Genomic DNA, 72089 nt, shown 5'->3' with positions numbered 1-72089 from the left:
AACCAACTGTGGTGGTGTGTTTTCTGGTTGAATCTTTTGTAATGGTTGCAACAAGTTTTATTGTTGTTGTTGTCCATAATTTTCCACTTCTTATCCATCCTATTCTTGAATTGGATGCCCAAATCCTTGTAATGATGGAAATTTATTTATTTTAATTTTAATTTTTATTATTATTATCAATGAACCTATCAATAATTTTCTTGACCTCCATATCACTTGCAAGCCTTTTATACATATCTAATTCATTAAATATTGCATCCCTGTTTTTGACAATTTTGTGATTAACTGGATCCCACATATGGTAACCAAACTCACTATCCACATATCCTAGAAAAATACATTTCCTTGATTTATGATCTAATTTGGTTTGGCGCTCTTTGGGAATATGTGTAGATGCCTCACATCCAAAAATTTTCTGGTGAGAATAATTTACCTTCTTAGTGGTGCAAAATTCTTTAGGAATACTACCATCTAGGGCCATAGGAGGCGAGTGATTGATGATATTACAAGCCACCCTTACAACCTATTCCCATAAAAAAAATTCTAATCCAGAATTTGACAACATAATCCTCACCTTCTCCATAATAGTGTGGTTCATATTTTCTGCAGTGCCATTCTATTGGGAAGTACCAAGGACAATCTTCTCATGTTTAATGCTAAACCTATTACAATAATTCTTGAATACATTGGAGAAATACTCTCCACCATTATTTGTCCTTAAACACTTGAGAGATTTTCTAGTCTCCCTTTCAACAACAACATGAAAATTTTTAAATATTTCAAATACATTAGGTCCTTTACTTTTCATATGGTAGGCCCAAACCTTCCTAGATGCATCATTTATGAATGTGACAAAATATGAGGCTCCTCCTAAAGACTTAAAATTCACCAAAACTAACACATTAGAGTGTATAATACTAATAAATTTGTTTTTATTTCATGATCACATCTCATAAAATAAACTCTTCATTTCCTACCATAAATACAATGCTCACAAAGATCAAGCTCATATGATTTTAAACATGGAAGTAGATTTTTACCAAAAATAAATTTTAGGCCTTTTCACTCATGTGGCCCAGCGCTTATGTGATAACTTCACTGAGGTTCCTTCTTTTTCAATAACAACTACATCTATTATCTATGTTGTTTCCCTCATTGTATGAAAGGTTATTGTTTTTAATCCTTTACCCATCCCCAATTACCCTTTACTAATTTTCCATCCATCTTTCCCAAAGATTGTGGAGTAGCCTTCATCATCCAATTGTCTCATAGAGGTCAAACTCATATGCATCTTTAGGGCATGCTTAACTTTTTTCAACAAGATACCTTGTCCATCCTTTGTCTTGATTCATACATCTCCTACTTTACTGATATTACAAAAATGATTATTTCCTAAATGTACTCTACTATTATCACTCACTTCATATGTAATAATATTATATTTGCATGGGGTCACATGGTGAGATTGTTGGCAGAGTTTTCATTGATGTCAAAGGTATGTGAAACAAAAATTGCATCCAACCTCTAGTCTGAGTGGGGAAATAGTTGCATTCTCCCAAGAGAATGTGCATGGAACAATGGAGGAGATTGAGAAGGGGATTTTATTCCCTTTCGTTGAAGCCTGTGTATTACCTTCAACTATTGCCAATTTTTGGTTGTTCTAATTGGACACATTTCCTGGCATATTCCAAATACTATTGTGGTGAAAGTGCTTAACACGTGGGCAAGAATATGAGGCTTCTATTAAAGTTGAATATTTCTATGAATTGGAATTGAATGTTAAAGGTTTAAATAATCTGCAAAAGAGTTTGGATGATTATTTGAGTATTAAGCATCTACAAGGTGAAAATCAATACTTCTGTGAATATTGAAAAGCTCATGTAGATGCAACCTTTTGCATTAAGTTGTGTATCCTTAAATACTCAATTTTAAACTTAAACAATGTGTTCTCCTTGCCAAGACTACATCAAAGAAGAAGGTCATGTAAAAATTCAGTTTTCTAAGAAGTTTGGATACACGATATGGTATAAATGAGACTCAAGAGCTTGGGCCTCTCATATATGATTTTTCAGCTATATTGATACATAAGGGGGCCATGGTAAAAAATGGTCATTATGTTGCACATATTAAAGAAGAACACAATGGAATGTGGTGGGATTTTGATGATGAGCAAGACTTGTTAAAGTTAGGATCTCATCCATTTGGGGAAGGAGCGTCTACACAAGGTAAAGGCATGAATTCTTTGTAGGAACTTAATACCAACCCATTTGATTTGAATGTTAATGCATATCCATCTATTCCAGGAAAATATATCCTACTATTGTCTGAAGAAGGTCTACAAACCTAGATAATAAAAAACAAAACTTAGTGTCCAAAATTGAGTTGAAGCTCGAGAACATATATGAGGTGAAGACTATGATCTGATCCATGAAATCTAAGTGATGAATGCACATGAGAAAGATACCGTGGAGTATGATTAGTATAAGAAAGTAGTTCATGCAACCTTACTTGATTGTGTACTTGAGGAGAAAGTATCAACAACTAATACTATTCTTATAGTTGTAAAGGAGTTGTGGTTTCAAAGTGATTTGAGTGATGTTCAATCTCAATGGTATTTAACTGAATTAGATCTGCATTCATTCTGTGGTGAAAACAAAGGCAAATCATACACACTATGTTTTGATGGACTGTCTAACTTTGATGATGATAAGGAGTCTAAGTCTAATCATCTCACAGGTTTGATTCAAGAATATTTAGAGACCCAATCATATGTTAACATGTTTGATAGACCATTGAACGTTTTTAAGACAAACAATGCAGACTTAAGTGAAAATTTGAGTAGACCAATTAGCCTCACAATATGATATATCTCAGGGGATGCTCCATAAGTTAATACCCTTGTAATTGAAGATGGGGATGAAGAGAAGATGAATGACCATCCTGGAAGATGAGGATTCTATTCTTAGAAAGTTTCTGGAGACTCAACCAATTATTTATGGGTATGAGAACACCACTGAAGTTGATGTGGATAGAATGTTAGATTTTGGACACCAAAAACTTAAGCAATATTGGATGAATTTTTAGTGTGAACCCATTTTTGACGATGAATTAGAGATACAACATATTCCTAAGGACCAAAATCCATGTTCTAAGTCTAACAACAAGAAGGATATTACTATGGATATTCACACTATTGATGATGTTGAGAAACAACATTTCTCAAGCTTCCCAAGATTGGAAACAAATCAACTTTTGGCCGCGAATTATGATGTTAAGACAAAATTGACGATATATGATTGACCTGTTGATGCTTTTGGACACATATTAGTCAAGGAACAGGCAAGTGAGTAGGACCATTCAATATTTGTGACAGATTATCAACCTCATGTAAAAAAACCATCCTTGTATAGGAGCTTTGAGTACAATGAACAAATTGTTCAAAATGGGTTTTGGTAACTATCTTAGGACCAAATCTTGGGATGATAATATTGAAGTGAATGATTGTTTTGATGGTAATATTCCTCACCTCCCAGAATATGAATTTACAAAAACAGTAATCAAGGTAGGAAAAATGAGCTATTTGAGAAATAATCACATGCCATGGTTTATGCACTCATTGGAGTTGGCTTATGTTATTCTTTTTTAATATTTTTAGATACATTTGTTTTGTTTGGATCCTTAAAATTTTGAAGAATGAGAAATTAATAGGTAGACCACAAAGAGACAATGTTGGAATACAAAGAGACAACTTTTCAATTTCAAATCCTTGTGTTGGAAAGCAAAGAGACAGTAAGCTTTATAACGAGGGATTTTTGGAATGCCAAATTAAGAGTTGAGTTAATTGTTGAGAGACCTGGTTTGATATTTTCCCAACAGAAGAGAGAAATACAGAAAGAAAAAGGAGATGAAGTGATAAACAAAATTGAGACAAAGGAGCAAAGGAGAAAAATAGTTACAAAGGGGAAGAGACAGAGTACATAACATAGTCTAAAGAAGGAAGATTCCAGAACTTAGAGACCTGGTAAACTGAAAAGATAAATCTTTCATGTATCAGGGGATTGGTTTTTCCTTTCAGGTAGTAGCCTAAAGAAGAACATATTGGATCCTATAAGGAATGGGAGTGGGTGCTTCCATCAAGTTGTAGTTTTCCAAAGAAAAGAGAGGTTGAAGCCTTCTGTAGGTAGAAGCCTACAAAAAAAAATCATGTAAATGAGGAAGTGGGTGCTTGGCTTTACATCACAACAAAAATTCATGGTTTTCTCCCTTTATGGGTTTCCACTTATATCTAGCCTCTACATGTGCTGCTCTTATGTGTTGATTCTTATTCTGTGGTTTAATGTTGTTTATACATTAGATTTTCTATTCATATGATGTATAATTACTTATCTAATAGTTCATATCACTATTAGAGAGAAAAGTAAAAATTGGTAATTTATGACCATGAATGCACTATATTGATTCATCCCCCCCTCTAAGTATATTCAAGCTTCTAACAGAGACACCCCAAAGTCAAGTACCCAATCAATGCTATTTCTAGAAGTATATAAACAAGATTCTTCTATTGAAACAATAAATAAGACATCACTTTTAGAAGCTACAACAATGGTCTCACCTTCATTTATGCTACTTGATTTTTTATTTGTGTTGATTGATTTTTGTTCCTTCTGTTCCTTCTTCCAAAACCAACAATCCTTTTTCTTATGTCTTGGTTTTCCACAATGAAAACAAGTAAGTCTTCATGTTATTGATTTCAATCTACCTCTTTATTTTGAACACCCTTGTCTGCTACATTTAATTTTCCTTCCGCGATCAGGTAAGGCTAAAACTTCTCCTCCCTAGTTTTTCGTAATTGATTTGCATCATAAATCCTCATACATTAAATTAATGTTGAAATCATCAAAATTTGGTTGAGAAATCAATGCTTATGGGAATTAGGGTTTGATTCCTCTTTCTTGATAATTACTTGATAATTATGTTGTCTACTTTTACTTCTTTATTAGTTTATGTTTCATCAAGAAATTACCAAATTATATGTATATGAAGACCACAAGAACAAGAGACACAAGATGTAGGCACTTAGTCAGGGAAAAACCCCTTCAAGGGGAAAACTCAGTCCAACTCTTCCAATAGTAAATTCAAATCAAGATGAAACAATACAAGACACTTTAGAACTAGACAAAGACCTCCTCCAACCACTAAGTCAACCCTTCCTTTCAATAGATGATCCCGCTAAAGTATCTAGGTGACAACTTTCTAGTAGTAACTACAATCCATAATTTTGCTCCCCCAACAATAGATTTTCAGCCCCCAGCTATAGAACTTCAGACCTATAGTAGATTTAGAATTTTAGCCCCAACAACTTCCTAGAAACTTCACACATTTGAGAGATAGATAGGCCAAGAACTCAATTTAGTTCTTTCCAACTTCGTTTGTCCTTCTCAGCCTAATTCACTCTTTTTTATTGTTTCTCTTCCTTGTATATCAAACTTGTTGAGTGAGTGATCCAAATATGTCGAACTTCCTCTCTATATATAGCTTTTATATTGGGTTGAATTGCTCTAATGTAGGCCAAATTCATGGGGATAGGGCCGACTTAGTGTGGAGGTGACAAATAACCTTTTTGACTCAAAATAATTCTTTTTACATGATACAAAAGATCAACAAGGGTCTAATAAAAATGACAATGACTCTAATGACTCAAGAAAAAACCTAGAAGCCTTCAATGGAGGCTTTGACCTAGAAAAAATTGACCCAAACATGAAACCCATGCTTTAATAAGTCATTTAATGTAATAATAAAATTTATTTTGACAAGTACAATTATGAAGACCGACACTAGTTACATTCTTTAACATGCCCTCTTAACTAGGGAGGTATTCATAATTACATACATATAAAGGTACTTGGAAGATCTCAAAATGATATGAACTATGAAGAGTTCTAGCATGCATAATGCTACAGATTAGATAACTGACTAGGGTACTATAATCGAGTGGGACTAAGGTGAACTAAAGATTTAGTTACTCTAGGTACCATCAATATTTTAAGCTCTATCACCAACCTTCGCGTCCAAAACCATGGACCGAAATCCATCGCGTCCAAAACCATGTGCGAAAAATCATGCACAAAACCATAGGTAGGTCCGCCCAACCTAATATAGGGTCCAAGAACAAAATTTTCCAGGGCGTTGCCCCAGACACCATAGAGTGGGGTTACCTACACCCCTCAAACCCCATGTGACTCCCCCCGCTACGCAATCAATGCAGCGAAGGGGGGGATCCACCCCCCTTCTAACCCCCCGGTTAACTACGTGGGCTAGTCGTGGAAAGAATATAACACAACCCAACAAGGTGCATATCCAAGGTTAAAGCTCCATGACCAATGCCACCCTCCCTAATTTGGGATCTAGACATCAACACATATGTCAGCCAGATGTACTCCCAAGCATCTTGCCATAAGATGCTTCATATCTCCCTATCAACTAAATTTTTGACATCAACCAATCCAAGCATGCTTCTAAAATATTCAAACTTCTTATTCGGAAGAGATTTCATTAACACATCAACTATTTGTTCATATGTCAAAATATATTGTAGCTTCGCGACCCCATCTTGTACCAAAATCTTAATGCAGTGGTACTTGTTGTTGATATTGTTCGTCCTTGCATGAAATATGGGGTCTTCAGACATATTGATGTTTCTTTGATTATCACAATTTATTGTCATAGGATCTAGAGGCTTTCCAAACAAATCTAACAAGAGTTTTATTAACCAAACAACTTATTTTCCTACTTCACATGCAACAACATATTCTGCTTCAGCACTACTTAACACAACAAGATCTTGTTTTCCACTCATCCATGAAATCATTGTAGATCCTAAACTGAAACATTCACCAGTAGTGTTCCTTCCATAAGTCTCACTTCTACACTAATCAAAATCAATAAAACTTGCTAACTTGACTTCATTTCCATCACATTATAGCCAATGATGTATTTTGCCACGTAATTATCTCAAGATATGCTTGGTAGATATCCAATGGTCATGACGAGGCTCCCGCTAAAATTGACTAAGAAAATTTATAGCAAAACATATATCGGGTCTCGCATTTACCATGTACATTCAGAGAACCCACCAACTTATGATAGCTAGTAGGATTGATGAGACTAGAGTCAGAGCTTCTCAACTTCTTGAGATTAGTGATTATGGGAGTGGCCATAGGATTAGAATCCATCATACTGAAATTTTGTAACATCTTGATTATGTACTTCCCTTGAACAAGATATGTCTCACCAGGTTTCTACCAAACTTCCAAGCCCAAGTAATAATGCATGAGTTTTGAATCTTTCATTTCAAATTATGCTACTAGCATTTTCTTGCATTCTAGAATTTTGCACTCCACACTTGTAATAAACAAATCATCCACATATAGTAGTATAATTATAAGTTCATTCTTTACTATCTTGGTGTAGAGGTTTGCATCGACAAAACTTTGATGAATCCAATCCTTAAGAGATATGCATCAATTCTTGCATACCAAGCCCTAAGAGCTTGCTTCAAGCCATATATAGCTTTCTTGAGTCTGCAAACATTTGTATCCTTGCTATTTATTTCAAAGCTTTCCAGCTGTTCAATGTATGCTTCTTCATTAATGGTTCCATTTATAAATGTTTTTTTGATATCCATTTTATGGATATTCCATCCCATAGTAGAAACTCGTGAAAACAAAGATCTTATAGTAGTATACTTGATAGTAGGATAATTTTTTTCTTCATTTTCTATTCCTTCCTTTTGTGAGAAACCCCCTTGCGACAAATCTAGCTTTGTATTTTTCTGTGCTTCCATCAATGACATGTTTGATTTTGTAAATCCATTTGGAGGTGACAATTGATTTGTCACTTCGTCTAGGAACAATTTCCCAAGCTCCATTCTTCATGATGAATTGATATTCTTCTTGCATCACCTTCTTCCATTCTTCTTGATGAGTGACTTCTTCAAAGGTAGTTAGTTTTGCTTCTATTAATTTTTTCATGTATGCTGCACATATTGAATATTTCTTTGGTCTTTTTCTTTCTCTAAAAGGCCCTTTAGTTTCTCCATGTCCTTTAGCATCTTCAAGTGTATATTTTAACCAATTTGGCCTCTTCTTTGTTTCAGGAATGATTATAGGTTGAATAGGATCACTTGTTCCTTCTTCTTCTTATTGGTTTGTAGTTTCCTTATCATGATGCTCTTCTTCTTCAAATAGTGGTCTATCTTTTTCATTGGATTCAATTGGTATACCCTTGGATCTTTTGTAGGCATGGTTTTCATCAACTATAACATCCCTGCTAACTTCGATTTATTTTCCTTCCTTGATGTATATTCTATAAGCCTTTGACAAAATTCTATAGCCAATGAAGATCCCTTTTATGATTGTATAGTCTAACTTATTTCACTTTTATTTTGGAACATGGATGTATGCGGGGAACCTAAAGATTCAAAGATGGTATACACATGGCTTATTCTCTGTGAATTCTTCTTCCGGTGTCATATTATCAAGGATTCTACGAGGATTTCTATTTTGTATATATATTGTTGTCATGGTTGCCTCTCCTAGTAGACATTTTGGTAGATATTTATCAAATATCATAGTCCTTATGCATTATTAAATGGTTCTATTCTTCCTTTTTGCAACTCCATTATGCTCGGGGTTGCAGGGAACAATGAGCTCCCTATTAATACCTGCTTCTTTACAATATGAAATCATCTCTTTTGAAATGTATTCCGCTCCATTGGTGTTATAAATCTATATAGTCTTCCTTCACGAACTCTAATAACCTTTTTCGTTTCAATACTTGAATCCTTTCCCTAAACCAAAACTTTACCATCTACAAAAGCAACCCTATCTCCTTTATCTTCTAAGAAATGGAAAGTAAATTCTTTTTCAAACCTGGGACATAGAGTATGTTATTGAGGTGTAGCTTTACTCCACTTTATATCTTCAATGATGTAGATCCAAGGCCCTCGACTGCATAATCGTTGTTATCTCCTAGTTCCATTGCATGTGATGATGGTTCTCTTGATAGAGTATGAAGTTGTCCACTTTCTCCCATCATATGTCATGAGGCTCCACTATCAATGATCCATGAATTTTCATCATCAAGGGTACTTTTAAGGGCAACCAAGAATCCTTCACCCTTGACACTCCTAGATATATTGTAGATGATGCTTCCAATCTAGCTTCCTGCAGTTTTCATGATATCGAGACCCATCTTCAAATAACTTGCCATAGAGGGAGTAACCTCTTCTTCCAAGATTACTTTTCCCTTCTTGAAGTGATAACCAACAAAGTGATCTTCAACCTTCTTCCACCTTAGCCTTGAAACCATGTTGAGAAATCAATGCTTATTGGAGTTAGGGTTTGATTCCTCTTTCTTGATAATTACTTGTGAATTATGTTCGCTCCTTTTACTTATTTATTAGTTTATCTTTCATCAATAAATTACCAAATTATATGTATATTAAGACCACAAGAACAAGAGACACAAGACGTAGGCACCCATCCAGGGAAAACCTAGCCCAACTCTTCCACTTGTAGTTTCAAATCAAGATGAAACAATCCAAGACCTTTTATACCTAGACAAAGACCTCCTGCAACCACCAAGTCAACCCTTCCTTTGAATATATGATCCTTGTCAATGTCTCCAAGTGAAAAATTTCCAGTAGCATCTACAATCCATAATTTCAGGGCCCCAACAATAGATTTTCGGCCCCAAACTACAGAACTTCAGACCTGCAGTAGATTTAGAATTTTGGCCCCAAAAACTGCCCAGAAACTTCGCACGTGTGAGAGATAGATAGCCCAAGAACTCAATTTAGGTCTTCCCAACTTCTTTCGTCCTTTTCTAGCTACTTCACTCTCTTTTTCTGCGTCTCTTCCTTGTAGATCGAATTTTTTGAGTGAGTACTCCAAATAGGTCGAATGGACTCTCTATATATAGCCTTTCTATTGGGTCAAATTTCCCTAATGTAGGTCGACTTCATGGGGACAGGGACAACTTGGTGTGGAGGTGAAAAAAATATTTTTTACTCTAAAATTATTCTTTTTGCATGATACAAAAGCCGAAGAAGGGTCTAGTAAAAATTACAATGACTTTAATGAATCAAGACAAAACCTAGAAGCCTTCAATGGATGCTTTGACCTAGAAAACATTGACCCAAGCATGAAACCCATGCTTTAATAAGTCATTTTCTTTAATAATAAAATTTCTTTTGACAATTAAAATTATGAATAGCGACACTAGTTACATTCTTCAACAACTTTAGGGTCCCAACAATTGTTGAAGTGCTCATAACTATTATCAAATTCTCCTAGCTATCTGGCATGGAACAAATAAGTAGGATGGATTTTATTTCATCATCCAAAACAATTTTGATAGAGGCAAGCTGAGTACTAATTATATTAAATTTGTTCAAATATTTTGCAATTGAAGCATCCTCTTTCATCTTAAGGTTATATAGCTTCTTCATTAAGAATACATTATTTGATGCTATATTCTTCTCATACAAATCATGCAACTTCTTCCATAGCCCTTCCGTTATCTTCTCACTTACTACATTTATGTAGATATTCTTTGCTAGGAACTACCAGATTGTAGCAATGACCTTCCTATCCAACGATCTCCAAGCTTCATCTGTCTTTCTTGGGGGTTTCTTTGTCACTCCTTCATTTTTCAAATACTGATCCTTCAAAATCAATATATCTTCCATTTATGATATCCATAGGACGAAATTGGCCCCATTCAACTTCTCCATATCACTTATTGTATTAGTCTCCATATTGCTAAGTAGACCTAGCTTACACCATTAACAATAAGAACATGCAACTCTTATACCAATTGTTAATAAAAAGGACAACAAAAAAATAAACTGAAACAAATTAACTCATAAAATGGACACATAATTCATGTGGAAAACCCATTCAGTGAAAAACCACGGGGAAAGGGATTAGAGTTTTTTAATTACAATAACAACAATAAATTTATTACATTCCACCAACTTATTTTTACTCACACTCTTATAAAAATAAATTTCATTACAATACCATGGGACAATACCATGGGTTATTGATACCATGTTTGTGGAAAAATCACTTTGATTTGGTCTCATACTGTAGGTTTTAACCCCGTATAGAAATTACCTACATATGAATTCTAAAACACAGAAAATAAACAATGCGAGAGCATAACACATAAAACACATATACACAGAGATTTTCCCTTGGATCCAAAAACCGGGACTACCAGCTTGATTTTTCATTATGTTCCTTTCAATGTTATAATACATATTTATACATGCCGAAGCATCCAATACCATGGACCGAAAACCATCACGTCCAATACCATAATTTTTCGGGGCACTGCTCCAGACCCCATAAAGTGGGGTTACGGGTGCCCCTCAAACCCCTTGTTAACTACGTGGAAAGAATATAACACAACCCAACATTCTCCCACTTGTTGTTTTCTTTCCACAGGGGGCCACAAGAGAGCTTAGTCATTTTCCCAGCCCTGAAATGCCCATTGTCTTTCTACACCAAGAGAACTTCTCATAGCTCACAGATTTTGTTAATGCATCTGTAGTATTCTTCAAAGTGTCCACCTTTACAAGCAACACCTTTTTGTCTTCTATCATATCCCTCACAAAGTGATACTGAACATCAATGTGCTTTGTCTTTGAATGATATGCAGGGTTCTTTGCCAAGAAAATTGCACTTCGGCTATCACAGTCTATCCTTATAGCTTCCTGTACTAACCCCATACTTGAACACAATCTTTGCAACCAAACTGCTTCCTTGCTTGCATGAGTGGCTGCCATGTATTCTGTCTCTGTAGTTGATAGTGCCACTGCAGATTGTTTCTTACTCATCCAACTGACTGCACCTCCAAATAGGTTAAACACATACCCACTTGTAGATCTTCTCTAATCCAGATCTCCAGCCTAGTCTGCAGCAACAAAGCTATGAATATCCAACACTCTATCCAATCCTGGTCTTCCTTGGTAGCACAAACCATAATCACTAGTGCCACGCAAATACCTGAAAAGCTGCTTCACTGCTGTCCAATGCTCCTTTCTTGGTTTTGACATAAACCTGCTCAATACTCCCACTGCATGTGCAATGTCTGGTCTAGTACAGACCATTGCATACATTAGGCTACCGACTGCACTTGCATATGGAACATGGGACATGTCCTCTTCCTCTTCTTGTGTCTTGGGACATTGTTCAGCAAATAACCTCACACCTACAGGAATAGGAACCTTCATCGGTTTACTATCCTGCATATTAAACCTCTGCAATATTGTCTCGACATACTTCCTCTGGTTTAACCAGAGCTTCCTCTTTGCTCGATCTCTTTTAATTTCCATGCCCACAATATAGTTTGCAGAACCAAGATCTTTCATGTCGAATTTGGAGGACAATTGGGTCTTCAAATCCTAGATAATTTCTTTGTCATTTCCAACTAGCAACATATCATCCACATACAAGACCAGATAAATAACACGGTCACCAATTAATTTAAAATACACACAATGATCTGCTTTGCTTCTGGTGAAGCCAAGTCCTCGTATAAATGTATCAAATTTCTAATACCACATCCTTGGTGACTGTTTTAACCCATACAAAGACTTGTTTAACTTGCATACCAGTTCTTTCTTACCCTTCACCGCAAAGCCTTTAGGTTGCTTCATGTAGATGTCCTCTTCCAGATCCCCATGAAGAAATGTTGTCTTCACATCCATCTGTTCTACCTCAAAACCAAAAGCAGCAGCAACAGATAAAAGTAATCTGATAGAAGTTACCTTGGCAATAGGAGAAAAAATATCACCAAAATCAATTCTCGGCACCTGGGAATAACCTTTTGCTACCAACCGAGCTTTGTATTTCTCCACCTTTCCTTCTGCATTTGTTTTCTTCTTGAACACCCATTTTCTCCCAATGGGCTTCCTTCCATCCGGAAACTCCACCAGATCCCAAGCCTCATTTTTGTGTAAAGATGCCATTTCATCAACCATGGCCTCTTTCCAGAGTTTTCCATCCTCTGAATCCACTGCTTCCTTCACAGTTCTGGGATCATCATCAGTAACAGACAAAGCAAAATTTGAACAAAAAGCAGATGGACTATACCTTTCAGGCTGCCTTCTTTCTGGAACTGATCTTCTCAAAGTCGGAGTTTGTGGCTCTTCATATTCTGAATCCTCCTCTGTTGTAGAGTCCGATTCTTCCTCCTTTAGCTCAAACTCTATCTTCTCGGGTTCCTTTGGTTGGATTTCATGTTTAATAACATCTTTCACCTCTCTGAACACCACATCTCTACTGTACACAACCTTTCGTATGACTGGGTTCCAAAGCTTATAATCCTTTAAACCATCCTTATACCCAATAAAGATGCACTTTTCAGATTTACTAGCCAACTTGGTTCATTTCTCCTTTAGAACATGTACATATGCATCACATCCAAATACCCTCAGATGTGAAAGAGAGGGTTTCTTACCAGTCCATACCTCTTGTGGAGTCTTATCCTCCAACGCTGATGAAGGTGACCTATTGACCAGGTAACATGCAGTATCCACTGCCTCTACCCAGAATTCCTGTCCTAACCTGGCACCACTAAGCATGCTTCTTGCCCTTTCCATCAACGTCTTGTTCATGCTTTCTGCAACTCCATTTTGCTGAGGTGTATATGGAGTAGTCTTCTGCTGTGCTATACCACACTTCTTGCAGAATTCTTTAAATTAATTACTACAAAACTCTCCACCGTTATTTGCCCTCAGCACCTTTATCTTCTTCTCTGTCTAGTTTTCCACCAGAACCTTAAATTCTTTAAACTTGTCAAATACTTCAAATTTCTTCTTAAGGAAATATATCCATGTATTCCTTGAGAAGTCGTCTATAAATGATACATAGTACACAGACTTACCCAGTGATGGAACCTTCACAGGTCCAAACACATCACTGTGTACAAGCTCTAATATCTGTTTCGCCCTCTTACTACCAGAGGGGAAACTCACCCAATTCTGCTTCCCATATACACAATTTTCATAGAAATCAAAATCTAGAGAGCTATTACTCATACCTTCTACCATACCTTTACCATGAAGTATTTGAAGGCCCTTCTCTCCAATATGTCCAAGCCTTTGATGCCACAACATGGTCTTCTCTCTAGAGACCACTAGATTTTCTGCTCCACTTTCAGGAACCACAGAACTGTTGCACCCATCAATAACAGTGCTACCTTGTAGCTTGTACAGAGTTCCAATCCGAACTCCCCGCATCAATACCAGTGCTCCCCGAACCATTTTGCAGGTATCCTTCTCAAACACTATTTTTTACACCTGCATCATCCAACGTGCTTACAGAAATCAGATTTTTGGCCAATACAGGAATATGCAGAACACTCGAAAGTGTTCTAACCCTTCCACCTTGTAACTTCAATTTTACTTTTCCGCGACCAATGATTCTAGCCTTCCTATCATCCCCCAAGAAGACATCACCACCATCGTATTTCTCATACTCGCAGAACCACTCTCTATGGGGAGTGAAGTGAAAGGATGCACCTGAGTCAATCAAACATGCCTCATGATCTACATTTGTACTTGAAGAAGCCAAGTACACATCCCCCCCTTCATCTGAGGTGGTGTTCGCCTCTGCAGAAGGAGCCTCATCAGATCCCTTTCCTTTGTCAGGAGCTTTAGATTTACAGTCTCTTTTGAAGTGGCCTTCCTTTCCGCATTTCCAGCACACCACCTTTACAGGTTTTCCGGGAGATTCAGATCTCCCTCTAGATTTAGATCTCCCACTCGATGACTTATTTTTGTTTCTGTTCTGGGACTGTCCTCGGACAGACAAGGCATCACCATTCTGGCTCTCCATATTTTTCCGTCTCATCTCCTCCGTCAGCAAGGCTGAGACTATTTCATCAAATTGCAAGGCAGTTGCATTGCTACCTATTGCAATAACCAAACTATCCCAAGGATCTGGTAGAGAACACAAAAAACTGATGCACTTATCTTCATCTGAAATTTTAATATCAACAGATGCTAACTGACTTACCACAGTATTAAATGCATTCAACTTCTCTATCACCGAGTCTCCATCTTTCATCCTCAGGTTATACAACTTTTTTCGCAGGAACAGTTTATTCACCAGACTTAGATTGGTACAAAGTCGCTAACTTGTCCCATAAAGCCTTCGCCGTAGCTTCCCCTGATACATTCAGCAATACTGAATCTGAGACACACAATCGTATTGTGCTCTTTGCCTTCCGATCCACCTTCTTCCATTCTTCATCAGACACTCCTGTTGGTTTAGTACCCAGATTTACCGCGATCCACTGATCTTTATCCACCAACAAATCCTCCATCTTGAGTTTCCACAACTCAAAACTTTGACCATTAAATTTCTCGATTTCTATCTTTCCATTGCTCGCCATATTCTTTCACCATCAGAATCGATCTCGCAGATCTCCCACTGAACAGGGTCTACCATAGGCCCGAGCTAAAGCCCTCAGCAACAAAGGCATCCCCTTGAAGCCAAAACAACTCTGATACCAAATGTAGGTTTTAACCCTGTATAGAAACTACCTGCATACGAATTCTAAAACATAGAAAATAAACAATGCGAGAGCATAACACATAAAACACATATACACAGAGATTTTCCCCTGGATCCCAAAACCGGGACTACCAACTTGATTTTTCATTATGTTCCTTTCAATGTTATAATACATATTTATACATGCCGAAGTATCCAATACCATGGACCGAAACCATCACATCCAATACCATAATTTTCGAGGGGCACTGCCCCGGACCCCATAAAGTGGGGTTACGGGTGCCCCTCAAACCCCTTGTTAACTACGTGGAAAGAATATAGCACAACCCAACACATACCTAACACCTTTTAGAGGAACCCTTCACCAAATGTTGAATATGAAGTGGGGAGTGTCCCAAAACAGTGAGAGAAGCTACATGTTTTTCTTTGGCTAATTGAATCCCCTGGTAGAGGGCATAAGCTTCAACTTGGTTGCTTATCATGCTTCCTAAGCCCCATGAATAATCTACAACTTTGACTTCCTCGGAGCCATAGAACACCCCTCCCCCTCTTGCCATCCTTGATTAAGACAATATTCAAATGAACTAAATTATCAATAATTTTGTAGACCATCTTGCTCGATGAACGAAACTCAGACTGTTGGACATTGGAAAAACGATCAAAATAATACTTGAGCCTAGATAAAGAAAAGTTAAGTGAAAACCATTTATCAAATGCTTGATTTCAAGGACGTTTGATTCCAAATAATTATAAGGTTAATTTTATTAATATTTTTGCTTTATTTTATTTTATTTATTTATGTTTAATTTATTAAAGCGATATATTATCTATTGTAATAAGGTTAAAAGGAGAGGTGATTTTTTAGAATGAGATCTCCCTTGTAGGTGTGTTTCTAAATATCTAGATCCTTGCGAAGTCATAATAAAATTATTGGTATATTTTGCTTCTAAGTTGATCAATATATTCTTGCTATTATAATGGTAGTTAGAAAATCTATTCATAAAATTCACCCAAATTACATAAATGTGCTACCAACTCACCATAATTTGAAAAAAAAATTCCAATACACATCCACACCAAAGTTAATATGAAAGTAATTTAAATAAAAATATTCTCTAATAAAATTTGTAAAATAAATAATAACTATTTCAGAGGAAAATAACTTTAACAATAAAAATAAGGAAAAAGAGGATTTTGAGCTTTTTACTCATAAGAAAAATCTTATTGATGGAGTAGGGTTCCTAGTGCTTGGAATGGGTGCCATTGCTTTTGTATAGTGAGGAGGGTTCCTAGTGCTCAAAATTGGTGCTATTACTTTTGTATAGCTCTTTTGAAAGTGTTTCACTTTCAAAGATGATTAATCAAAGTGCACATATATCTAACCTTAATATGAATTTGAATCAATCGACATCTATATTTAGCCTTAATATGAACTTATATATAAACTCGAATGCTAATGTCAAAGAGTGAAACTCTTACAAGAAGTAAGACTAAAATAATTATTGAGATGTTGAATTAAGCAACAAATAAAACACAGAGTAAAATTAATCAGCTTAGCTTGAGTATTGATATGTTTAAGTATAAAATTTGAATAATTATTTAAATATACAATAAAATAACTTTTAATTTAAGACCTCATTCAAGAAAGGTGCTTTTAGGAAACAAATAGTTTACCAAAACAATCCACAATTAATAATGTTATAAAATGTTAAAATTTCAAGGTTTAATATATCATGTTACTCCACCACTTGCCTATTATTAGTCCCTGTCGTAGGCCCGGCTGGGACTATAGTAATCGATATGGCCGATGTTAGTATTAATTGAGTTGTTTGTCTGTTCGGCAGATCAGGTATAATCAAAGTTTTTAAGCACATATTATTTTACTATCTTATTTAGCCTCTTCCCGAGGTGGGGAGGCAAAAGCATAGATTATTTTTTATTTGTTTCACATTTTCAAACTACTCCTAAATGCTATTAAATTAATGCTGGAATTAGTCCAAGACATTAAATAATTGTACATATAACATATCTCTGAAGAACATACTTGTACATATAACATATCTCTGATAACCAAACCAGCAAGCCACAACACATGTCTCTCTCATGCCACAACACATGTCTCTCTCTGATAACTCCCTGGCAGCACATGTCACTGGCTAGACCTAGACGGCTGCATGTAGTCTCATCTCTTGCAGAAAATTGAACAATGGGATAGTATTGCTCACTACAATCTTTCGACAATGGAGTTGCAGGGTCTTTTAGCCACTGCCTTGATACCTTACCTGCATCTTGTTAGAACAAGAAGGTTAGAAAAAAAGGATTTATTGAGAATGATGAGGGGTGGCAGACGTCCATAAACCCTGCCTTCCATTTTCCTTCATTTATTTGTATAATGATGGAAAGGCAGCATAACATAATGCATAAACACTGGTCCACTGGTCCAAGTGGTGACTCCAACTCACAACAGGAAAGGAATGGAAGGCAACTGCTATTAGTGAAATTAGAAGGTAAAAAAAAACTTACTTGGTTTATCGTATCATGAAGAATTATAGTATCTGAATTATTCAAGAAGATAAATATCTTTGTCGTCCCTCTCATATAGAGTCAGCAACATTCATAGAGAGATCAGGCTTTGATCCAGGAAACAATTTTCTTGTTGCTCACCATTTTACCTAGCATTAAGCAACACCTTATCCAGCCACAGTAGATTCAGTTGATGCATATGCGTCGATTTTCTTTTACTTTGTGCCATGGCCGAGGAAAATGCTGGATTGTACACCTTGTTGTTGGGAAAAGTATCTATTCAGAATGCCCCTATCCCACTCTAAGGTGTGACAGTGCCTTAGCAACAAACAAGGAAAACTACTTTCGTATTCTTCTTTATGAAATGTAAACGAAGAGGAAGGATGTAACTAACCTGTGTCTTTCGCTAGTTTGTTGATCCAATCGCTCTCCTCTTTGTTCGCTTCCCGCTGCCTGCTCCCTTACTGGCCCAGCTTCACCAAGTTCCTGCAAGATCACAGAAGAGGAAAACTACCCAAAAACATAGATTTACATTCATAAATAGCTTAGGATCAGATTTAAGCTAAACATGCAAATATAACAAAGCATCATTGATATACAAGCATATAGGAGAAACTCAAATAGTTTTATTGATATGATAAGAAAGTCCAAGAGGAGATACAACCAAGTGAGTCCCGATCCAGCATCTACCTCCCAGCAAAGGAATCCCTTCCTCACCTCCAACAAAGCATAAATCACCCAATGCACTAATCTCAATCTCAAACCAATAGCAATTCTCTGCAAAGTACAAAATTCCAGCCTCCGGATCTCTGGGATGAGGGATCCATATATAGATGTAAGCAGAGAGGATGAGTCAGCTTATGTTTTGACTTGTGGCTTCTCTCTGTTAGTTCTTGCTTCCACTTGGAGACTGAGAGCCTCTTACTCATCACTGGTCGAATTCAGTGAGGCAAGTGTCATTGGAGAAGATTCTGGAAGCTTCCATTGTCTTTCCACCTCGCGGAATGTCACTGCCATTTGTCATTTCCTGCTCAGCGCACCTTGGTAGTGCATTCAACTGCGTTGCAACGCACCTAGCTAGTGTACTGGGGTGCTTTGCAACGCAGGCAGCTAGTGGAGCATCTGAATTGATCCTGATTTGACTAGTTCTGAGTAGTTTTTGGTGGAGAACTTCTGGGAGAAGCTGTCATTGGTTGACCTTGTTCCTTTAGAGGCAGGAACAACACTTTTAGGGACTTTGGATCCCTTGGATTATGGAAATTTCATGCTCAAAGCTGTAAGGCACAAAAATGTCTATAACAGTTGCCCCCTAAAGTATGAGGCCGTTTATCGGGTGAAATGCTTTATTAGGAGGATCCGAAGTTCTTTCAATGCTGGGAGGAGACCTGTAATAAGATACAATACAATACATTATTTTCATACTGTTTTCATGATCTAGCTGAGGTGGGCATTCCCATGCTCAGCTTTATAAATTCATTTTTATGTACATAGGACAGACAATCGTCTGATGGTAGACTGATGATCTTGATGAAATCATCATCCTTTTGGTAGGATGATTATCTGTGCTGCAATGCTGTACATGTCAATGTCTTTATTTTTCCTGAATATATATCGCAGCCCGGATGGATGAAACTAGATCCGGGGTCTTCAATCTCGTCCGATCTTCACTCTAAGTACAAGTCGATCCATGTGAGAAATGTTTTGAAGTCGAACATGGAAAGACATCGCTTGATTACCAGTCAATGATGTAAACTGTTAACAAGCGCGAGAGGAATCACCGATAATGATAATGACCCTCAAGGTACTGCAGTACAATTCACGTGGTGTGAATAAAGGACTTGGCGTCGAACACCACGCAAAATCTTTCGGTCAAAGGTCATTGATGCATACCTGTTGCCGGAAGTGAGAAACTTGCCATTGAGGCATGCAAGCTTCAAAGTACTGAACGGGTGTTCCTAGATCAACTTCTTGGATAATGAGCTGATGTCGACAAGAAGCGATCTGTCAAAGGAGGGCCTTGATGTATCCCACATCAATGACACAGAACGGAGCAAATGATTTTGATGGAGGTGAAAACGATCTGATGATATATGGTTCAGGGTGGCGGTCATGAAAGAATGAAGTATAATGTATGGTAGTGGATGGGACACGGGTGACTTCTCTGGATGACTTCTCTTGAACATATCGACGACACTTGTATGATGGATTGGTAGCATTTACCCCAAAGGTGGATGGTATGGCGAGACCATGGTGATGTGACCGGTGAATGAAACAACCCAACCCGACTCAGGCACGGAGTGGAAGTGTCATGTTCAAGAGCGACTTGCTACCAATAAAGGTTCTTTGAGTTTCTTCCCAATTTTTCCCCAATCATTGCTGACCAGTACCTCTTTATTTTTGTCAAGCTTGAGGAGGATAACATATGCTCGTTCTATAATTTTCCCTTCGGGCAAACCCATCGCTATGTTTTAACGAGCCTAGCGATAGTGAAACTCGTTCTCGTCTAAAGACAAGTTTGTCGCTATTAATCTTTTTAACGAGTCTAACGACAAAGATAACTCGGTCCTTTTCATTTTTAGAGAGTCTGAAAAGGTACATAAAGGTAACTCCAAAGTTCCTTTTTCGTCATCTAATCCCTTAAGTCCGAAAAAGTATAAAACAATACAGAAGGGATGAATTTTCGATAGTTTTAACGAGCCGAACAAAACAAGCGCTCGATCTTTTTGTGCAATAATCCCTCAGGTCCAAAAAGATTAAAATCTAGAGGAGGGATAGCACTTCCGGTCGCTTTAACGAGCTGGAAGGCCAAAACTCGACAATCTTTTCATATTTTACGAGTCAGATGAAAAGAGCTTAAAGAAGACTCGTCTTTTGAGGAACGAATGATAAAACGGGTAGTAGCTGATTCCAGGTAAGGGTTGGAATTTTCCAAGCACGGCAGTGTCACAAGGATGGCTAGTGAAATCACTCTTCGCAGCTGTTCCTCAAAATGGGTAAAAAATCAAATGGAGGTGAATGATCGGCCAATGGAAAAGTGGAGGTGACGGTGCAAACACGACCAAGGCTTTAATGGCTGATAATGTTACATTCACGGTGGTTATTTACCGGAGGGTAGTTCATTTTTTAACGAGCTTAAACGTGGATTGAAACACTTGCTCGGTCTTATGTTTATTTTTTAACGAGCATGAACTATGTGCTAAAACTGCTCGATAATCCAGTCATATGATAAGAATGTCTCATATAAGATGCCATTTTTTATGGAGCTTGCGCCTTACAAAGCTTTGCCCCGCATCCTTTCGTTATGCAAGTTCGGAAATGACTAATCCTACGAGTTTAAAGGGTTAGCCTACGGGTTTAAAGGGAGGACCTAAAAATTTAAAAAATAAATAGCCGCCCCTTGCTTGCACTCCAAAAGGTTTGCATGCCCCCAGGTATAAAATACGATTTCAAGGTTACCCCTCAATTTGCAGACAAAACATTTGTTCTATCAGGAAAGGCCTACCTCTTTCAGGTTACCAAAGATTGCCTCATTCGCGCAGCAAACGAAACACTTCTTCGGCGATGTCGACCAAGATAAACAAAGGTGAATGACGACGCCTGCCGATTCACATAACTTTAACAAGAGAATCTTATTCTAGAATAACCCCTCTTCCAATCACGGACGGGGTACAGACTAGTCATATTCTCCCGCGGAAACCTACCCTATACCTGAAGTTTTTTCTGCCGAAGCAGACCAGGATGCATGCCCCCTGGGTTTCGGTCATATCCCTCCGAATCACTTGCTCTCATCGGGAGGACGGACCGTGGGTTGAGACATTTCTTGCATGAAGAGACCATTTAGGGATGGTATATGACTATTTTCTATGCGTGATCCGGGAAATGAAAGCTGGTCCACGAGCTTGACCACTCTTCCTTCGTGCGGAAAACACATTACTCTAAAGAGTGAGGAGATGATGGCTCCCATGCAATAAATATAGTCTCGTCCAAGGAGTAGGTTATAATCCAAGGGTCCTTGAACGATCATTACGTTCATTTGAACTGTCTTCCCTCTCAATGTTATAGGCACATTGGGAAGGATCCCTAAAGGTCGACTGGTTCCTTTATCAAAGCCTGTTAGATTTCTCATCTCAGGCAAAAGCGATGGCGAACCAAGCGCTTTCCAAGCAGTAGAGGAAAGGATACTCACAGAAGCCCCTTCATCAATGATGGTACCAGCCATGACCATTCTATATATTTGGATGATAATTTTGAATGGTATGCTTGCTGGTAAACGGGGTCTGCCTAGTTGATTCCAGTCGAAGGAGACAACTAGGTTGCTTGGAGGTGGGATCGAGTAGACGGCCGGGTACGGCTCTGACGAACTTCCTTCCTGCGGTAAAGGAATGGGTAGATTGCCCCCATGTTCGTCGGAGTCTGTGTTGATGAAGAGAATTTGGACGGTGTCATCCTTATTCTCTTCAGTGACTATATCATTCGAAGATAAAACCTCTGAAGGCAATACCGGGTCAATTGCCGCCTCGACCTTTTGACTTTCGTCTGGTATGGATTCAGTTGGTTTATCCTCAATGATAGACGCTTCAGCCAACCACTTGAGCAGGCCAGCTGGGTTCTCAACTAGTGACGGACTCGGCAAGAGCTTTTTATATCCAGGAGGAAGTCGTAACGGTGAAACCGGACGATCATCCAAAACTCTTTTAGCCTCGTCTAAGAAGGGACAACGGTGGAGGGCATGGTTGCCTTCGCACATTCTACAGGGAGGTCTAGCCCTCCCTTTTTGTCCTGGAACTTCACTTTCGCTAGTTGACAGTGTGCTTTCAACATGGCCATCAGAGGTTGACGACACCGGATTGTGCAAACGGGGAGACCAGTCCCTTAGTATCCGAGGGATGCAAGGACAATCTCTGTGAAAGTGGTCTCCCTTCCAGATGACACATGGCGATTTAGGCCTGGTCAGTGCTGTGTGTGGATTTTCATTAGACGACACTTGTTTTCCCTTATTTGCCTTTGGCTCCTTCTTCTTTTTCTCTTTCTTCTTCTTTTCCTTCTTCTCCTTAGGAACTTGGTTTTTAGCTTTACCAGTCCCGTCAGACGAAGAGGAAGGAAGAGAGGAAGAATTAGAGGAAGTAGAAGGTGGGTGGGAAACTCTGGATTCGTTTAATTGCTAATTCGACTGTTCAGGAATAGTGGTGTTCTGAACGACATTGGTTGAGAAGAGCCAGACTGGCAAGCCAATTGTTAGTCTTGGAAGTGACAATGTGGCCATATGGGGCGCACCAACATCTCCCCAAGAGGAGAAGGGACTAGGATTTCCACCAAGGGGAATTCCTTGGTTGGTAGGCTCCATTTTTCTCAACCAAAAGATCAACGCAGGAAAAAGGGGTATGTATATTCCGTTTAAAATAAATTTTAACACGCTTTGACACAACTTTGTTTTTTCAGTTTTAAAGAGTCGAGAAAAAACAAAAGATGACTCTAGTCTCCTTCGATTTTTAATGAGCCTGAAGTGACAAGTGCTCAGATGGACCTTTTCTGTTAAGGAGTCTGAAAAGGAACGAAAGGGACTGCTCTGGAGTTCTAGGTAGAGGGTGTGCCAAACCAATCGCAAAACCGCAGAATACTTTTTAGGGTACGGGCGGTCAATCTTCCCGAATGCTGTGTTCAGTGCATTGCGATCAATAGGGCGGCCGACACGGCTTCCTATGGATAAAGGTTTTATGCCTATAGGGGTCTCCCAATATATACTCGACGGTACGTGGAAGCACAATCTGTACTGGCACTTATCGTCTCTCAGGAGGAATCACCCATCCATCAGTGAGGCCAACAGTTACCAGGTTTTACGACGTCGGAACACGTCTCTAGCCTAGACCTCTATGTTGTGCGTTAAGTTACAAAGCATTGTTAAGTTCATTCAATTTATTTTAGGTTGATCTTTCTTAGAAGTTTGCCTTTTTGGATCACCACGAGATGTAGATACAATTCCTAAATGCAGTCTAAAGATGATAAGCAAGCTTTTATCTCTTTTCAACAATGAAAATCCTAGCTACAAGGGGAAAAGAAAGACACAATCTTTTCTCAAAGAGCATAGAGCACACTGTAAATGCACTTTTCCTAAATCAAATCATGCAAACTGTCAAAATGCAAATGCACATATGCATGTATTTGTTTTCACTTTCTTAATATTGATGCCTAAAAAGAAAGTTGTTGTACAAATTTGAATTCGATTTCAAGTGAAAAACACAAACAAGCTTCTTTTTCGAAATCAACAAAGTAGAGACGATTACGACACTTTATGATTTTGAAATAAACACTTGTTTCGACTCTAGAAATTCATAAATTCAAACCAAAAGACAAAAGTAAAAGCGTAATCAACTGGCTACAGCAAACAAACTCACTCCTAAGATCAAAACGACACTTATGACAGGTCTAGATCTAAGGGCGACAGTATGACTAGTTTACTTTTGTAATGGGAAACTGCCAATGATGTAACAAATACACAAAAACAAATACAGTTTCTTTTATACAACTGAGGTGGAATTAAGGCAAAGAAAAAGGGGTTTTCAGATAGGTACACACACTAATAACAGGCTGCAAAAATCAGAGATAAAATTGAACAAAATGAAGCAAAGAACTACAGCTGCACAGGGCAAAGGTTGATCAACGCACCTGTTGCACAGAGAAATTGAATTGCAGCGCAGGTAGCCCTCTCGGGACCTGCGTTGAAATGCAGAACCTCTTCACAGAGTCTGCGCTGAAGCAGAAACGAGAATTGTCTCTGGGTTTTGGGTCACGGTTTGCAGTTTAATCTACGGTTTTTGGCCGGATAAAAGCTATCAATAAGGTACAATTAGAGCGATGATTTAAAGGAGGACTAAGAGCTATCACAAAGGGTCATTAGAGCATTTGTGGATCAGCTGTTCAGATCATAAACAAGCCCAGTGAATGGACTAGAGTAGCAGATCTCTACTTTGCATTTGTAAATGGCAAATGCAGTTCGATTCGCCACTCCTAAGTTTATGAGAAGAACAACAATAGAAACACAAATAAACTAACTAGATACGATCCCCAGTGGAGTCGCCAATTTGTTGTTGGGAAAAGTATCTATTCAGAATGCCCCTATCCCACTCTAAGGTGTGACAGTGCCTTAGCAACAAACAAGGAAAACTACTTTCGTATTCTTCTTTATGAAATGTAAACGAAGAGGAAGGATGTAACTAACCTGTGTCTTTCGCTAGTTTGTTGATCCAATCGCTCTCCTCTTTGTTCGCTTCCTGCTGCTTGCTCCCTTACTGGCCCAGCTTCACCAAGTTCCTGCAAGATCACAGAAGAGGAAAACTACCCAAAAACATAGATTTACATTCATAAATAGCTTAGGATCAGATTTAAGCTAAACATGCAAATATAACAAAGCATCATTGATATACAAGCATATAGGAGAAACTCAAATAGTTTTATTGATATGATAAGAAAGTCCAAGAGGAGATACAACCAAGTGAGTCCCGATCCAGCATCTACCTCCCAGCAAAGGAATCCCTTCCTCACCTCCAACAAAGCATAAATCACCCAATGCACTAATCTCAATCTCAAACCAACAGCAATTCTCTGCAAAGTACAAAATTCCAGCCTCCGGATCTCTGGGATGAGGGATCCATATATAGATGTAAGCAGAGAGGATGAGTCAGCTTATGTTTTGACTTGTGGCTTCTCTCTGTCAGTTCTTGCTTCCACTTGGAGACTGAGAGCCTCTTACTCATCACTGGTCGAATTCAGTGAGGCAAGTGTCATTGGAGAAGATTCTGGAAGCTTCCATTGTCTTTCCACCTCGCGGAATGTCACTGCCATTTGTCATTTCCCGCTCAGCGCACCTTGGTAGTGCATTCACCTGTGTTGCAACGCACCTAGCCAGTGTACTGGGGTGCTTTGCAATGCAGGCAGCTAGTGGAGCATATGAATTGATCCTGATTTGACTAGTTCTGAGTAGTTTTTGGTGGAGAACTTCTGGGAGAAGCTGTCATTGGTTGACCTTGTTCCTTTAGAGGCAGGAACAACACTTTTAGGGACTTTGGATCCCTTGGATTATGGACATTTCATGCTCAAAGTTGTAAGGCACAAAAATGTCTATAACACACCTAACCCGACCACCAGGGATGAGATTTCACCTTTGCCCAGACCATGTCTCCTCACGAAATTTTGAGGTTATGTTAATATCATAGCCATTGTCCTGAATAACTTTGTCTCTACTCTTTCCCTCCTTCAGAGCAATACTTTTCTTCAAAATCCTGCCCTCTTTGACAACAATAATGTTCTTTAAAGGAGTATTATCATCAATGTTGTCCATATTTTGAAAATCTTTCTGTTTCCGGATCAAAATTTTCCCTATTGGTATATTGTCCTCGTCGTCATCGGTGCCTGAACAAGATGATTGCAAACTAGGCATATCGACCCCGCATTTATTATTCTCCATAAGCCTGGCCTCCGGAAGCTTCATTTTTCCACCACCGAAGCTCTCGCTCTCAATCATTTTGACCCCTTCAGAAACCCTAGATTTATCATTTTTCTGCATCAACATTTGTAACGACACATTCTCAGCATCAACCTCGTTTGCGGACTGGTGGTGTTTGCAGACAACAAAATCTTTGTGGATAGGGAGGATCCATTTCATAAGAGGAAATCTATGTGTTTGCAGACAACAAAAGCTTGGCAGATATGTAGATCCATTTCATAAGCAGGATCCGAGCCAGATGAAGAGTCTCATCTTGGAGCCGAAGTCCAAAGATCTAGAAGGGGCAACCACTTGGCTAATGTTGGAGCTGAAGGCCGAAGATCTAGAAGGGGCTGCTGCATGCAAGACCCACTTGGTTCCACATGGTTTTTTTTGGTTTAATTTAACTTTATTTATTACTTTATTACTTTTATCTTTTATTTTTAATCAAAGTTTTTATTTTTAATGCAATTGGTCCTGGGCTGGTTGATGGGAACTTGGCTAGTGATCCAGGCTTGTGACACCGGGGATGGGCTATGGATCTAGTCAAAGGTCGTTGGATTCATGGGGTGCCTGATGAACTCGTGGGTTGGTTCTCAATGCGTTCGGGTTTCCCTGCTGGCTGATCCTTGCGAATGGACTTGGTTGGTTGAGTCCTGGGTTGACGAGTGGCTATGGCTAGTTTGTTGTGATTTGTGAAGGTAACTGGCTGGAACCAAAAGGGATTTCTTATCCCTGGGCGAGTTGGGCTACAGGTTTAGGGCTAACAAGTGCAGCTATGTCTGGCTTCTTGATGCGAAGGGTCCTCGTTGCTCTCCTGCACAGAAGATTACTTTTGGGTTTTCTGAATGTTCCTTCATTTTCTTGGCATTTTCTACGGACCCCGGAGATCAGGGAAGGATTGGAAAAGGTATCATTAACCATGTTCTTGTCACCCATTGCAATGTCAACTTAATTGTCATTTTCTATGCAGATTTCAGCAGCCCTACAATCTACGAAGTCATTTTCAAATATCTTCTCTCTTACGTTTATTTAACATCTTCCCTATTAATATCAAATCGCACCTCTGTGATGGACTTTGTGCATAACCTTCGTGCCTTTGTGGAAGCCATTTACCATGCAATTCCTTTGTCTCTAGGTCAGATGCTTTTCTTGGACCTGTCCTTCGATCACTTGGGCATTTACTCTCTGGGGACACAAGATTCACAGTATGAGGTACAGTTCCTTTGTTATGGCTGATCACACATATATTTCTGCTCATATTCTTGGGTAGTTTTATATTTTCTCTCTCAAGTAAATTTATTGAATCATATTTATATCTCCAATTCATCTTCAAGGTTGCAGAATCTATTGGAGTAAGTGTTTCACAGTCAGATGGAAATGTAGTTTGAAAAGAAGGTGGATGAGCCGGGGCTATTTTACAACTACATATGGCAGTCCTAGTGGGTTCTGTATTTTTGGAAACTGGTATACCGATTCAAGTATGAACTTTTGTGCTAATTGTGTTGCGTATTTATAATTAGTGAAATATGAAGCAAAGCTTGAGGATGGAACACTCGTGGCAAAATCCCCAGAAGAAGGCGTGGAGTTTTATGTCAATGATGGTAAATTTTGCTCAGCTGGGCAAAAACTGTAGATTTTCCCAATAGCAGATGGGCTTTATGTCACTATTTAAGCTGCTTAAAAAGCTTGTTTTGCCATCTTGTTACCTTCTCACCAATTTATGTGCGTTAAGGTTTCAATCTAATCTATTATTACATTTGTGATCTACAGGACACTTTTGTCCTGCTATTGCGAAGGTAGTCAAAACAATGAAGAGAGGAGAAAGTGTGATTCTCACCATAAAACCTACGTGTAAGTTGAAAGCTCCAAACTCAGTTTGTTCTATATTGCTTTGGGTTGATATTTTACCTTCCAATGTTGAACTGTATATATGCACTTCTAAGAAGAATATTTGTGTGTGGGTATTCTTTTGGTGATTAGGTAGTTATCTTTAATATATTTTGAATATTGCTTTTCTATTGTTAGTATTGTCATGAATCAATCCACAAGTTTTCACCCTCGTGCACATGATATCATGGGTCAGATATATGTCTATGTCTACATGTGGTTAGTGGCTTAGGAAATTGGGCTTTGGTTATCATACGGAGTCAAAAGATTTCATTGTCATTTTATATTTTATGCTTATTCATATACATGAAGTTACCTTCGGAATTAAGTTCCTTGGTTCTATTGATTTTTTTGTCAAGAGGATATGGATTTTCTCTTTTAACAGAATGCCTATGCTTTTCTTTCTTGTTCAGGCTAAGCTATGCATGTAATATTCTATTTCTCTCCATTGTCAGTTAGTGCATGACTAAATAGTGAGGAATTATGCAATTCTTGTCAGCTTGGCTAAATTTTTTATGTCAAATAGTTTAAAGCAACCAAGTTTATAAAAATAGTTTGGAGTACTCAGGTTTGCTCTTTTTGTTGTTTACTGGGAAGTCCATGTGACATGCACACGTTTTGTAGAGCTCCCGTTACATTGACTAATTTTCTCTCTTTTGAAGCTGCAATCTAATGTCTTCCTTTACATAGGATTTGGCTATCTGCTTGTTACCGTTTCCTTAGAAATGTATAGTTTTATTATTTTATTTTGGTAACTACACTTAGATACATGATTGCAATAGGAAAACTAACGTGATATATTGATGCTCATGCCTTTGGTGAGCGGGGTAAGGATGTTGAAGAGGGGTTTGCTGCGATTCCTCCAAATGCTACTATCACTACGAGTTTGGAATTAGTGATTAAAATTATTAGTGATTATGAGGTACAATTCCTTTGTTATGGCTGATCACACATATATTTCTGCTCATATTCTTGGGTAGTTTTATATTTTCTCTCTCAAGTAAATTTATTGAATCATATTTATATCTCCAATTCATCTTCAAGGTTGCAGAATCTGTTGGAGTAAGTGTTTCACAGTCAGATGGAAATGTAGTTTGAAAAGAAGGTGGATGAGCCAGGGCAGATGTACAATCATGTAGGGGGTCTGAAAAGGACACTGAACTGCTACTGACACAAGGCAATTGTTGTGTCACAAATTCCATTTTTCTTGAAGACAGAACAGGTGGATTATGTTGTTTCTTGTTATAGCTTGTCCCTTCTTTTGCTTCATTTTTCTTTTGTGCATTTAATAACCACTGAGGCAGGCTTGACTTACATTTTGATTGATTTTCTAATATTTGGAGTGCATCTGATTGGATTATAAGGGATCCGGGATTAATGGCAGCCTCCCCAATTCTAGAAGTATGTATGCAACCACTACTCACTGGTTTTGGGAAAGCATGTACTTCTAAACTTGGGCTCTGGTTTTGACTGTAGACTTGGTTTTGGTGGAGCCTTGTTGGATCTCTTATATGTTTGGGAGCATTCTGAAAGTAACTACCATGGAGGTTGCTATCTGATCTTGACTTTTCAGTCTGTCCAAATTCAAAAGTTGTATAGTTAGAGGAATATTTACATGCCACTTTGTCTCCTTGATTCACAACATTGTTGGATAGATGGCTAAAAGGAGAATTTACTAAATACCTCTCATTGTATGATTTGCTACAACCAACACTGTGAACATAAATGTCTCCCCATTAATCCCAATATTGGAAGAAGACACCCTGCCATGGATCTGAAATCTAACCAACAACTTGTATTGTGTTTTTTTTAATTGCAAAGCAACAACATCTCTCAGGAATTGATTACCAATGAAAGGTTGATGTTTCTTTAATTGCAAAGGAACAACATCTCTCAGGAATTGATTACCAATGAAAGGTTGATATTTTTTTTAATTGAAAAGCAACAACATCTCTCAGGAATTGATTACCAATGAAAGGTTGATGAATAAGGTTCAGGCCAGAATGTAAATAGCTCAAGGCAATGCTTTGTGGGAAGGCCCATCTCCCAATCACTCAAACCAGTGATATGACTTCCGAACATAGGAACCATTGTACACCACATATCACTACTCTATCTCACAATCAACCATTATACACCACAGATTACTGAACCACAGGAAACAAACACCAAAATAAATGGACTGTTGTAGGTGAAATTTGAATGACCCACAACATTCTAATGTTTGTGGGACACCACCTATTAGATTACAGAGAGCAGGAAGTTAATAGCTATATGGACTTATCATACACAACAACTATCTAAACGATGAACAAAGAAATACAATCAACCCAATTTGGGAAAACCAACATCAAATGGCAATGATCATTCTATTATTATCAGCACTTGCAAAGACTTACAAATTATCATGCCCTATAGGCCATTAACAGTCTGCTCTGCAGCAAAGTTAGAGTCTCTGCCAAAATTCGCAAAAGGAACCCTCTTCCTCCTATTACTGGCATTTTCTAGATAAATTAGAGCATTTCCTATTGGAAGTGAGGGGGTCAGACGTGCCTAACACTTAAGATTCCCCAAACAACAACACTCGTTTTTTTGCCTTTCTTGCGGCTTGTGAGGTTCCACAATTTGATGAGTGAATAGTTGGCCAAGTGTGTGGCTAGAATTTTGGTCTTTCTCATATACTAATTAATTTTCTTATAATTGGGCCTTACACGATGTTTATTTCAGATCACTTAATTAGCTGTGTACTTCAAGTTTTAGTAGATGGCATTCTATGTTTCAGGGATGGTGCACTACTCTATCTCACAATCAACCATTATACACCACAGATTACTGAACCACAGGAAACAAACACCAAAATAAATGGACTATTGTAGGTGAAATTTGAATGATGCACAACATTCTAATGTTTGTGGGACACCACCTATTAGATTACAGAGAGCAGAAAGTTAATAGCTATATGGACTTATCATACACAACAACTATCTAAACGATGAATAGAGAAATGCAATCAACCCAATTTGGGAAAACCAACATCAAATGGCAATGCTCACTCTATTATTATCAACACTTGCAGAGACTTACAAATTATCATGCCCTATAGGCCATTAACAGTCTGCTCTGCAGCAAAGTCAGAGTCTCTGCCAAAATTTGCAAAAGGAACCCTCTTCCTCCTGTTACTGGCATTTTCTAGATAAATTAGAGCATTTCCTATTGGAAGTGAGGGGGTCAGACGTGCCTAACACTTCAGCTTCCCCAAACAACAACACTCCTTTTTTTTGTCTTTCTTGTGGCTTGTGAGGTTCCACAATTTGATGAGTGAATAGGTGGCCAAGCGTGTGGCTAGCATTTTGGTCTTTCTCATATACTAATTAATTTTCTTAGAATTGAGTCTTACGCCATGTTTATTTCGGATCACTTAATTAGTTGTGTACTTCAAGTTTTAGTAGATGGCATTCTATGTTTCAGGGATGGTGCATACAAATCTCTTTTGTCTGTGTTTCAGGGATGGTGCATACAAATCTCTTTTGTCTGTGGAAAAGGTGCACCATCTATTGCAAAATAGGGATGGTGCATACAAATCTCTTTTGTCTGTGGAAAAGGTGCACCATCTATTGCAAAAAGGTGAATTTACGGAATATAATGTGCCAAGCAAATACTCTTTTAGCAAACTGACTAAGGCCAAGATTCAAGGGATAAAAACAATGGTAAGAGGTTCATAATGCCAAACTCAACTCTAATGCATGTTTATATTGTGATAAGCTGAAATACATATGTTCCTAATTGCCATAAAAGATACTTGATTTGCTTTTATGATCTCTATCTTACTTCTTCTGATGATCTTTGAAAAGGCTAACGACGTAGAGGTGATGAAGCAAACTATGCAAAAAAAATTTAAAGTTTAGCATATGTAGTTTCCAAAGGGAAATAAGGGTAGAAGTAATGTTGCAAATATCATTTAGGGGAGGATATTGAAGCTGACCATTTTCTACTCTTGGGATATCAATAGTGTTGTTCGAAATGGAAGAGGAGACAGTTTACCGAACTACGTGATGTTCAGGGCCATAGGCAATGAGCCGCAAAAGAACTGGAAGGTACAAACTCTGCTCTGGTAAGGGTTCAGCGATTGAATTTTCATTTTTCAAAGAATCAAATTAACTATAAGACTGATTGAATTTTCATTTTTCAAAGAATCAAATTAACTATAACTGTGTTAACATACTGTCCTACCTACAGAAGGAGTTTTATCAAGATATTTTGACAACAGTGCATAAAAGTAAAGCTGATTGCCCACCTCCACAGGTTGATTAGTTCTATTGTTTACATTTAATTTTGGATTTCACTTTTCTACTGTACAATTATTTTAGCAAACAATTTAAATTCAACTTCTGATGCAGGAATCTGTCACAGTGGAATCTATCATAGTTGGAGTGGATGCATCCGTGCTTGAGCGTATTGCTAAGATCATGTCTTATCTTCGCTTGGGCTCCTCTGGAAAGGTATGGCTTTGGATTTCAATTTTCTGCTGTACAATTATTTTAGCAAACAATTTAAATTTGACTTCTGATGTAGGAATCTGTCACAGTTGGAGTGGATGCATCCGTGCTTGAGTGTATTGCTAAGATCATGTCTTATCTTCGCTTGGGCTCCTCTGGAAAGGTATGGCTCTACTGTGTTGTTTTCTTCTTTCGATCTCAAATTCGTGATGAACTAATAAAATTTATCAACATACAGAATGTTAGAAATTGAGTCCATGCCATTTTTTCTGCAGGTTTTGAAGAAGAAAAAGAAAGAAAAACTGGACATAGAAGTATTTACATAGCATAGATTTATATGTGTGTTGATTTAAAGATTTGCACAACCACAACAACACATCAAACAAATACATCCAGTTATTCCAACATCTTTTGGGATCACTGTAACTGGGAATCTCTCACACAATCTAGGGCCAGTCAACGTAGGACATGCTTCATTTAGAAACTATTTTGGGATCACTGTAACTGGGAATCTCTCACACAATCTAGGGTCAGTCAATGTAGGACATGCTTCATTTAGTGTAGTTTCTAGCAGAGTGACAACTCCAGCAAAGTCAACTGGAGAAATCATTACACCTTGCCCTGATTCCAAATGGCCGACTACCCATCTCTTACATTTTCAAAAGGGAACAAGATAGTCCAACTTCTGCACTTTTTAACGCTGATGGTCTTCATTGTCTCTGAATAAACCTGTGAGGTCAAAATATTTTCTTCATATCCTGTGTTTATATGTGTTCCCTTGATAATGAAGTTCCTAAACTACTACTTGGCAGGGACTTGCTACCTCTGCAACCCTCCTTGTTATGTTACTCCTCCACTTGCCTATTAAAGATCTCATGTTTAGTAGTCATGGACACACTTGCCTATTAAGAATTACATAATAGTCATGGATGACACACGTCCTATGAAATAGCATAATAGCCATGGACCTATGGAACCTACAAATGGCTTGTGAATGAAGGTACTAACAAAGGTTCTATATTAAAATATTCCTTGAAATCCATTGGGATAAGCATCATGGTAGTGGCATAGTCTAGGTAATTACAAAATATTTCCGGTTGCCAACAAATTTACTATCCTTAGACATTGCAAATAAGTTTGGCCACATGCCACCAAATCCCTTGCCATAAGTCTCTTGAAACCTTAGGTTTGCATATCAATGTGGAATTTCATCAACTGATTTTATTTAGGTTGCATTTCAATGATTACATAGTGGCATAAACCAACCTAACACATAATTTGTTTGGAGAACTTTGTGGTTATTCATTTTGACTATATACCATCACTTTCATTACATCACTTAGATTCTAGAATCTTTGTTATGGAATGTGGTAAGAAACTCTCAAATACCTATTTCCATTTCCTTTAGGTTTATTTGGTTATGGAATGTGGTAAGCAACTCTCAAAGACCTACTTCCATTTCCTTTAGGTTTATTGGGGAAGAGTTGGAATTAAACTTATATGAGTTATTGTTAAGTCTATATAAATACAACAATATTAAGAACTTGTTATATTAAGCGACTTTTAATTAGTCATGTGATAGACCCAACCCCTTGGTATCATTAAGGAGATGAGGTTTTCAAAACTTTTCCTTTTTAGGACATAACTTAAGAACCACTTTTGAGCTCACAATCATATTCTAATCATCAATAACTATTCAATGACTATAATTTTTTCAAAACATGAGTACAAGGCACAAAGTTATGGCCCTTTAGAGATTAATAAAGTCATATACTTGTTTTCTACCATACCATCATTCATATACAAGACACACCAACACAAACTATGTGGCATTCATTCCCTACTACATCATGGCTTGTATGAGGCCTCCCTTCACCTTACACTTATCATCAAGGCATCAATAATTTGTTTTGGTACATCACTACACCCACACAAATCTTTGTATTGTAGTGAGGACTTTTAAATTGTGTAAAACATCACATGATAAAAATGTTTATCATGTGACACTGCCATGTCCCTTACATTTTACAATCAAAAGCTTTATCAGGTTTGGTGTTTTGCATGGCCACAAATCTTTAGATTTGCAACAACCCACCATGTTTCCACCATGAACCTTAATATTTGGAATTTACAATGTTAAATTTTGTATGAACATCTTGGCAGGTACACATTTATCGAGACAATCTTTTGGTTCCTAGCTTATTGCCACTAAAATCATTTTCCTTTATCATCAAGAAATTGTCTTTTTTTCTCAATGATACTCTTTAGTTTATCATCAACATTTATTTTTCTTCTTTCCAAAATGCTTCTCTTTATTTTCAGGGTTTACCTTTCTTCTTTCCAATACTATTCTCTTTTTCATTGGTAACAAATTATCCCTATCACCAATAAAGATTATCTACGGTGCCAACACTCTTTCCTTTATTGATGAGAATCATTTTTGTTCTTTCCAATTATTTTCCCTCCTTTTCTTTCTTTCTCGCTAATGTATTGACATGATTTTCTCTTCTTTTGGGCAAAGACTCACCCTTCATCATTTTTCTAAGTATACTCCTCCTTCAACTTTCCTTTGTTTATCACCCTTGATAATCTTTCTATTCCAACAATGTAGCACTCCTAAAAAATCTTTGGGGAAATGCATCACTCCCAAATCTTCTTCTTCCATCGATGTATCAATGACTAAAATTTTCCTTAGCAATATAGGTCATATCATGGCCTTCATTTTTCTTTAGCAACATGTGTTACATTACCCTAAATATATATTTTTAGTGAAATGATAAATTACCCAAGTTTCTTTAAGGTTTTAAAACTTAGTAAAAAGGAACCCATGTATTCCCATTAAATTTCTAAGGCTTAATAGACTATAAGAGAACTTTAATGACTCACACTGAGCATAAGAAAAGGAGTATTTAAGGCCTTGAATACCCTAACTTGTTTAGGTTTAGGGTAAGAAGGCCAAGTTCATTATATTATTTCCTGAATGGATAACCAGGCAACCAAGGGAGTTTTTTGGCTTCAAGCATGCTCCTACATCTTACCACCACTGTACTAGGGTTCTAGGGATAACAAGATCTCAAGAAATTTTTTTCTTGAGCACTTCATGTAGTGATTAAACTATTTAAGGTAGTAATGTAAGTAGGCCTTCCTACTATTATATTTTCCATATTCTACAACACAATCAACATGCTCTTACATTAAGGAAATGTATGAACTTTTGAATTTGGTCACATTGACCTATGTAATCTAAGTACAACCTTCAAGTGCAATGCTTATATGGGCTATGATAAACTTGTTGACAAGTTTCCCCAAATAGGTACACACACACAAAACCAAAACATCACTTCATAAGCATCATGTCACACTAACCAAGTTTTAATTGACATTATGTGTTATAGATCTGACCTGCAAATGTAATAAATTATTTGATAAAATAAACCCAAGATCGGATACAAAAATAATATAGAAATGATTCTCTTTATTAATATCAAAATCCTTGAGGTAGGGTAACACCATACAAGTACTCCTTAAGGAAGAAGATCACTCCACAAGCCATATTCTTGTAAATACAACAATATTTGACATCCTCCATGGAGAGTCCCTAGACTCTATTTAGGCTTCATACATACAATACCATGGGTCTATCAATACCATATATCCAATACAATGGGCTTATCACATTATTTTGTAACTACTTGTGGTCCCTTGCATTATGCAGGTTAACTACTTTATTTATTAACTATGGCCAATTTATTTACCTTAGGTACCTTCCTCTATACCCCATGTTATCCCCCCTAGGTATACTACATTCCACCCCCCTTAAGCATGTTTCGTCCCTGATACATGAGAAGAACACAAATAATAAGATATACTTAAAAGAGTAGTCCAATAGTGCCATGCACGTGCATCCATACATCCCAGAGAAAGGTGAACACTCTTTCTACCAGCTACCTTTCTATCTTCAGATGGAAACCATTTCTTGTGGTGCATATGTGGAGATGTGTTGTAGTTAGATTGCCCTGCCTCTTTGTGTGTCTTCCAATTTTCACCATCCTGGTTGTTACTCTTGTGCCCTCTTGTGGGTTTTTATCTTGCTAGGTGTTGTGGGTGATGATATGTTGAAACCTTGCCTGATGGTGTTGTTGTCTTCAATTCCCCACCTGGTGGAGCCTGAGTGGTATTGGGTTCCTTGTGTAGTACTTTTTTTTGTTTCTTGTCTTCCATTATTAGTTCCACCATGGACTCCTCATATGACGCGTAAGTACTTGTAGAGTTTTCTGCTTGGGCCTCCTTGGACTCTACCTGTTTACTGATGGAAATATCCTATAATGTAATTTTCTTCTTTTTATACTAGAGCTTCAAGTTTTTTTTGTGCACATTAATATTGATAGTACCAATAGATTCCATCTAAGGGTATCCCAAAACAACATCCACATGATCCATATCATTAGTATGAAAATCAGAATGCAACACATACTTATCCATATAAATCTTAAAATATTTATAAACTTGAACATCCTCACTATCAACCTGTGTGTTTTCAATATGTTTTGCTGGAACTCGTATTTTTTTTCCAAATTAACATTGATAAAATTATGCTTGCAACTAGGATTGATAGACACAATGATATTCTCTTTTTGAATACATCCATGAACCTGTAATAAGGAGAAACTAGTAGAAAATAACTCATGTTTCTCATCATCATGTTTTCTAGCATGAGACCATTTGTGCGAAATGACTTTTTCAAAATATTCATCGGGAAGACTTACCAACTTCTTTGTGTCAAATGAGTTCCACCATATGATAGTCTCATCTCTAAAATGAAGCCATAATAAAGATTTCCAAAATATCGAATATTTTGAATTTTGGAATTTTAGGAATTCTTCAATAGTAGGACCATCATCTTTACTTGTAAAAATTATCTCAGTAGAACCCATGAAGTAGAATGAGGGTTTTGAAAATTTTTACCTACGTTGTGCAACGAATTTAAAATGGCCACAACTCAGTCAATATGGCTCATAATCCTTATAATAGCCTATTTTCGGAAATGGAATGACGATTCTGCATATTTCCATGTGATTGAAATCATGATCTGGGCATTTTAGAAACTCAGATCCGCATTGCAAATTTATGGATGTCACAAAAATATCTAAAACAAAATTTGATTTTAAATTAGCGATATATCCCTCATCTGAACTCGGATTCAAATGTTTTTTTTCTTGAAATTGAATGATTTTTCAAGAGGATCTCAAATCTGCAATTAGTTTTTAGAAATTCTACACAAAAACTAAAAAAATCACTTGAGAGTTTCCGTCCACGAATTGCTGTCAGAAAAATTTATGCAAAACCACTGATTTTAAATCAGTGATATCTCCCTCATCTTGACTCTGATTCGACTGATTTTTTTTGTTTGAAATTGGGTATTTTTTCACAAGGAATTCATATTTGTGATTTTTGTCTTGAAAATTTTGCACCAAAAATTTCAGATCTGATCTGCATGCTCACCGCCCAAAAACACAACATCCTCCATGGAGAGTTTCTAGCCTCTATATAGGCTTCATACATACAATACCATGGGTAATTACCATGGGTCTCTCAATACCATACGTCCAATACAATGGAATTATCCATTATTTTCTAACTGCTTGTGGTCCCTTGCATTAGGCGGGTTAACCACTTTATTTATTATCCTTACATCACATTATTACCTTAGGTACCTTCCTTTGCACCCCATATTATCCCACCTAGGTATACTATATTATACTTGGTAATAGCTTCATACACATGCATACATTGATTTTGCGTAATGAAGGATTACTAATTCAAGGAATTAGTCTTCAAATACATAATAGAGTAAGAGAAGTAGTCTTCAAATACATAATAGAGTATACAAGGTCCTAATTCAACCATGCCAATTTAACCATGCACTTCCCTTCCATTAATTCAACCTATAATAAATTATAAGTGTATGTGTGCATGCATTAAGAATGAAAATTCTTATTCTTTCAACAACCACCAAACATATATGCATAATACTCATAAATCAAATCATGCAATACTTGATTAGTAAACCGTTGATATTGCACTAGACAATTTGTCATGATAAACCTACTAAATATATAGTGAAAATCCAAAATCTACATTATGAGGGTTAATTTTTCCTTACATTTATGGATTCATTAATTATTGTGTTATGCTTATGCATGTAATATATGAAAAACCAGAAATAGATAACAAAAAAAAATACAATCACTCACAACCATAATAACACAAGATATGACTTGGGAAATCCTTTTGGGAGAAAACCAAGATGGATGAGACTGTTGTGCTCTCCCTTTCTCTAATTCAATGGAAATGGATGCAAGTACAAATAAGTGAGACATGTGGCGTATGGGTTGCTACAATACACAATCCCTATATGTGTTCTCTCTCTCTCTCTCTATCCAATCTCAACTACCATTTTCATTTATGGAACAAAATGCACTTGAATAGAATGGAACCCCTTTTTCCTCCTAGTGACCTAGTTATAACATAACTCGATAGCCTACTAGTTGTTAAGTTTGACTCCTTCAACTCTTACATACAGTTACAATATTGAATATTCTAGAGTCTTCTTCATCATAATAAGTAGCTATCCCTTTTTGCATGAATAATAGGGGGTTAATGTGACATACTCTTGAATCATTGTGGTCAAAATAGAAAGGCCAACTTTCGGGTGGCATAACTTTTGCATACAGAGTTTGACTAAGGTGATTCTTGAACTATTGGAAAGGTATTCACATGTAGAATAATGATAGGGGATACATGCTTCAATAGCGATTTTTTACCTCTAAAAAAGTTTGTTTCATGCTTCAAAATACTTTTGGAAGGTTTCAAACACCAATTTGCCAAATTGGGTCCTGGTGGTAAAAATGGTCTTGTGGGCTAATTCCTTCACTCTTTCCACACTAAAAGAATCAATATGGATTAAAAATAATATAAGGATCCAATGTAGATCATTCCTCCCCATTTTTGGAGGATTTTGGTCCCTAAAATCTTCTACTAAGTGTGGTGAGGATTATTTTCCTCCACCTTCTCTCGGTTGTATGATTTATCTTTCCTAGAAGTTATCCTTTCAGCCCAATCTGACAAAGGTCATATTGTCACCGTCTTGTATTTCTATAGCTCTTTTGTGAACTATATCCTTTGTCAAATCTACCTAAGGATATGGTGTTAATTCCTCTACGAAAGGGAGGAATTTTTCCTCTTCCGATGATCCAACATGGAAGACTCATACAACTTCAAATTTTCTACTTTCACCATTGATTAAATGTGCATGTATGTGGGTTGACTGAGACTATAGGTAGTACCCCCCACCTTCTATATTATATCAAAGGGACCATATTGCAGAGCCTTAATTTTATTACCAGGAACTAATAACTTATCCTTGTTCAATTGTAACCATACTTTGTCTCCCACATGAATGACTTCTCTGTTTTGTGTTGATAATGCCCGACCTTGTAATTTTCTTGTGAATTCTGCAACACTTTTTGTACTTGTAGATGGATTTTACTAATATTATCAATAGATTTTTCTGCTCTTAATGCATCCTTGGTGAGATCCTCCCTCACCCCTCATTGCTGCCCATATGAAATATCCAAAAGTGAAGGTGGAAAATATCCAAAACAAGTTTCAAATGGTGACTTACTGGTATAAGTGTGGACTTCTCTATTATAAGAATGTTGTATATATACTAGATTTCATCTGAAGTATTAAGATGCTTCTGATTGTAACCCCTTGAAATAGGCACAAAATTCCTATTAATTACCTATGTTTGCCCATATGTTTTTGGATGGAATGTTATAGACCTCTTCAACTTGATTTCCATCTTCACCCATAATGTAGTCCAAAATGCACTAAGAAATCTCGTGTCCATGTCTAAAATAATGCTCCTTGGTATTCCAAAATGCACCCAAACCTATCCAAAGAACAAGTTTCTTGCTTCTTTACCACCGATGGCCTTCTTATAGGGATTAAAACAAGCATATTTCTAAACTTATTAAATACCACAAATAGGTAGTCATGTCCATTCCTGGTTGTTGATAAACCTCCCACAAAGTCTATGGAAATGCTTTCCCAGCAATGAGTGAGTACTAGAAAGGGATTACATAGACCTTGTTTCCTATTAGTAGGCTTGTTAGTACAAAAAAAATTTCATCCTATTATGAACCTAACTACCTCTTCTTGCATCTCAGGCCAATACCCATACTTATGCAAGTTGGCCATTGTGTTCCCTACACCAAAAATTCTTGCAAACTTGGAGGTGTGATATTATCTCATTAATGGTAGTTTCTCATCTTTAGGAACACATAACTTGTGTTAGGTCCCTATAACACTAGTGTAGCCCCATTATTGTTATTGTTAGTGTATCCCACTTATTGTTGTTGTTGTTCCCATGTAGCCCCCATAATGTTATTCTTGTGACCCATAGAAACTCACTATTTTTATTGTTGTGCCCTTACATTATTATTGTTCTATAGGCTTTGATTATATTGTGACCCCTTAAACTCCTATATATACAAAGGAGGTATTGTCATTTGTATCATCTATGAATTATTCATAATGTAATGTAAAAGAGCTTTCCCCTTAGAAGAGGACAATTTTTAAGTCGTTGATCTATCTTTTCTTCTATTCTTTGAGTTGGTTGCATAACATTTGGTATCAAAGCTTTGGATTCTAGGGTTTTGCTTCTCAAAACAGGTCATCTTGGCGTTTTCGCTATAATTATTTTTCTATGAGGCTTTAGAAGTTGAAATTTCTACCATGTGGAGCCACAATTTTGGTGAACTTCGTGTAAACCTTTCATTTCTTTGTTTGATATATCTTCTGAGATATGATCTAGGGAAGTTTGAGTTTTTGCAGACTCTAGAATTCAGCCTCAAATAGGTGACCTATGGAAAATCATCATAAATTTCGTTTCAGGCATCGAAATTGAATTCTATAAAAAGTGACTGAAAATGCACAAACTTTATTTTGTTGTGTAGTAATTTCAGGTTCGAAGGTTGAAACAGTGACACATGGCATCCCATACAACTTCTCCCTACTGAACTCGTCCATAATCAATTAATTGTGGGAGATTTCACATAACTCTATATTGAAGAATCCAATATTGGTATGACTTGTGTAATTGGAAAGAAGATTCAGAGGGCTACCATAGTACTGAAAATTAAACCTTGGAGATCCAAACAGTGTTATAACAATTTCAAGATCGAGCTCCAAAAAGCAAGAAAAAAGTGTGTATTTTTTTTTTTAAATTAGACAATTGTTTTTTGAAAAATAAATTTGAAGTGATTCCAAGGTCATATTGAAGCATATATATCAGTATTGGGTTCTAAAATGCCTCCAAAACAAAATAATTCATCACCCATTAAGCCCTAAGAAAAAATATACTATGACACATGAAGAGGAAGAATTGCAACATGATATCTCAAAATTACGGGACCAAGTGCAACAAATTTCGCTCTCACAAAGAGCAATCGAAGATGAAATAAGAGGGGACATAGATGGATTAAAAGGGGAAATGGATGGTTCAAAAGCAGAAATAAAAGGTGAAAGTGATGGTATAAAAGGAAACATTGAAGTTTTTAAAGTAGACATGGATGTGATGAATGTCATGTTGGAAGGGTTGACAAAGTTGTTGCAAGAAATACTTCTAGGTGGTGGCAAGGTAATCCATGAAAATCATGATGAGGACAAAAGGAATATGAATTATGATTTTAGAGACTCCAATTTGGGGTTTAAGAACCACCACATTCCAAATATATATATGAGGAATTTTGATGGCAAGGATCCGGTAACATGGATACTACAAATGGAGCAATATTTTGATCTACAAGATGTGCAACTCTCACAAAAGGTGCATATTGCATCTTTATATTTAGAATCCAATCAGTTTATATGGTATAGATGGATTTTTTCAGGTAAACCACTTGTCACCTGGTCAATTTTTATGGAGGAAATGATAGCACATTATGAAGATACAAAGAGAAACACCTTCTTTAGCCAATTGCTAAATCTCAAACAAAAGGGTTCAATGATGGAAAACATTGAAGACTTCCAAAAAATGAATATTAGGGTAATTGATATTCCAGACAATCATCGGATTTATGTCTTCATAGGGACTTTAAAAGATAATATCCAACATGAGGTTCACCTTTGGGAACCTAATTCATTGGAGAAGGCATTTAGGGTGGTAAGAAAAGATGAAAGAAAAATTATGGAAACAAGGATGTCTACCACTCACAACTATAAAGATGGAAGTTTTGTTGCTCATAGTCTTCCACAACCTACAAGGTTGACATCACAACAATTGGAGGAAAAAAAGAGAAAAATTTGTGATAGAAAATACACTAAAGGTCATAAGTGTGCTAAGAAGAAATTATTCTACATAGATTGTGAAGAGGAAGAAGAAAAGGAACAAGAAACATCAAAAGAGGAGGATATACACAAGGAACCAACCCTAGAGAAAGAAGAAATGAATCTAACCATACCTTGTAATGCATTATCAGTAATTAACACTCCTCAAACTCTCAATATAGAAGGATATATCAGGAAGAAAAAGGTAATAGTGCTGATTGATTTATGTAGTACCCATAATTTTAGTCATTGTAAGATAGCCAAGGAATTGAATTGCTTCCTATATCCAACACTAGAGTTTCAAGTGATGGTTGCAAATGGAGGAACTATAAATTTCTCTAGAAAGTGTCATAATATTAAGCTAACTGTGGGGGAATATGTATTGAATATTCCAATTCTTTCCATTCCAATGGGTGGTGTTGATGTTGTACTAGGAGTCCAATGGTTACAATTTTTGGGGACGATCACTGCCAATTTTCAAGAACTTTTCTTGAATTTTTTTTGGGAAGGAAAGGACGTTGAATGAAGGGGTATCGTAAGGAAACTAGGAAAGATAATCAACTCTAATGGTATGAAAAATCTTCTGAAGAAAGAACAACAAGGCGTAATTGCACAATTATGCTCACTAGAGGTTCAAACTTCAAAAAAATCTATTTCCACATATCTCCAAAAAGTCTTGGACAATCATTCCAAGCTGTTTGAGAATCCCAAAGGCCTCCCACCTATTCATGATCATGATAATACTATTGATTTGATTCCAGGAAGTGTTCCTCCAAACATTACACCTTACAGATATCCTTATGCCCAAAAGAGTGAAATTGAACATATGGTTGCAGAATGTTAGAGGTTGGTATAATTCAACCTATTCAAAGTTCTTTCTCTTATCTAGTAGTATTGGTTCACAATAAGGATGGATCATGACGTACGTGTCCGAATTATAGGGATATCAACAAGCTCAATATTAAATATAAATTTCCCATTCCTGTCATTGATGGATTGTTGGATGAATTACATGGAGCAATTTACTTCACCAAGATGGATCTTCATTCAGGATATCATCAAATTAGAATGAAGATTGAAAACATTCTGAAAATAACATTCAGAACTCATGAGGGTCATTATGAATTTTTGGTAATGCCTTTTGGCCTTACTAATGCACCTTCCACATTTCAAGGTTTGATGAATTCCATTTTCAAACCTTGCCTTAGAAAATTTGTGTTAGTATTTTTTTATGATATACTAATCTACAAAAAGTCTTGGAAGGATCATGTTAAACATGTTGATAGGGTGCTCAAACTATTGGAGGAGAAGCAATTATATGCAAAAACCTCCAAATGTTTTTTTGGAGTAAATGAGATGGAATATTTGGGTCATATTGTATCTCATGAGCGTGTTAAGGTAGATCCTAACAAAATTAAATCCATTAAGGAATGAAAAATCCCCACAAGCATAAAGAAACTTCGAGGATTTCTTGGGTTGACAAGGTATTATTGCAATTTTGTTAAGAATTATGGGAGAACAGTGGAACCTCTAACATCATTACTGAAGAAAGATGCATTTTCTTGGACTCTAAAGGCAACTAAGGTCTTTGAACATCTTAAAGAGGAAATTTCACAGGCACCGCTCTTAGCTAAACTGGACTTCACAAAAACCTTTATTATGGAATGTGTTGCTCGGGAAATGGAACTGGTGTTGTTTTAATGCAAGAAGGAAGAACCATTTCTTTTGAAAGTCGTCCAATCAAAGGAAAGCATTTACACAAACCTATTTATGAGAAGGAAAGGTTGGCAATACTACATGCACTAAAATAATGGTGACTTTACCTAATGGGAAGACACTTCAAGGTAAAAACAGATCATGATGGTCTTAAATACATTTTGGAACAAAGATTATCTTCAAAAGAGAAAAAAAAATGGGTGAGAAAGATGTTGGGCTATGACTTTGAAATCTTCTACAAAAAAGGGAAGAAAAATGTTGTTTCAGACACACTCTTAAGAAAGGATGAGGAAATGGAAGCATTGATTTGTGCCATTTATATTATCCAACCTGAATGGATAACTAAAGAAAGGGATGAATGGAAGAATGATGAAGAGGTGTGGACACTCATTCAAAAGTTTTAGTAAGATCCCATTACATCTGATACATTTAGCTAGAAAAATGATTCATTATGGTACAAATATCACTTATATATTTGTAAGAATTCCCAACTCAAACAAAAGATTATTTTGGAATTGCACACCTCTCCCTTAGGAGGGCACTCAGGATTTTTAAAAAATTACCATAGGGTCAAGAATGATTTTTTTGGGGATGGCCTTAAATCTGATATTCAGAAGTTTGTGGCAAAATGTTTGGATTTCCAAGAAAATAAAGTTGAGACAATTAAGACCCTTGGTCTATTACAATCTTTATCCATTCCAAGTTAGCAGTGGGAGGAGGTCTCAATGGATTTTATCACAGGTTTACCCAAGTCTAAGAAATAGTGTCATCATGGTGGTAGTTGATAAACATACCAAGTATGCACACTTTTGTGCATTATCTCATCCTTTTAAATCCATTATAATTGCTACTGCATTTATGGAAACAATTCAAAAGCTTCGTGGAAACCCAAAGATTATAGTAAGTGACATAGATCCCATTTTCATTGGAAATTTTTGGACTGAATTATTTTATTGACTTGGTACTCAATTAGCTCATAGCTCATCTTATCATCCTCAATCCGATGGGAAAATTGAGGGAGTGAACAAATGTTTGGAAGGATATCTTTGTTGCTTTGTATTTGACAAACAAACACAATGGGTCAAGTAGTTACCTCTAGTTGAATGGTGGTATAACACTTCCTTCCATACTGCAACAAAAATGACCCTATTTATGGCACTTCATGGATATCATCCCACATTCATCACATCATTTTTAAGAGAAAATTCTAAGGTTCAGGTAGTGGAATATCACATTGAGAATCAACAACAAGTTCTCCAACTCTTAAAGGATAATTTCACTCTGGTGCAAAATCGAATGAAACAACAAGAAGATCATCATCACAGTGAAAGAAGTTTTGATGTAGGTGATTGGGTATTTTAACGACTACAACTATATAAACAAATGTCTCTCAAGCAAGCTAAGAAGGATAATAAATTATGACCCAAGTACTATGGTCCTTAGGAGGTGTTGCAAAATATTAGTACTATGACATACAAATTGGAGCTGACTGCATCTTCCCGAGTACACCCAGTTTTCCATGTTTCATGCTCAAAGAAGGTTATCGGTGACAAGATTCTAGTTCAAACAATTTTTCTAGAACTTGACGAAAAAGGAAAAATCATATTTGAGCCTGAAGCAGTCATGGAAACAAGAAACTGATAGTTACGAAATCAATCAATTTCAGAGTATCTCGTTATGTGGAAGAACTTACCCGCTGAAGATTCCACATGGGAGGATGGGAATTTTATACAAAATCATCCAGAACTACACAAGCATTGAGGACATGTTTTTTAAGGAGAGGGGCATGTGAAGTCCCTATAATAATAGTGTATCCCCTTTATTACTATTGTTGTGTCCATGTATCCCCCATATTGTTATTCATGTGCCCCATAGAAGGCAACTATTGTTATTGTTGTGCCCTTACATTATTATTTTTATGTAGGCTCTGATTATATTATGACCCCTTAAACTCCCATATATACAAAGGAGGTCTTTTCATTTGAATCACCCAACAATTTTTCATTTATGTAATGTAAAGGAGGTACGCCCCTTGAAGAGGTTGTTTGAGATGGTTGCATAAAAACTTATCCATTTTTTAAGGTAACTTGTTATAGAGATGATAGTCAAATATTGTGTTGTCGCCATCGTGCACATTATTCTTGCTTTGCAACTGCTGAAACACCTCCTTGAATTCCTCATCCTTTTTTATGCCTCTGTATGCATCATGGATATTATACGTGATTTACAATTCCAGACCAAAGTATTTCCCCTAGGTCAGTGGCTCACCTATAACAACAAAGAGACAAGGAACACAATGCATTCCTTAAAGTAAATAGATGACGGAGTGAAGCCTACCTAGAACCATTCACACACTTCGCTCCTTATTTAGCTTGGAAGCTCCACTTCTAGCTCTGAATGAAAAAATTAGAACTTGGACAGTCAGATAGCACAAGCCAAGAAACTACGAGATCTATGTAGTATCATCTAATTACTTCATTCAATAGATCAACATGGTATTGAAATAAATGAAATAACAACATCACATATAAGAAAATAATGAATTCTTTACATTAATATAAATGGAAGGAGATTACAACCATAAGTAGCAGTTGATCTTGTAGAAGAGATCCTCCAAGTTGTTGACTTGTCCTTTCCTTGTCACAATATGCACCTCCAATCACCCTAAATGCATGAGATGATGACCACTCACTACAACAACATAAGGGAAAAATCACTCTCCAAAAGCCAACCCCCAACCACATAGAAGGTTGGGAATATATAGAGAAGTAGGGTAAGTTGGGATTTCTTATCCAATTACCAATCTAAGGTAAGAGATCCACCTTTGATGGAGGGATAGGATCAAAGGATAAGTGGTGAAAACTCCAAAGTAGGGAAGGATAGGATCCAAATGTTTTATCTAAGGTAAGTAGTTGAAACAACTTCTGGAAACTCCTAGAAGGGGAAGCTTCCAGAATCCTGATCATTCTCTTGGATTTATAGAACCAACACAGGTGCAAAGGGGAGCAACCTTTTGGTGACCAATGCAAGCCACAATGGAGCAACCTATAGGTGAATGCACCCCAGTAGGCTTACAGGGAGCATTGGTCCTCAAACTGGCTTAGATGAAGCAGTTTAGGAGTAAAACTTTGGGGGATGAAGGGGACATGCTTAGGGCTTTGTGAAAGATGGTGACAAGGGGGAATAGGATATTGATTGATCCCATTAGGAGCATCTTTGATTGAATGTGACAAAATGACCTATAATAGAATTCCCCCTAAAGCACAAAGTCAAAGACTGACAACTGAAGTGATTTACCTTGTGACAAGTAGGGATCAAGGACAACCAATGAGCTTCATCTATTATAATACATTTACAACATGAAATCTTTCTTTGTTGAGGGAGGCATACCCATAATCATCTCATAAGCTAACATCACATGTACAATGATCAAAAGGTGCATCCACAGATGCAACTGGTGGACCCATGACTGGATGATTGTCTATATGATCACGACCATCATACATAGTGATATTCGTATAACTCCTAAAATCATAGCCCGGATGGATGAAACTAGATCCAGGGTATTCTATCTCGTTTGCATGACCAACCAATGTACGAGTCTAACCATGTGAATAAATGAGCTGGAGTCGAACATGGTAGACACCACCTGATTACCAGCCAATGATGTAAGTTGTTAACAAACATGAGAGAAACCACCAATGATGTTAGTGGCTCTCAAGGTACTATAGTACAATCTGTATGGTGTGAATGAATGAGCTTATGTCGAACACAAGATGAAATATTTCAGTCGAAGGCCTTTGATGTAAACCTGTTTCCGAGAGTGAGGAAACTTTCCATTGATGTATGCAAGCACCAAGGTACTAAAGGTGTGTTTCTACGTCAACTTCCTGGATGATGTGTTGGTGTCAACAAGAAGTAACTCATTGCAGGATGGCCTTGATGTATCCCCCATCAATGACATGAAACAGGTATCATGATTGAGATAGAATGATCAAAATGATGCTGATATGGAAATGGATCAGGAAAGGCAGACATGAAATGAAGGCTAAGAGTATTGTAGATGAGATCAACTGAATGACTTCTCTTGAACACACTGACGACACTGAATGGAGTTGGAAGCATTGACCCAAAATTGAAATGGAAACTCTGAAAATTATATGATAACCAAAAGACAAGCATATTACCCAACCCAACAACCACATAGATGAAGTGGAAGAGTTTTGTGTTCAAGAGTGACTCGCTACCATTAGCAAAATGGAATCCCTTGTTTCCCCAATTTCCCCAACCATACTGGTCAATACCTCTTTATTTTAACAAGCTTGAGGAGGATAACATATGCTTGATTTGTAATTTCATCCTTTGGATGAATCCATTCAAGTATATTTAATGAACCCTGAGAAGGAGTGGTTTGGTCTCGTCACGATCGACGAGTTCATCACTTTTGATGTTTTAACAATTCCAGCGAAGGTAAAACTCGACATCTTTTTCATGTTTAGAGAGTTTGAAAAAGAGGCAAAAAGAAAACTCCAAATGTCCATTTTCGTAGGTAGTACCTTAGGTCTAAAAAGGTAGGAAACAATACCCAAGAGAACCTCTTAGCTATGTTCGACTAAGGTATTCCTTTTTCATATTTATTCTTTCTTGGTCCGGAAAATGGTTAAGCTTATACTGAGTAGAATTCTTTTCATTTACTTTACGAGTTCAAAAAGCCAAGTGCTCGACAATATTTTCATATTTTGGGAGTCTGAAAAGCACTGAAGGAGGACTCCTCCTCGAGGAATGAGTGGTATAAAGGGTAGCAACTGGTTCTGGTTGTGATGGAACTGCTCAAAACATGCAGAGGTTAATAGGATGGCTAATAAGACCACTCATCGTAACAATTCCTCAGGAAAGGGTAAACAACCAAGTGAAAGCGTATGATTGGAAAAGAAGATGGTGATGATGGAATGAGAAAACCAAGACTCATCTGGAAAAAATAGGCTGATAAAAATTGCAAGCACGAGGGATAAAATGGGAATGGTTTCATTTTTACAGAAGCTTGAAACATGGGAAACTACTCGAAATTGGTTTCATTTTTACACAAACTTAAAATAGAGGAAAAATTGTGATTGAAATGAGTTTGCATGCCCCTAGCATAATGACTCCATTCAAGGTACATGTCCCCCAAACTTCATTTCATACACCTAAGTAGACTACTGGGTACTAACAGGTGGATGGAATGAAGGTTCTTTTACAAGATCAAGTGAAAGAATCGACTGGGAATTTACGAGATCTAATCAAAGACTTGTATTGGAAGTGGATTTGTTTCATTTTTTAATGAGCTTGACACATGAAAATAACTATGCTCATGACACCTTGTTTCATTTTTTAATGAGCTTGACGCAAGACAGGCAACAATGCTCAAGGAACCATGTTTCATTTTTTAAGGAGCTTAACACAAGAAAATGATCTCTGCTCCAAAATCTTGTTTCATTTTTTAAGGATCTTGACTCAAGAAAATGAACTCTGCTCTAGAAACCTTGTTTCATTTTTTTAAGGATATTGACATAGGAAATGGAACTCTGCTCTAGGGACCTTTTTTTATTTTTTAACGAGATTGACACAAGACAAGGAAATATTCTCCAACACCTTGATCATGACTTTGAGGAGGTCATGGCTTCCAAGAGGTTTTAATCAGTTGGGAGAAAAACTCTCTGGAATGGATACATATCAAGGGATCTAGTGGAAAGATCAGAATCCAATGCCCCTGGTAAATGATACACTACATCACCTACTAGATCATCGATAAATGTGGACATGGAACAGGTTGTCACATAATTAACCTATGGCATGGAAGATACCACTTGTACACTCGAAACACTTAGGGAAGCAGGATGATTGGGAGTCAAATTAGGACTAACGAATGAAATCTAGTCAATAGTCACAATTCTTCCTTCATGTGGGAAACACATCACACGAAAGAGTGAAGAGATAAGAGTTCCCGTGACATACACGTTGTCACACCCAAGGAGTAAATTAAAATCCAAAGGGCCTTGGAATACCATCACATCAATATAGACAGTATTTCCTCCCAAAGTAATAGGAAACTTAGGAAGGATCCCTAACAGTTGACTGGTTCCTCTGTTAAAAGCCAACAAATTTTGGGTAACGGGCACAAGATGTGGAGAAAATAAATCTTGCCAAGTAATTGAGGATAAATACTAACATATGCGCCTTAATCTATGATTGTGATAGGTATGACTACATTATAAGCCTGTACTATGATCTGGAAGGGCACATAAGGAGGAAGACGATATCCTGTCAGTCGAATCCAATCAAAATAAGTGATCATACTACTTGGAGGGGGTGCCATAGGAATGGGAGAACTGCCCCCTTATGTTGTGGGAATGGGAGAACTACTCCCTTGTGTCGTGGGAAAGGGAGGATTCCCCCCAGTTCAATGAAATATGAAGAAATGAGAAGAACCTGATCGGTATGAGACTCACTCTCTACGGGAAAGTATGATCAAATGAAGGTGGAATCGAGTCAACCATTTTCTCAACCAATGGTTGGTCGAGAACAGACTCATGGAATTCACGTTCAGAGAGAGTGGGATTGATTGGATTTGGATTTTGATCAATCACTTCATCAACTAATGGAGGATTGGGAGAAAGCTTCCGGTAACTATTTGGAAGTCGTGGTTGAGAAGTTGTAAGGTTTTCCAACACTTTTGAGACTTCATCCATATAAGGAAAAAGGTGAATAGGATGATTACCTTTACATAAATTACATGGAAATTTGACTTTACCCTTTTTTCCATGTACTTTACTATCGCTAGTTGAGATTTTGTCACCAAAATGATCTCCAAAAGTTGACAACAAAGGTCGATGTGAGCTTGTGGACCACACTTCTAATACCTTGGGAATACCAGGAAAATCTCTAAGAATGTGTTCACCCTTACATAACATGCAAGGGAATTTGACTTTGTGGGGCTGCTTGGAAGGTTTCTCCATACAAGTTTCATCCATAGCAATGCCTAATTGGTTGTCCCTTTGCTTATTTTTCTTCTCCTTCTTCATCCTTTTCTTCTTCTTCTTAGCTTCCTGGTTACTAGAATCAAGACTTTCACCAGGTGAAGAGGAAGAAATGGGTGAAGAAACAATAGGCGAAGAAGGAAAAGGGTCAACTTTAGGATCAACATAAGGTTGATGTTTTTAAGGTGGAGGAGAACTCGGTTGAGAAGTAGTTTGGACATTCAGAACCATAGGGGTTGAGAATAATCAAACTGGAAAACCAATGGTAAATCCAAGAAGGGACAACATTTCCATATAAGGAGCACCAATATTTCTAAAAGAAGGAAAAGGACCAAGATTCCAGTTAGAGGGGTTCCCTTGATTGGTAGACTTCATAACTGTTGCCATTAGTCTCAACCTAAGATACACTAAAGAGTTGTTCCATGGGGATGATGTTTTTCTGTGGTCAATTAATTGATTTTAGAAATTAAAGACACAAAAAAATATAAGGGTAACTAGGCAAAAAGGTTTACCAAGCAATCATGAACTACAATATACACCTTGGCGAACCAAGGACTTAATATACGTGTAGGAAATCTCCTCAAATGATGTGTTTGGTGTATAACAGTATACAAGGAAGCTGGCTCAATTACCTATGAATGGATAACACCCTATAGGGGACTCCCAAAATATACGCAATGGTATGTGGGAGTGTAGTCCATAGTAGTGATGTCTAATGCATAACAGTTCAATGAGAGTGTTCCCATATACTTTACATGTGTGGAGCACAACCAATATACTCGAAGGTACGTGAAGTACGATCCTATACACTCACATACGTGGAAAAAGATTTCACCCGCGGGATGCAATGTTAGAAAACAATGATAGCTCCTACGTTTAACGATGCGGGAACATGTCTTTAACGTAAAGCTCTAAATTCTTTCATTAATGTTACAAATGCTCCTTAGGTTGATTCAATAAATTTTACTGTTTATCTTTGATTATGTTTCTGTTTTAGGGCTCACCACAAATGTCACCTGAATATCCTAAAATTCAAATCTAGCATGAGAAAATAGAAATCCTTTCTCTTCCAATGAAAATCTACATAAGGGGAGGAACAATCAAGATGCATCACACAATATGCAGCAAACAAGATGCAAGATGGTATTTCCTTTCCGATGCAATTATTCCTATGCTAATGCACATGAAAAACCCTAAATTTAGATGCAAAATTTTTCTTTTCCCCACACTTAATTTTCGAAATGAATAAAACTAATAAGAAAATGTTCAATTAGTGATTCAATTACACTTTTCAGAATGAGGACTAAAAAAACAATTCATCCAAGCAACCAACAATCAAACGAAAATAGTTTGAAAGTGACCAAGTGATAATAACAAAGAAAAATCAAAACCAATTCTTATCAAAGGCAAACAACACAAATGAAAACCAAACAGAGGCTTTAGAGAGACCACAAGACACTAAAGACTTGGGGAAGTTCAACTGGAAGTAGGATGACTGAAGATGGGCTCAAGAACCAAGGCAAAATTCATGTAAAAATAGGGGCCAATGTTGGTGCAGAAGAGGTACCAGTGCATTGCAACATTGGTGCATAGTGGGCTAGGGTGAGGTGCAATGATCTATCAAAGGAACAAGGGGCGCGTTGGGCTTGGGAAAAAGGATTCTGACACAAAAATTGTAAAAAAGGCTCAACGAAATCACTTCCTTGGTCTGTTCTTGGTTCGATGATACAACAAAGGTCTGTCAAGGAGGTAAACAAACACAATGGAAAAGGAAACCACCAATGGAATACTATGTTCCTCAGTATGGTTTCCAATTTTTATACGAGATTTACAATTGCAAATAAAAGTATCTCTCCTAGGTCGATGGCCAACCTAGAACAAGATAAGGAACACAATGCTTTTCCTTGAGGTAAATAGATGACAGAGTGAAGCCTACCTAGAATCCTTCGCACACTTCACTCTTTCTTTATCTTGGAAGCTCCAATTTCAACTCCAAATGTCAAAATTAGAACCTACACAGTCAGATAACACAAGACAAGAAACTACGATATCTATGCAGTATCATCGAAGTACTTCATTCAATAGATGAACATGGTATTCAAATAAGTGAAATAACAACATCACATATAGGAAAACAATGAATTCTTTGCATTAATATAAATGGAAGGAGATTACAACCATAAGTAGTAGTTGATCTTGTAGAAGAGCTCCTCCAAGTTATTGACTTGTCCTTTCCTTGTCACAATATGCACCTACAATCACCCTAAATGAATGAGATGACGACCACTCACTACAACAGTGTAAGGGCGTAATCACTCTCCAAAAGCTAAGCCCCAACCACATATAAGGCTGGGAATATATAAAGAAGTAGGGTAAGTTGGGAGTTCTTATCTAATTACCAATCTAAGGTAAGAGGTCCACCTTTGATGGAGGGATAGGATCAAAGGATAAGTGGTGAAAATGCCAAAATAGGGAAGGATAGGATCTGAATGTTTTATCCAAGGTAAGCAGTTGAAACAACTTATGGAAACTCCTATAAGGGGAAGCTTCTAGAATCCTGATCATTCTCCTGGATTTATAGAACTAATGTGGGTGCAAAGGGCAACAACCTACTGGTGACCAACACAAGCCACAGTGTAGCAACCTATACGTGAACACACCCCAGTAGGCTTATAGGGAGCATTGGTCCTCAAACTAGCTCAAATGAAGCAGTTTAGGGCTGAAAATGTGGGGGATGAAGGGAACATACTTAGGGATTTGTGCAAGATGGTGAAAAGGGGGAATATGATGTTGATTGATCCCATTAGGAGGCTCACTGATCGGATGTGAAAACATGGCCTATAACAATGGGTGAAAGGCTCCATGTGCATAAGAGTTCCTAAAATTATGATCTTTGATGTGGGTGGTGTTGAAATCATATTGATCAAATTCTTTATGCTCCCCTTCTTATACTGGATCACTAAATGAAACTATTGTAAAAGCCCCACCACTTGTAATTTCTAGTATTCTATAGCTTACTTTGGGGTAGTAAGTACTGTAGTGGTTGGTGGTCAATGTGGATAAAATATTATTTCCACTTCTTCATAGCTTGCATTAGGGCATAAATATCCTTGTTGTAGTTAGGGTAGTCTAGAACCATCCCATGTAATACTTCATAATGACAGCATATAGGCCTTCCTTTTGCATCAATATGGCTCCCATAGCATACCCACTCACATATGCCTCCACTTTGAAGGATTGTTGCAAGTTTTGTAACGCTAGAACCAATGTTTGTATGATCTTCTTATTTTACTCCTCAAAGGTCCTTTGTTTACCCTCTCCCCAATGGAATATCTTTCCACTCATTGTAATGGCATGGAATGATGTTGTTGTTGCTAAAAACGAGGCTATGAATTCCTTTAGGCACAATGTTTTCACAAAAAAACTCCTAATATCATAAACATTAGTAGGAATTGACAACTTCATCATGGCCTCCATCTTGGAATAATCTATCTTTAGCTCTGCCCCACTTATCACATTTCCTATGCACACCAAATACTATTATGAAAACTCACACTTCTTGAGATCTTCTAGTAGCGGGCCTAACAATGTCTAGGAGGCTCTGGATGTTCTCATGACAAGGCATGCCAGTGTCCAGGGACTATTTTTCTCAATGTTGTGCCAGTGTCCCTGGGATTTGAGCCACTTTTTCAGGCTTAGAGTCCAGATCACTGTCCAAAATTGAATGACACCTTCAGAACATAAAGATAACTAGGAAACAATGATGCAAATGTAAATAATTGAACATGCCCTTAACTATACCCCTACTAGCCATGACAAGCATTTCATCAAAAATATCACAAATATGTAATCTATAGGTGTAAACAATAGATTTAAGCATAGGGGTCTCATACTTATCTGAGAATCGCTATGAAGAATTGTTCCCTTACATCATTTGCTTCATTATCATCTATCAGGCCATAGATACATTTTTCATTCATTTACAAGTAAAAACATGATGAGATCCATACATAGCTTCTGTCATAAAACATATACATAACCAACATAATAACAACAGAAATACCATGAATACATCATCCATAGAATCCCCATATGAATCAATACATTTACAAATGAAAAACCTAGGGAATAAATTTCTCATTAATGAATGTAGAAACCAACTGAGGATGGGACTAGCACATTCCACCCGACCATAGATTGGATAAGCCAAATATCTATTCACCCAATCACCCCATGTCATATTCCAAGCATGAATCTAGGACTCATAACCAACCAAAAAGAACCAAATAAGCATGGATGCTATCAGAGTTCTTTGCCTACACCATGAGTAATTTTAGTGCCTCCTAGTCTCTCATGCTTTACCATAATCCATAGTCTGATATAGAGATCACTAGGCCCTACACTGAGACCCACTCTCTAGGATTTACCATACATCCCATCCTAGGAATACTAGGCCCAACGAAGAGAAATCCACCTCTTAGCTCTACTGTATATCCCGCCATTCACTGGCAAGGATTCCTAGGCCCACAGAGGCACAAAATCCTGGCTTTACTACAACCCATAGTCTGGCTCAGGGGTTAATAGGCTAGTGGCTTTACTGTGATCCATAGTTTAGTTTAGGGACCACAAGGCCATGTGTTTGTCATTTTGGAGATCCACCTCACTCAACTTCGAATCCATCTAGAAATCTAGGTCAACCAAAGTATTGTTGGCATTATGGTACAAGTGTTTTCCTTGATGGCAAGATGACAGATTATAGTGCAGCAGGTCAGTAGCAAAGAATTGATTATCAAACTACAAAAAATGAAGAAAGAAGAGTATATATGCAGGTTCACTATATACCAAGTCACGTACATATGCAGGTTATACGCAGGTTCAATATGTACCAAGTCGCGTATATACGCAGGTTCACTATATACCAAGTAGGGTATACATGTAGGTTCACTATATACAAAGGCACATATACACGCGAGATTGCTGATCAAAAGTCACGTAGGCATATACACACACTTTCATTCACGGAAAAGCATGTACATGTGGGAAAGTTTATTTTTGGGTTCGTGGTATTTAGACCTATGGTTTTGGTCCTTGGTATTGCGTTCGAAGTATTGAACCCAGGAATTGGGTCCCTAGTATTGGTTCTAAATGGTTTTGGAACATGGTATTGAGTAAGGCCTAAGACTATAAAAGGAGAAGAAGATCATTAGGCAAAGGCAATCTTGAGAAGTAATGAATATCTGATGAAGTGTGAGATCTAGTATGCTGGTTATGGGTTTGTGATGCTGTGATTGATCTGAACCAAGGATGCACCCATGTGAATGATGATGAACGATGGATCAAGATCTTAAGGCTTGGAATGCTTTATCATTATATGGTTTGATTATGGATAGACTAGATCTGAATTATTGACGCATGTTTTATTGTATGAATGTTATGATCTAGGTATGACTGATGTGTGAAATAGCCGCAAAGTTATGAGTAAATATTTTCAGATCTGTACGCGGGTTGTCTTTGGTGAAAGCATGTATGTACGCTAGTTTGATTCATCATAGTAGTGTATACATTATGAGACATGATATTTGAAGTTGCAGTTGGATCTGGTTATTGTTGCAGAGTTCTGTTGTCTGTTCTGTGTTCTGGTGATTGTGTTGTTGATAGGGTTTCAGTGTTTCAGTATTGGGTGATTCAGAGATTGATGATGCCGGTGTAGTTGATGGGTGTTTTGTAGTGGTGATTGATTTTGTTCTTCAATGTTGTTGATGGGTCCGATATGAAAATTAGATGAAACGTGGCCTTCAGATTATGGTGTTGTGCTTCAGGAGTATCCAGTCTGAAAATTTATGAAACGTGGTACCTGGAGGAAGAAAAAGAAGGTTGTAGCCTTCTGTAGGTTGGCACCTATGTACTAGTACATCAGCTAGTACAAGAGCTAAGGGGGTGGTAGCTCCGTTCCAGTAGCAGCTAGAAAACGAGTGAAGGCTGGAGCATTCAGTAGGCCGACACCTACGTACTAGTAAATGGATCGGCTAGTACAAGAGATAAGGGGGTTGTAGCTCCCTTCCAGGAGAGTCTGGAGAACGAGAGAAGGTTGTAGCCTTCTGCAGGTAGAAGCCTGTGTACTGGTATAAGACTGCACCAGTACAGAACTATTGTAGAAAGAAATTTCTTATTAAAAAGAAGATTGAGACGACTTGCAGCAGGTGGTTTTCACCCACATTGGGCTTCCACCTTACATCATGGTGTTCATGTGTGCTTCTTGTGTGTGATGATCTATTCTATTTTACTGCTCCTGTTTACTGTTCATATGGTTAATAATGTTCTAATGCACTCATTAAGGATCAACTAACTAAATCATAAGTTTACTGGATATACGCTTGTTACATTACACATAGTTGCGTATACACGCGTTTGCCTTAACCGAAGTAGTGTATATGAAACTTAATATGGAAATGAAAAAGTTATATTGATTTGATAATACTGATTCACCCCCCCACCTCAGTATTATTTCCAACAATTGGTATCAGAGTAGGTCCTTTGGTAGAAACTTGACCGCTTGAAGGAGATCCATAGAACAATGGGAAAGAAGCTTAAGAAGAAAGCACCTAAGAAGAAGAAGACATCTCAGAAGAGATATAAAAGTGGGAGAATCGATTGGGGAATATGTGGAAGAAGCACTTCAGATTCAGAATCACTTCAGAATGAAGATGAACAAGCAAAAGAACTATCAGGTATGAATTTGTTATCCTCTGGTGATACATTTATCTATCCATTTGAAGATGATGAAAGTGATAGTGAAACAACTGAATTTGCTCTTATGGGTGAGCAAGAAAGATATCAAATAGAGGCAGAATTTAAAAATCTTACAGACAAAATTAGAGATCAACAAGATCTATTGAACAAAAGGGAATATGCCTTCAAAGAAGAAGCTACCAAACTAAAAGTTCAACTAGAGGAAGGAAACAAGGTAAGGAAGTTATTCAAGGACAAGGAATATCAATGTCAAAAGTTGCAGGATGAAGTGACATCATTAAGAAATGAAGTCAATGAAAGGAGCACAACAATCAAGAAACTCAGAGATAGATCCAGTTACTATGAAAGTCTTGAAGCTACAATCCTCTCGCTAAAAGAAGATCTTGAAGAATCAAATAAGCAAAATAAATAACTACTCCAAGCTCTTGAAAAACAAGAAAACGAAGTTCTTGAACTAATACATCAGTTGGAAGAAGGAAGAAAAGTTGAAGGAACCATGAAGAAGCAGTATCTTGAAAAAGAAGAGCAACATCAGGTTGAGGTAAATATTCTAAATGATAAATTAGAAGAAAAGGATAATCTCTTACGATTTCAAGATAGTACTAAGATCTTGGATGATATTCTTAGTAGTCAAAGGTTTCCTGCTATCAAAAATGGTCTTGGTTTTCATGAATCTATTGAAGGTGAATCTAGTTCACAAAATAAGACAAGGAACTCTAATGCACAATCTGAAATACTCAACAAGGAGATGAGAGGTCAATCCCATCAACAACCAAGGAAAGAAATTCTTCAAAGAAAATCTCTTACTCCTCCGATGAATAATGTTGAATGTTATGTATGTCATAATCTTGGACATGTTGCAGCCAAATGCAGAAGAAGAATGATTCAAGACCATCACATAGAAAGATCATCACGTTCCAAGTACTTTAAGGGATATTGCTTTGCCTGCAATATGTTTGGTCACAGAGATGTTGATTGTTATAGAAGGAATATGAAACATGTAAGATGTTATGCATGTAACAAGCTTGGTCATATAGCAAAGGAATGCAGGAACAAAGTACAGACACCATACCAAAATGAGAAAACATCATCACACTTGAAGATATGGAAGAAGAAGGAAGTACAGTTAGAAAGATATGGCACAGCAAAATATATAGACATAACAGACTCAGAGGAAGCTGAAAGTGTAAAACTTCAGTGTCCTAAATCTCATATGCAAGTTTCATAAATGGAAGTCGTGTATATACGCGAGTTATTCACTGCACAGTCGCGTATATGTCAGCTTGAGGAAAAGTAGTGGGACAAACTCAGGAAAAAGACTCTGATATGATTTAGTCCATTATTTTCTCTGTTTGATAATGGTTACAATCTGCTGATATGTGTGGAAATGTCTTGATATTTGTAAAAAGTTTAGAAGTGTGTTGATCCTAACTTGATGATGATAATGCCTTGACACTTCTTGCTGATATATGCATGATCAGATCTGACAGTAAACAAGATGGCACAGGTTAAGGGGGAGTATATGCTTTTAATAATGCATTGTTGGCATTATGGTTAATGGTCCTTGGTAATGATGCTTATATGGTTATATGATACATCTTGCTATGATATGGTTATGAGTTGTCCATGAAAAAATCTCATATGATTCTTAGGGTTACATAGTTGGTGTTTAGATCAGATTTGTGGTTGATTCTCTGATGATACATATATGGTGCTTACATGGTGATCTTCATAAGGATAAGGAGAAGTACAAAGCTTGAATACACATCTTCATTACTTGATGATGAGTTCTTACCTATAAGATGATAGGTTGATACTTACATATGTTGATTGATGGAGATGTTCCCAAGTGATGATACTTAAATGATATATATTGGATCATGCAAATCTTGATGAAACAGCTATGGTGTTTTTCACATATGATATAATGTGAATGATTTTGTTGCAGGTCTAGATGCTATTGACAAATGCTTATGGAGCAGATCATACATTGTGTATGATATTTGTTGATGACTATCATGGTCTTATTTAGATGTTTGGTATCTGTTATAAATGTCATGTAAATGTCATATCAAGACTCATGATGTAATAGTTTGTCTCTATCTATTGTAGTCATTTGATGAATTCATTTTGGTCATATGATGTAATTTGTACCCCCTCTATGCATGGGAAGGATGATGTAATAGTTCAGTCATGTATAAAAATTTGGTATCTGGCATATCCCCACTTGGTTGGGTGGATGAGTCAATATTGGTATATCCCACTGGATTGGGAGATGGATGTATGCATGAGTCCTTGGTGATAGGAAGGTCATTTATGATAGAGTCATGTTCTTCTTGTAGAACATCTTTTTGTAGACCTTGCTTACAGTCAGGGGGAGCATGAACAACACACTTCAGCAGAGCAGAGACTTCAACATGTACTCAGAGGGAGCATGGTCAGATTGGTACACCTTGGCATATACAAAGGGGGAGCTCATTCAGAGATTTCAGCAGGTACTTAGGGGGAGTATGGACAGCGGAATGTTTATTCAGGAAAGAGAATATCTTGGTCTGCTCTTTGCCCTTGATGTCAAAGGGGGAGAGTGATTTGGTGTTGTTGCCATCAAGTCCAAAGGGGGAGATTGTTGGCATTATGATGCATGTGTTGCACTTGATGGCAACCCACTTGTAGTAGAACATATCACTTAAACATAACTAGATGAATCTACAGAAGAGACATCAGATGTGACAGAATACATGGGATGCAGGACAGCTCAAAGGAATCAGATGACAGTTCTCAGTATGACAAGTTAGCTTTGCCATCAAGTCCAAAGGGGGAGATTGTTGGCATTATGGTACAAGTGTTGTCCTTGATGGCAAGATGACAGATTATAGTGCAGCAGGTCAGTAGCAAAGAATTGATTATCAAAATACAAAAAATGAAGAAAGAAGAGTATATACGCAGGTTCACTATATACCAAGTTGCGTACATATGCAGGTTATACGCAGGTTCACTATGTACCAAGTCACGTATATATGCAGGTTCGATATATACCAAGTAGGGTATACATGCAGGTTCACTATATACAAAGGCACGTATACATGCAGGATTGATGATCAAAAGTCGCGTATGCGTATAGACGCACTTTCATGCACGGAAAAGCGCATACATGTGGGAAAGTTTATTTTTGGGTCCGTGGTATTTAGACCTATGGTTTTGGTACTTGGTATTGCGTCCGGAGTATTGAACCCAGGAATTGGGTCCCTAGTATTGGTTCTAAATGGTTTTGGACCATGGTATTGAGTAAGGCCTAAGACTATAAAAGGAGAAGAAGATCATTAGGCAAAGGCAATCTTGAGAAGTGATGAATATCTGATGAAGTGTGAGATCTAGTATGCTGGTTATGGGTTTGTGATGCTGTGATTGATCTGAACCAAGGATGCACCCATGTGAATGATGATGAACGATGGATCAAGATCTTAAGGCTTGAAATGTTTTATCATTATATGGTTTGATTATGGATAGACTAGATCTGAATTATTGACGCATGTTTTATTGTATGAATGTTATGATTTGGGTATGGCTGATGTCTGAAACAGCCGCAAATTTATGAGTAAATATTTTCAGATCTATACGCGGGTTGTCTTTGGTGAAAGCGCGTATGTACGCTGGTTTGATTCATCATAGTAGCGTATACATTATGAGACATGATATTTGAAGTTGCAGTTGGATCTGGTTATTGTTGCAGAGTTCTGTTGTCTGTTCTGTGTTCTGGTGATTGTGTTGTTGACAGGGTTTCAATGTTTCAGTATTGGGTGATTCAGAGATTGATGATGCAAGTGTAGTTGATGGGTGTTTTGCAGTGGTGATTGATTTTGTGCTTCAATGTTGTTGATGGGTCTGGTATGAAAATTAGATGAAACGTGGCCTTCAGATTATGGTGTTGTGCTTCAGGAATATCCAGTCTGAAAATTTATGAAACCTGGTACTTGGAGGAAGAAAGAGAAGGTTGTAGCCTTCTGTAGGTCGGAACCTACGTACTAGTACATCAGCTAGCACAAAAGCTAAGGGGGTGGTAGCTCCCTTCCAGTAGTAGCTGGAAAACGAGTGAAGGTTGGAGAATTCAGTAGGTTGGCACCTACGCACTAGTAAATGGATCGGCTAGTACAAGAGCTAAGGGGGTTGTAGCTCCTTTCCAGGAGAGTCTGGAGAATGAGAGAAGGTTGTAGCCTTCTACAAGTAGAAGCCTGTGTACTGGTATAAGACTGCACCAGTATAGAACTATTGTAAAAAGAAGTTTCTTATTAAAAAGAAGATTGAGATGACTTGCAGCAGGTGGTTTTCACCCACATTGGGTTTCCACCTTACATCATGGTCTTCATGTGTGCTTCTTGTGTGTGATGATCTGTTCTATTTTACTGCTCCTGTTTACTGTTCATATGGTTAATAATGTTCTGATGCACTCATTAAGGATCAACTAACTGAATCATAAGTTTACTGGATATATGCTTGTTACATTACACACAGTTGCGTATACACGCAGTTTGCCTTAACTGAAGTAGTGTATATGAATCTTAATATGGAAATGAAAAATTTAGATTGATTTGATAATACTGATTCACCCCCCCTCTCAGTATTATTTGCAACAAGTATGAGAACCCATCTCATCAAGGCTATCCGAAAATGGAAAGGCTAGGCTGAAAACACTGTCACATCTGGAAAAACCGATGATATGATAGAAAAGAACCACATGTAATACCATGCATGCAAAATCTAGCAAGGAAATCACACATGCAAATCAATACCTTCAAAGAATCCTATTGTAGCTACTTGATCCTGCTCTTCCTTGCTTGCTCCTTCCTTCCCCATTCCTTCTTTGCCTTTCTTGATCTAATGCCAAAGTGCTCCATGAAAACTCTAAGTGTCCAAGGCTATGAGAGAGAGAGAGAGAATAATGAGAGAGCTTCAAAATTGAATTGTCAAAAGGTTACAAACTTATCCTCATAAGCCTTTTTATCAATTAAGCCTCTATTTTCTTCATTTTCCATTATTTTCCTTCAATTTCCTCCTCGCATGCAACCTGTGGCCTTTCCCATTCCTTTTCTCCTAATTTCCATTATTTTTCATAAATAATTGTGCCAAAAATTCCATTTTCCTTTCTAGAGACTTAGCCATTGCCTTTGCCAATTTCCTTAGCCATGATAAAGCAAATGAACACCCACTAGGATTCCTTGCCCAACATTTAGCTTGGAATAAGTTTCCCATCAACCGTGGTTATTATTTTTAAATTTTATTACATGGAATTTTCACCAAGGCTGTTACATAGGGATGTACATTGCCCCACCTCATTCCTAGAGGTATATTTGCATACATGGAAAAATATGATCTACTCATACTGTTGCTACTACTATGTTGCTTCTTCCACATTTCTTCTACAACTACTACAATAATGAGTCTAATCTCCACAGATCCTGAAGTACTAGCTTCCATAGGGTTGCTCCCTCTGAAACTAGACCCCCTCTGAGTCTCTATCTCCTTGTGGGAAATATCGCTACTACTCAATCTACCAATATCAATGATCAAAAATCCCTTTTGTGTCACTAAAAATTGGTTCACTAATTCTCCCACTAGTAACCTTGAAGCTCCATTAAGAAGTCTACACATAGGGTCTTCTGGATTGCCATGAACTAGGGCTCCATCAATCTACCTCCTAATAGTCCATGGCTCCCTTCATGCGTATTGTACTTGAGGTCTTCAAGTTGTTGCATATTGCATACAAAAGTCATTGTTCACAACTACATTTGTGAATAGTGCTCAGCCTTCTAGATATTCCCTATCACTGTGACATGTTAGCTGCTACTATCACTCTTCCTAGGGCTTTCAAATATGCCCACATAGAGTCACTCCTTGAATGATCTACTACTTCCACAATGAGCCCTCTTATCTCTAATTTTTCAAACACCAAACTAGTGAACTGGGGTAGTATTATTGGCTTAAGGGGGGTTGACCCAGGTTTAGAGTTGTTCGCGCCAACCAACAAAACCCTAACTGTTGGCCCTTTTGGAAAAAACCTGCATAGCACAGGTTGCAGTCTCACCGGAAGCAGTATTGGGGGATGTTAGAACCAGGTTTATGCATCCAGAGACAGTGTGATAAGAGGTATTAGACTCTTAGAGCTCAGACCTGCCTTTGCGCATATCAGTAGTCTTCTATGGTCTGATATGGTAGCTCAAGTAAAATGGCTTCTAGACCTTCGCGAAGGTCCACGATCAGTCTTTGCGGACCGTAACTAGGAAAACTATCCACTTTCGTGCTTTAATCAATAACCCTAGATCTCTTTTCGTGCAGATCTATCCCATTCATCAGAAACCATAACAAGAATAACCCTTATCTTCGTGAAAATAGATAATTACTTAAGTCATGCACAAATAAGATAGATTCAGTGGTTTCACACAACATTTATTCATTATTTCATAGAAAACATATTATAAAGCGACAAATCATAACATAAATAGAATCAACAATAATGCTCAGATTGCAAGATAATTCTTCAAAATCAGTCTTTATTTATCTTCAACGTTCAGATTACAGACTCTTTCACCCTACGCACTCAGTTGCAGGGATCCGCGCACTCAGCTGCGGACTTACTAAGGCCTCCTATGCACTTAGCTGCAGGAGCCTTCCCCTTTCACCTAAGTATAGGAAGCAGAGCCTTCCTGCCTTAGCACTTGCCCAAAACAATCTCTATCTAGCCTTCACTACTATTAGTTACCTCTTAGACTTACTATGACTCAACTATATATATCTTTCTTCAATACAATACCATGGTCCATGAACCATGGGTGAGTCTCAAAACCGACCTATTTACTTACCCAAACAAGGGGCTAAGACCCCTTTGACTCCTATCTACCTGCGTGCTCCGCTTCCACATTTTGCAGAGACTTTACATCTTTTAGAAAACTTATATACAAAATCTGGGTTAACTAGCCCCAAAACTGACCTTAGGGACCCTATCCCAATAGGCCCCAAACACAAATATCATGACTCACCCTCGAGTCACTCAGTTGGCACCTCGATCTTACTGCGAAGTCCACCTAGCTTGACCTGTAATGTTGTAGCTTTTGCAATGCTCTGCACCGCGACGTGTTGCACTTCCTCTACCAGTCTCTCCATCATTGGTCCTTCCACTGCTAGGTGCATTTTCCTCTGTGTCTTATGTAACACCTTTGGCTTTTCTTGGAGTGACAAAGTAAGTTGGATGGCTTCTTCTAGCCATGATTGTAATCTAGCCTTTAGAAGGGTCTCTTTCCTTTGCAATTCTTCTGTCTGTGCTTGCAACTACTTTCCTTCCTATAACGTCGCGAGGCATTGTGTTGGCGCCAAAGTGCACGCAGTCACTTATACTTCATCATATTTCTGTTGTGTTTCTCGGACATCGATGTTCGGATTCTGCAAGTTCGGATCCTCCTACAAATTTCTCCATAATTCCATTGCTTGGGTCGAACATCATTTCACAGTTTGTGATTACGGTATCCAATGTGTTCATATTCTCCTTGATCGTTGATTGCTTCGGCCTAGGTGACCTAGACACGGTAGGCACATGAGTTGTAGCTTCCATACTTGAACTCTTAGAGTTCAACGCATCAGAAACAACAACTTTGAAACTTACGGCTTCTATGGGCATTGTAGATGTCATTCGTTCTATGAACAACTCTACGACTTCGGTGAAATAATTTGTGAACGAGGGGTGCGTCACGAACTCCTCCAAGAATTGACGATTCATAAGCTTCAAACAACAATGCGCCCAGACAAATCTTAGAATGCAAAGTGTTCTTCGGCGGACCAAGATGATCAATTTATAGTAGGTTTTGAATTGAAATCCGACCATTCCCTCCAAATTTTGATCATAAATGCATCTTTGGTGGTGGATCTTCAAAGATATTCACCATAAATAGCACCTACCTGCTCCTCGTAACTAATTTTTGACCATAAAATCATGAATAGTAACCCCAATGGCTACTTTTGGACCCATCTACGTGGTACCATCCTCCATGGCATAGCTCATCCAGCGCAACTTCACATGTCGCACCCCTGTCATTCGTCGCGCAACCTCCCTACCACGTTCTTCACTTACTTGGGCAGTGTAGTTTAGAGTCCCACAATCCCTTGCAATTACTTGGATTAATAAGATTTTCCTGCTTCCATATAGTCATTGCACAGGGGCAGGATCCCTTGTGTACAACTTTAGCCTACTTCCGTTCACTTTTCCAGGGAATGGTTCCCCACTTCACGAGCTGGACTGCACCACCATTCGTGATCTCCTTGATAACATATGGCCCCAACCAGTGCATTTGAAACTTTCCTGGAAATTTCATGAACTTTTTGTCATACAACAACACTAAATCATCTATCTTGAATGTGCGTAGCTTAATATGCTGATCATGCCATGCCTTCTCACGTTCCTTTTGCACTTGCTGGTGAAATCCGGCAAGAAAGCGGTCTTCTTCTAGCTCCATGATCTGCATTAGCCTTTCCTCCAAGGTCTCGTTATCCACCATTTCTATTAATGCTGCAATTTGTAAGCTTGACACAATATACTCCATAGGCATTACTGCTTCAATTCCATAGACCAACCTAAACGACGTTTGTCCTGTCAACTTCTTGCAGATCGTCCTATAAGCCCATAACACAATAGGTATGCGCATGTCCCAATCATTCCTCTGTGCATTGTAGACCTTTGTCAATGCATGCTCCAAAATCTTGTTAAAAGCTTCCATCATTCCATTCACCTGTGGGTGATAGGGCGTGCTCTTCTAATGATACACTTGGAATTCTTCAAGCATCATACTAATCGTTTCATTCAGAAAATGCGTGCCCCTATCACTCATCAAAATCTTAGGGAATCCAAACCTCGTTAATACATATTCAAACAAAAACTTCATAACAGTGGCTGTTGTATAATCCTTCATTGTTTGTGCTTCTGCCCATCTTTTTAAGTACTCTGTTGCAGTAATGATATTCTGTGTGCGTGTCTTCTTTACAGGTGGTTGTGTTGGACCTATAAAATCAATGGCCCATTTGTCAAATACTTGCAACAAAACTTGAGGATTCCCTCTGCGAAGGATTCCCCGTCCTTTGGCAAGCATCACATGCCTTATAGTATGCCTTAGAATCCTTGTGTAATGTTGGCCACCATAGCCCAACATGCAAAGTCTTTTGCGCTGTCACTTTCCCTGCATAGTGACCTCTTGCCACTCCTCCATGGGCTTCAGATAGGATACTAGCGCGTTCAAACTCTAGAACATACCTTCCTTGTATCTCATTCGTTCTCGTCTTATACAAATGACCCGTAATCACTGAAAAATTTTCAGCGCGAACTACTAACTCTTTCTTTTGTTGAGTGGAATAACCTTCCAGTGTTGTTCCTGTTGCTAAAGATTGAATGATATTAGCAAAATGATCATCTATGATGCGCATCGCAAAGAGTTGCGTGTCAGATAGTCCTTCCTCCAAACTACTTGGTTCCTCACCTGTTTCAATCCTTGATAGATGGTCTGGACTTGCATTTAGCCTTCCAGGCTTCACAATTACTTCAAAGTCATATTCTTGGAACAATAGTAACCATCGGCATATCTTTCCCCCCAACACAGACTTATTGACCAGGTATTTTAGTGCAGAGTGATCTATATACATTTTAAAGTGTCCACCCAACAAACAAAGTATGAACTTTTGCAGCACGTAGACCATCGCCACCCTTCGTGCTCTGTAGTGGAGTAATTCTTCTCATCTTTGGATAAATTTCTGCTCGCAAAAGCTATCGGATGATCAATCTCTCCTTCACTTGCCTGTGTTAATACAACTCCTAACACAATACAAGATGCATCTACATGCACATGGAACTCCAGCTTCTAGTCTGGAAACAACAAAATAGGCGCTATCATCATATTTTCCTTCGTGACATCCAAGCTATGCTGATAGTCTTCATCCCAAAAAAAAACACATATTTCTTCAACCATTTCACCATTGGCACGACTATCGGAGCATACGCCTTAATAAACTTCCTGTAGTACCCAGTGTTCCCCAATGTCGCGCATAGTTGTTTTACATTCGTAGGAGCCTCCAAATTAACAATGACAATGATCTTTGCAGGGTCTACCATCAATCCCTCCTTACATACAACATGGCCGAGAAAAATCCCAAAGGGCACATAGAATATGCATTTCTTTAAGTTCAACGTGATCTGATACCTTCGACATGTATCCAGCATGAGGCACAAACTTGCAGCATGGTGCTTCACCAACCCAAACATATTCCAATCATCAAAATATACCTCCAATAATTTATGAATAAACTCCTTGAACGCCACGATCACTACCCGAGAAATATTGTAGGTGCGTTCTTCAATCTGAATGGAATAACTGTATATTGAAAGCACCCCCACTCAATCGCAAAGGTTGTTTTGCTTCGATCTTTTGGAGTGATATTTATTTGATGATACCCTGAAAATCCATTAGTAAATGAATACACCTCATGTATGCCAACATTTTCTAATACTTCATCTGTAAACGATGTTGGAAACAGATCATGCACGCAGGCATCATTCAGCTTCCACAAATCTATGCATATGCAGATTTCACCTTTCTATTTCTTTTCTTAGACCACCATTGGGCTTACCCAATCTGATTCTTCTACTGGCTCAATAATGCCAGCCTCCAGCATCTTATCCAGTTCCTAATGCACCTTCTCCTTATATTTTGGATTCAGCTGATAAGGCGTCTACTTAACAAGCTTCACATTCAGCTTCAAAGTGATCTTCATAACACCTAAATCTCCGATGATTCCTTTCAAATCTAAAAAATTCGTTGGGAATAAATCTTGGTACTTGCGCAGTAGCTCAACTACCTTATCAACCGTATCTTCATCCCAATAATATCCTATCTTCATGAAATTATGTTCTTCTTCAAATCCAATGTTTACTTTTCGAGTCTTCAATGACTCATATATATATTCGGGTTTGCCACCTTCGGTCTTTCGACCTCACGCTATCCTTCAGTTTCCAGAATGTTAATATTCCGCAGATCATCTTATTCTTTTTCGACAGTTACATTATAACATTCCAACACATGGTGCAGTTGTGTACTCCAATCTGGCTAAGTCCATTCTACCAGTTCCTTTACTATTTTGAATATAGCTGCTTTGATCTCCTGGAGCGCTTCATCAATGTGAATGGTCACATTAGCATTGATATACCATGTCAATGTTGCTCCCGTGCCTTGATCATGAGGCCGATTTTTTGCCTGCATCTTGTAGGTAGGGGTTCTATCCATCATCAGCTCGTAACTCCTATAGTGGCATTCATCATGTCCTAAAGACTTACAAAAATTGCAAAACAAATGCTGAGGGGTCTGTACAAACTTTTGCAATAAATGGTAGTTATCAGTAGCATGATGTCCTATAACCTGACAGATAGTGCACCATAGCACAGCTCCCGTGCTCATCCCAATGTTATTTTCTGTTTCAGGGGAACATGTCCTCCCCATATAATACAATTCTTAAAGACTCGGCAATGATCCTTATCATGTCTGTGGCTCTTACACTTCAGACACCAGATCTCAACGCGCACCTCCGACTGAGCTTCCCTTCCTTTCTTCAAGCTCTGAAACTCCAACTGCAAGCTTTCCAGTTGTGAATGAATTTGTTTCACCCCAAGGTTCGTATCTTCGATAGGCGAGGCATCCAGTCTCATCGCAATATCCAAGGCTTCCGCTTACGTCGCTATCTTCTGTTGTGACAGAGGTATTCTTAAGTGTGGCAAGAGCGATGCTATAAACCATTCACGATGTTGGGAATCTAATATTATCATATTAGCCTACCTGATTAGGCATTTCAACCTCTGATCAAAGTCCCAAGGTGTCTCATCTATCTTCTGCCATATTTCCTTAAATTCAATTACTGACTATGCCTCTGACTTAGGCTTACTGAACTCCTTGTTCAAAGCTAGCTGGGTATTCGCTAACATCGTGTTTGTGTTATCAGTGAAATACTTTATATACCATGTTAATGCACGATCCTGTACGGCTATAACCAACTGCTCTTTCTTAATATTATCATCTGTGATCTGCTGTGCTGTCCAAACAACTCCTGCGACAAACCAAAATTGTTTTGGATCTTCGGTCCGTGTTCCTTTGAAAATCGACATCTTCATTGCATTCTCCATGTTGAATGGTGGAAATGGAGGTGGAGTGGATGGATGAGGTATCCTTGGAATACCCTGCATAATTAACTGAACTATACTTTGTGGCGTAGTCAACATTGTCCCTTCGTCATTGCTTGAAGGGGGTTCAATGAGCAGATTATATTCTGGGCTAGATCCTCTGTTTCTTCTAAAGAATCTCCCACTTTGCATAGCCCCAAACATCAAGGTAATTGCATAACCCTCTTTTCACATAATAACATATTAATCCAAGTCTTCAATGATTTCAAATACTTATCTCATGGTCCTTTTAAAGATCCTTGGTTCCACTTCACTATAGCCGATATTACGTCAATCGAAAAATAAGTCACAAAACTTCCCAATGTGCGATCAATCCAGTGATCCACAACCCGTGCGATATTTCTTTCTGATGCTTCCAGGCGTCACACTAGTCTAGGAGTCCACACTATAGGGCCTTCGAGCCTCCATGTCCCTTGATTATCAGCTAATTTAGACAACCACTCGTATAGTTCTTCAGGGAAGAAATAGAAGAATGCGTCAGTCTTGTTTGTGTACAAAAATATCTGCAACCACTGCTCCTTGGATAATTTAGGGCTCCTGTTCTCCTGATCGTGTGCGGGTGATTTCTAATCAATCCACTTATCAAGCTCTTTCTTCGTAGGAAACCATTTATCACACATCTCTCAGATAGATCCTGGTCCTGGCAACAGAACCATTTGTTGGCTTAAGGGGGCCTGACCCAAGTTCAGAGTTGTTCGTGCCAACCAAAAAAACCCTAACGGCTGGCCCTTTCGGCAAAAACCTGCATAGCGCAGGGTGCAGTCTTACCCGAAGCAGTATGGGGGAATGTTAGAATCAGGTTTCTGCATCCATGGACATGTGATAAGCGGATCTTAATCTCTTGTAGGTTAGATCTTCCTTCAAGCAGATCGATATCCTTCTATGGTCTGATACAGTAACTCGAGTAAAATGGCTTCCAGACCTTTGCGAAGGTCCACGATCAGTCTTTGTGGACCCCAAACAGGAAAACTATCCACTTTT

This window comes from Pinus tabuliformis, chromosome 3_2 (genome assembly GCF_031772625.1).
Source record: "Pinus tabuliformis cultivar Carrire ecotype Pingquan chromosome 3_2, CPIR1, whole genome shotgun sequence".
In the NCBI taxonomy this organism is placed as follows: domain Eukaryota; kingdom Viridiplantae; phylum Streptophyta; class Pinopsida; order Pinales; family Pinaceae; genus Pinus; species Pinus tabuliformis.
Note: the sequence above shows the minus strand (reverse complement) of the source record.